General features: G+C 52.1%; 1 protein-coding gene and 1 non-coding gene across 3 annotated transcripts; both read right to left on the bottom strand.

Annotated features, from left to right (window-relative positions):
• Positions 1-18524: 18524 nt before the first annotated feature.
• On the bottom strand, positions 18525-66834 carry RAMP1 (receptor activity modifying protein 1). Of its 2 annotated transcripts, XM_012434105.3 has the most exons (3): positions 66730-66834; positions 50251-50389; positions 18525-19105 (listed from the first exon to the last, which is right to left on the bottom strand). In XM_012434105.3, exons 1-3 carry the CDS (start codon positions 66779-66781, stop codon positions 18850-18852), a joined length of 447 nt encoding a protein of 148 aa, XP_012289528.2. In that variant the 5' UTR covers positions 66782-66834; the 3' UTR covers positions 18525-18849. The 2 variants fall into 2 exon arrangements, with proteins under 2 accessions (XP_012289528.2, XP_012289530.2); XM_012434107.2 differs by lacking the exons at positions 50251-50389; positions 66730-66834 and adding an exon at positions 46184-46892.
• Positions 57780-57858, bottom strand: LOC135277405 (small nucleolar RNA SNORD55/SNORD39). The gene has a single exon (XR_010345007.1). It is a non-coding gene; the product is annotated as a small nucleolar RNA SNORD55/SNORD39 (small nucleolar RNA).
• Positions 66835-70759: the final 3925 nt, after the last annotated feature.

The following is a 70759-nucleotide window of genomic DNA, read 5'->3' as shown; positions in this document are numbered from 1 at the left end:
GCCTAACTGGCCACTTGCTCCCTGGTAACCGACTCCTCTTCCTTACCCCTCCCTAATTCCTGCTTTCCTGCATGTAGTTACATTTCTGCTACATACACCCCTAATTTTAGTCAGTCAGGAAGATGGATTTGAGGCATATCTCCCATCTCCTTGGCTGCAGCATCCATTTAAAGCCCTCTTCCTTGGCAATAATTGTGGTTTCAGTGATTGGCAGGAACCAGGACTGAGACCAAATTCCTGGTGTTTCCATAATATTGCCATCCATGCCAAAGTCCCAGTTTGCCTAAGAAGACTTGTAGGAGCAGCTTTGAGGGTTTGTAATTCTCAGAGTGGATCTTCCAAAGTACAGAAAGAGGCTGCCCCAGAGGTAGTTCTGTGCCCCTTGGAGAGAGATCCATTGCTACTTGCAAAAGATGGACTGCCCTGCCCTACCTGCCTACCTCCCCTCATCCAGTCCCTTTCCTGCTGCAGCACCTGGTGGGATCAGGTGTGTGGTGCACACCTGTAACCATGGAGTACCCCGGGGAGAGCAAGAGGTATCAATGGCTTTGTTCTTCATGCCATGGATTTCTACTTAGAGCCTGTGCCATCTTTTAGCTCTGGGGGTTTGGGACCCTAGTGTTCCTCCTGATCCCTCCTAGGAAGAGCACAGGGTGGCTTAAGGTGACCCAGGCTGCCAGGCTGTCATAGACTGAGCTCTGGTGCGACTCCAGGGGTCAGGACCCATCATCTTCCTGGTGCCACCTGCCCATTCTAAAACAAAGAATCCATCAAGTATTTATCAGGGTTTCAGCAGCCAGGAGGCTGGACAGCTCCATGTGAGCGCCTACCCAGCCTGTTTGACCTTCCCAAGAAAGAGGGTCATTTTTGCAAAAGTAGTTGATCAGTTTTCTCTAGTGCTTCTCTGGAACCTTTGATATTCAAATCACTGTGTTTTGAACCACCTCCACAATCATCTGTGTTGCATTTGAATTGCAGTGTTGGGTATTTTCATTCTACAACCTACAGGGACACTGACTCACCAAACTGATGGAACAGGGACAGCCACTGTTTCTATCTTTTTAAAATAATGTTTTATTTTAGAACAGTTTGAGATTTACAGAACATTTGCAAATAGAGTACAGGGAGCTGCCATATATGCCACACTGTTAACCTGATCACTAACATCTTATGTGAATAAGATACATTTGTTACAATTAATAAACCAATATTCAAATGCGTTATTGTTATCTAAAGCTCATGCTTTATTGTCATTTCCTTAGTTTTTTGCCTAACACCCTTTTCTATTCAGGAGTCCATCCAGGATACCACATGACACTCAGTAGTCACGCTTCCTTGGCTTCCCCTTGGCTGCGACAGGTTTTCAGACTTCTTTTGTTTTTGATGGCCTTGACAGTTTTGGGGAGTGCTGGCATATACATTCTGTTATTATACATTATACATACATATACAACATATATATATATATATTTATTTATTTTTGAGACAGGGTATCCCTCTGTCACCCAGACTGGAGTGCAGTGGAGTAACCTCGGCTCACTGCAACCGCTGCCTCCAGGGCTCAGGTGATCCTCCCACCTCAGCCTCCCGAGTAGCTGAGACTATAGGCACATGTCACCAAGCCTGGTTAATTTTTGTATGTTTTGTAGACATGTGTTTCACCACATTGGCCAGGCTGGTCTCAAACTCCGGAGCTCAAGCAATCTGCCCACCTTGGCCTCCCAAAACGATGGGATCACAGGAACAAGCCACTGCACCTGGCCTTTTACTTTTTCTTATTCGTTCCCTCTCGGCAGCTACTCAGGAATAATCTCTTAATGGGGTCCTTTGATGCAAAAAGTTTTAAGTTTTGATGAAGTCCAATTTATCTATTTGTTCCTTCTGTTGCTTATGATTTTGGTTTCATACTTAAGAAACCACTGCCTGATCCAAGGTCATGAAGATTTACACCTATGTTTCTTTCTAAGAGTTTTTAATTTACATGTAGGCCTTTGACCCATTTCCAGTTAATTTTCACATATGGCTTGAGGAAGAATATACATTCTTGGCCAGGCTCAGTGGCTCACACTTGTAATCCCAGCACTTTGGGAGGCTGAGGCAGGCAGATCGCCTGAGGTCAGCAGTTCGAGATCAGCCTGGCCAACACGGTGAAACCCTGTCTCTACTAAACAATGTATAGGTTCTCTTTGTTTTTCAGTGCCCTGGAATGATTTCAGTATTATTGAAAATATTTGTCTTTTAAACAATTTCCCTGTGGAAACCACTTAAGCCTGGTATTTTTTTCTTCCTCCTTCTATTTCTTTAGTGATAATTGATGTTTAACTTTTCCTCTATTTTCTCAAGTTAGTTTCAGTATATTATATTTTACAATAAAATATTAAGATGGGCTGATTATCTGGGAAAGAGTAGATTACCAAAATTGACCAAGGAAACTTAGAAAACCTGAATATAGGGCCAGGCATGGTTGAGCACTTTGGGAGGCCAAGGCAGGAGGATCACTTGAGGTCAACAGTTTGAGACCAGCCTGGGCACATAGTGAGACTCTGTCTCTACAAAAATTCTCCTGCCTCAGCCTCCTGAGTCGCTGGGATTACAGGCATGTGCCACCATGCCTGGCTAATTTTTTGTATTTTTAGTAGACATGGGTTTCTCCATGTTGGTGAGGCTGGTCTCAAACTCCTGACCCCAGGTGATCTGCCCGCCTTAGCCTCCCAAAGTGCTGGGATTACAGGTGTGAGCCACCGTGCCCAGCCATTTATCACTCTTTTAACATTTTGCTAACATTATATACAAAGAATGGTATCTCATTTCAATTTGCATTTTTCTGATCATCTTTTCATATATTTATCAAGCATTTCTGTTTTCCTTCTCTGTGTTTCTCATGCTCTGTAAACCATTCCAGGGCATAGAACAAGATGGATGTTTTCCACTTCATTTTACAGAGTAACACAAACCTGATAGCTCACAAAATCCTGATAAAAAGAGACTCCTTCCCCACAAAATAACTATGGACTGGCTTATGAATATATATGAAAAAATATTCAAGAAAACAGAGGCCTATGTGCATAAGTTCCTGAACTTTTGAGGGCAGAGTGCTGTTGTGAAGAGTGTTATAACTTACAATGGGCAACAGGCCTGTACATTAATTCACCGAAGAAGACTTCCTATGCCCCACACCCATGGGGAAAGCAGTGGTCTTGCTGTAATCAGCCGTGTGTCGTGAGAACTGCAGTTGAGAGTATCTTTTCCTGATCCAGCTGTTAAAGTGAAAACCCAGTTCTGGCCAAAGTGTGAGTCAGTAGAAACTTGATTCAATGCCGGCATGTCAGGGAGACGCAAACATGCGTGAGGAATCTGGCAACAGCTACACAGAGCTTAGGGATCTCCTTGGCCCAAATAGTCTATTTCTAAACATTTGTATTAAGGAAGGAAGTGCACATTAGAGCATTATTTATAAAAAGCAATAAACAAAACAAGCCAGGCTCGGTGACTCACGCTTATAATCCCAGCACTTTGGGAGGCCAAGGTGGGCGGATCACTTGAGGTCAGGAGTTGGAGACCAGCCTGGCCAACAGGGGGAAGCCTTGTCTCTACCAAAAATATAAAAAATTAGTTGTGTGTGGTGGCACGCACCTGTAATGCCAGCTACTCGAGAGGCTGAAACAGGAGAATTACTTGAACCTGGGAGCTGGAGGTTGCAGTGAGCTGATATCATGCCACTGCACTCCAGCCTGGGTGACAGAGTGAGACTGTCTCAGAAAAAAAAAAAAGAAAATTAATTAATAAAAATAAAAAATAAAAACAAAACAAATGAACCCCCTGTTCTTTGGAGCTTATAAAAACTGTGTAGTCATTTTCTAAAAAATAGCAATTTTAAAATTGATAAAGCCATTTACGAAAGGGTATGAGCCCATTTTAATTAATTAATTAATTATTTTTTTTGAGACAGAGTCTCCCTCTGTTGCCCAGGCTGGAGTGCAGTGGCGCAATCTTGGCTCACTGTAAACTCTGCCTCCTGGGTTCTCGCGATTCTCTCACCTCAGCCTCCCAAGTAGCTGAGACTACAGGCGCACACCACCATACCCAGGTAGTTTTTGTATTTTTAGTAGAGACAGGGTTTCACCATATTGGTTAGGCTGGTCTTGAACTCCTGAACTCAAGTGATCTGCCCGCTTTGGTCTCCCAAAGTGCTGGGATAACAGGTGTGAGCCACTGCACCTGGCAAACCCATTTTTTTTTCTTTTTTTAAAAAGCATCCATCTGTCTATCATCTATGTACCTAAGTATAAATTAATGTTTTGGAGACTATATGCCAAAATGTATGTTAAAGATTATCTGAATGGTTGGAATTAAGGCTGTTTTGTTTACCTGTATTTTCTTTCTTTCTTTCTTTCTTTTTGAGACCCTGTCACCAGGTTGGAGTGCAGTGGCACGATCTTGGCTCACTGCAACCTCCACCTCCCGGGTTCAAGCTACTTTCCTGTCTCAACCTCCCAAGTAGCTGGGATTACAGGTGCCCACTACCACACTCAGGTAATTTTTATATTTTTAGTAGAGACAGGTTTTCACCATATTGACCAGGATGGTTTCAATCTCTTGACCTCTCATGACCCACCCACCTAGGCCTCCCAAAGTGCTGGGATTGCAAGGGTGAGCCCGGCCTTATTTACCTGTGTTTTCTACAATGTACTTCTATAATAAAAGAAAATGACAAGAAATAGGGAGAAATTGCTACTAAGTTTCATGTCTAACAATAGAGGATTGGCTGATGAAGTGTGTAAGGTTTGTTCTTGCTAAGTTTAAAAGTAAGAAACTGCGGCCAGCACAAGAAGATCCAATATGAAGGAATTTATTCAGGCTCCTGGGTGAGGTTCTGTGGTCCTACAGGAGGGGCCAGAGAAGTTACACAGACTCCGCTCAGAAGTGGGGTTTTATAGGGAGTGAAGGAGCTCGATTGGTTGTGGGAGAGCAGGACTACTATTGGGTAAGGTTACAAGCCTTTGTTTGCATACAGGACTTGGCTGCTATTGGTTAGAATTACTCGGCTGCTATTGGCTAGAAAGACTCGGCTGCTATTGGCTAGAAAGACTCGGCTGCTATTGGCTAGAATCACAAGACCCCGCTTGCATACTGGGTTCTTTAAGGGAAGGCCAGGCTGTGAGAGAAGGGGAGAAGGGAACATGCCTAAGCATGTCCGAGCTTTCGGGAAAGGAGGGGTGGTGTGCGTCCGAGCTCCCGGCGAGGCAACCGGCCTTACATTGTGTATGTCACATTTATTTACAACTAATGACTCCAATGAATAGTTTTTCAATACCACGTGCTGGGCACTGTTTTTAGCATTAGATATTTAGCTGCTCTGTGCTGTACCTGTGATTATGCCTTTCGTTTAAAAAAAAAAGAAAAGAAAGAAAAGGAAAGGAGAGGAGAGAAAAGAAAAAAGTAAAACAAAAGATAGAACAAAAGGGAGGGGAGTAGGAGCAGGGGAACTCAGGACGTCCCGGGCAGCAGGCCCTGGTGCCTCCCCTGGCTCGCGCGCGCCCCTAGCGGGCGTCCGGCGTCCTGCGGGCCGTGCCGTCCTGTGTCCAAGCACTGGGCAGCCCAGGACCCACAGGGCACGCTGCGCCCCTGTTTTCTTTCCAGAGTTCCCTGCCCTCCAGGGAGCCGAGTTGAGCCCCAGCTGGACTCCAAGTCGAGCCTCCATAGCCAGGTGTCCGCCAGATGTCTTCCAAGGCCAGCAAGGGAACTGCCTGGGCATGCGACCCTCTGGCCTGTTTCCTGATCCAGAAAATAATTTCCAGCTGCGCGTGACTTTCCACGGAGCCAGGATTGGAAAACTAGACAGCAGTGATCTTTTTAAAACCGTGAAATCTGTGAACTAGGAAAGTCCTGTCCAAACCCGTCAACAGGAATTTCACTGTTTATTGGTACCAGTTTGGGAAATCATTTTTTTAAATTAAAAATCAGGGAGCTGAGAGGAAAGGAGGGTTCCCTGGCAGCCTTGGGTGGGCTGCAGGAGTGTGACAGCGGGGCAGTGGGGCTGTGAGAGAGTGCTGTGCCTGTGGGGTCAGCATGGGGTGGCCTGGGGACTCAGCTGTGCTCCAGGACACACACAGATTCCTCCCTCGGCTGGGTGGCCTTATGTTCCCAGGGTTTTCCCACAGCTTGTCCTGGCTGGGGGGCTGAGCTTGTCAGCCTGGCTGGGGGCACAGGTGGCCAAGGCAGGACCCCATCCCCAGGAAGCACAGGTGTGGCTTATGAAACAGCTGCAGTGCTTACAGATGCAGCTCTCCTTTCGGCAAGCCCTGCTGAGAGGCAGAGCTGAGGAAAACAGGAGACACCCCCGTTTCTTCTCTTGGGTAAGCCTTAGAGCTGTCCTGGAACCTGAGGGATCAGGGAGCATGCTGAGGAGAACCAGAGCATCCCGTGGGCTCCCTGTCCTGGGCTCCCTGTGTAGAGAACTCCTCCATGGCAGGGGTGGCCCCGGGAGAGCTTGGGCAGGAGGGGGTATGAGTCACGCAGAGGGCGGCCCCTGGGTTTATGGTACCTGGAGTTGCAAACACTCAGTCCTGAGCCACAAATGGCTGGAGGCAGATAGCTTCCCTTGCCCTTCCCTCCGCGAATCCCAGTTCCTGATGGTTCTGCACTCTCCTGTGCCGAGGAGGCAGCACAGGCTCGTCAGCGAACTGGGGGCCTTGGAGTCAGAGAACTGGCTTCTAATCCTGGCTCTAGTACCCGCGCTCAGGGACACTGGGCATGTGTTGTCACCTGCCTGTGCCTCATCTCCTTAACTGCAAAATGGACATAACCTCCAGGCTGACGAAGACTAGGAGAGCAGAGGTCAGTGACGGGCCACCTTCATAGGAGTCAATGCCTTTCTGTACCTCCATTGCTTTCTCCTGGCTGGCCCACTGTGTGTGGCTGGCCGACAGACATCTGTCTCTCTTGCTCTCTCTCTTTTTTTTTTTTTTGATACAGAGCCTCACTCTGTTGCTCAGGTTGGAGTGCAGTGGTGTGATCTCAGCTCACTGCAACCTCCACCTCCTGGGTTCCAGCAATTCTCCTACCTGAGCCTCCTGAGTAGCTGGGATTACAGGTGTGTGCCACTGTGCCAAGCTAATTTTTGTATTTTTTTAGGAGAGAGGGGTTTCATCATATTGGCCAGGCTGGCCTCGAACTCCTGATCTCATGATCTGCCCGCCTCGGCCTTCCAAAGTGCTGGAATTACAGGCATGAGCCACCACACACGGTCTCTCTCTTTTTAAATTTTTAGTAGGGACAGGATCTCGCTGCGTTGCCCAGGCTGGTCTCAAACTCCTGGCCTCCAAGCGATCCTCCCACTTCAACCTCCCAAAGTGCTGGGATGGCACAGCTGGCATCTCTTGCCCTCAGGAAACAGGCCCAGGCTGCACTCCTGCCCTCCTCCCTCACGTCCTGCTCCAGGCTGATTCGGCGGCACCTCTCTAGAGCTTTCTCTTATGTTCTTCCTCTTTTCTTTTCTCTCCGATGTTGGTCCAGTTAACTCAGCAAAAGTGTTTCTTTCTTCCTCTTTCCTCAGTCCTTTCTTTTTTCCATTTGTGGACCAAGGTTAAAAAAAAAGGAAAAGGAAAAAAAGGAACCCATCCTGTGGGGAACACGGGCATCAGGGGAGAGGAGAGTTGCCCAGTTTTCAGAAGTGGGATAACAAGCCCCTGCTGCCTGCTGCCAACGCCAGTGAATGTACCTGCTCAGGAACCCTCTTTGGAATCTCCCTGAGGTCTTCCTGCCCCTCCCTGGGGCTCCCTCATTAAATTGCATTTTCCTCCAATGAGAATGTACCATGACGTGCATTGATGCAAAGCAGGTCTTATTCAATCTTGTGATGTTTCTTTAGCCACTGCCTTGCTGCAGTGCTGTTTTCCACGACTTTTCATGTGAATTACACTTTAATTCCATTCCAGCTGAAATTGGCTGTGGTGGGTCAGGTAGAGAAGCCCACTGCCTCAGGTGACACTTAGATGCTTGGGAGGTGGCTCTTGTCCTGGGCTGAGTTGTGTCCCTGCCTCAGAATGTGACTTCACATGTTGAAGTCCTACCTGCAGTGCCTCAGAATGTGACTGCGTTTGGACACAGGGTGTTTCAGGGGTGACTGAGATTAAATGAGGTCACTGGGTGGGGCCTAACTCAATGTGACTGTGCTCTTAAAAGAAGAAAAGAGGCCGGGCACGGTGGCTCAAGCCTGTAATCCCAGCACTTTGGGAGGCCGAGGCGGGTGGATTACGAGGTCAAGAGATCGAGACCATCCTGGTCAACATGGTGAAACCCCGTCTCTACTAATACAAAAAATTAGCTGGGCATGGTGGCGCGTGCCTGTAATCCCAGCTACTCAGGAGGCTGAGGCAGGAGAATTGCCTGAACCCAGGAGGCGGAGGTTGCGGTGAGCCGAGATCGCGCCATTGCACTCCAGCCTGGGTAACAAGAGCGAAACTCCGTCTCAAAAAAAAAAGAAGAAGAAAAGATTAGGGCTGGGCACGGTGGCTCACACCTGTAATTTCAACACTTCTTTAGGAGGCCGAGATGGGTAGATCACCTGAGGTCAGGAGTTTGAGACCAGCCTGGCCAACATGGTGAAACCCCATCTCTACTAAAAATACAAAAATTAGACGGGTGTGGTAGACGAAGCTGTGATCCCAGCTACTTGGGGGCTGAGGTGGGAGAATTGCTTGAACCCGGGAGGTGGGGGCTGCAGTGAGCAGAGATTTCGCCGTTGCTCTCCAGCCTGGGTGACTGAACAAGGCCCCATTTAAAAAAAAAAAAAAAAAAAAGAAAGAAAAGAAGATTAGAATCCTAGAATCCAGGCACAGAGGGAGGACTGTATGAGGCAGGGAGGAAATGACAAGCCAAGAAGAGCATCGGAAGGAACCAACCTGCCAACACCTTGACCTCAGGCTTCCAGCCTCCACACTTCAAGAAACACATTTCTGTCGTTTAAGGCCCCAGTGTGTTATGGCAGCAGCTTGAGCAGACCCGACCGCACTGCTTTATGCTCAGCCGAGCCCTAGGAGGAGGGGAGAATCCCCAGACTCGATCGCTTCCTATCACTATGATCACAGATTATTCTCTCTTTGACTCACCTGGACCTTCCGTGCAGAAGGGCTGGGAACACTGAGAGACAGGAGCATTTCCCCAGTGTGTCTGTTCATGCACACGTGCAGCCACTGTCCCAGCCCTTCTGTGAAAGTGAACTACATGACCAGGGTAGCAGGCAGCATTTGTGGTGTTGGCCAAGGGCAGTCTTCGCTGTGGGTCCCTGCAGTGCCCACGGTCAGCCCTCTGCAGGTGATGATGCTGAGGTCCGGAGGGGGCTGAGGAGCTTGCCTTGCCTTTCTTTTTTCTTTTCTTTTCTTTTTTTTTTTTTTGAGATGGAGTCTCATTCTGTTATTCAGGCTGGTGTGCAGTGGTGTGATCATGGCTTATTGCAGCCTCAATCTCCCCGGCTCAAGCGATCCTGTCCCCCAGCCTCCTGAGTAGCTGGGATTATAGGCACATGCCACCACACCCAGCTAATTTTTGAAGTTTTTTGTAGAGATGGGGTCTCACTATGTTGCCTAGGCTGGTCTCAAACTCCTGAGCTCAAGTGATCCTCCAGCGTCAGCCTCAGCATCCCAAAGCGCTGGGATGACGGGTGTGAGCCACTGCGCCAGGCCCGCCTCACCATTTGTAATTGGCACAGCCAGGATCTGATCTGAACTCAGGCAGTTTGGTGCCATCACTTCGATGCTACAACTTTTTAAAAAATTATTATTTTTTGCATGATATACTTTCATACCTATGACCATCTGAAACTTTTTTTTTTTTTTTTGAGATAGTGTCTTGCTCTGTCACCCAGGCTGGAGTGCAGTGGCACAATCTTGGCTCACTGCAGCCTCTGACCTCCAGGCTTAAGTGATTCTTCCACCTCAGCCTCCCAAGTAGCTGAGACCACAGGTGTATGCCACCATGCCTGGCTGTTTTTTTATTTTTTGTAGAGATGGGGTTTTGTCATGTTACCCAGGCTGGTCTGGAACTCCTGAGCTCAAGCAATCTTCCCTCCTCCGCTTCCCAAAGTACTAAGATTACAGGTGGGAGACACCACACACAGCCTGACCATCTGAAATGTTTTAAAGGTGGCACTGCTTCTTGTAAGAAGAGACTGGCTGGGCGCAGTGGCTCATGCCTGTAATCCCAGCCCTTTGGGAGGCTGAGGCAGGTGGATTACTTGAGGTCGGGAGTTCAAGACCAGCCTGACCAACATGGAGAAACCTCGTCTCTTAAAAAAAAAAAAAAAAGAAGAAGAAGAGACCTTGGTGGCAGGGGCAGGGCTGGGATGTAGCTGCTGTCATGGCAGGCTGCACTGGGGATGGAAAGCAGCTGCCGCCTGTCATGGACATGCACCTCCCGTCACCCTGTCTGCCTCCCGCCCTGCCCCCAGCCTCCACCAGTGTGTCTGTGAGGAAGGGATTCGCGTGGGGCCATGAGCATTGTCTCCAGGCACAGGGATTGTGGCTGGGGTGGGGAAGAAAGGGATGCTCTGGAGGGCTGCCCTCTCTCTGCTGTTCCGCTGCCCACTTCCCAATTTTTGTACCCAAATAAAGACGGGCACCTCATGGCCCACCTCAGCACAGTCCCAGGAAGAAGAAAACAAAGTTAGATCCAAGTTCACCTAAAATAGCCTTGAAAAGCAATTTAGGTCTTTCTTAAATCGGTTCTAGGAGAAACCAAAGGGCAATTATGTTCACAATCTAGAGAAAAATGTCTCGCAACCTCTTTCCTCTCCCGTCCTCAAGGCTCAGCCTACATGTGCTCTCTCCTTGTATCGCATCCTCATCCCTGTAGCCCCAAAATTTGGGTCCTCTGGCAGGTGGTCTGCTCTTTGGACCTCAAACACTGTCCTTGGAATAGGGCATATGACCAACGCCAAGCCATCTTTTCCATGCACATAAAATTATCATAAAGACGAAGAGGTTGCTCAAAGTCACACAGCTAAAAAGGGGTCCAGTCAAGACTCAGAACCTGCTGGGCGCCGTGGCTCATGCCTGTAATCCCAGCACTTTGGGAGGCTGAGGTGGGCAGATCACTTGAGGTCAGGAGTTTGAGACTAGCCTGGGAAACATGGCGAAACCCTATCTCTACTAAAAATGTGAAAATTAGCCAGGCGTGGTGGCAGGCAACTGTAATCCCAGCTACTTGGGAGGCTGAGGCATGAGAATTGCTTTAACCAGGGAGGCAGAGGTTGCAGTGAGCCGAGATCATGCCACTGCACTCCCACCTGGCAACAGAGTAAGACCTGTCTCAAAAAAAAAAAAAAAAGACTCAGAACCTGCTAAGACTGATCTAACGCCAGGAGTGACAGCCCAGTAATTGGAATGTGGCACCCAGATCCAGACTGTAGCCTGTTGTTACCATTTCTGCTGGTTGAATTACGTGCTCTTCCCCAACTTTGATATGGCCTGGGGAATGTGTTCACACACACGCCAAAATTGAGATCAGCTCGCTCTCCTGTTTCATAATCTGCCTTTTCCAATTAACTCTACACTATGAAAAAAATTTCCCATGTACTTAAGAACCTTTTTTTCCCAGCCAGGCATGGTGGGTGGCTCACACCTGTAATCCCAGCACTTTGGGAGGCCAAGGTGGGTGGATCACTTGAGGTCAGGAGTTTGAGACCAGCCTGGCCAACATGGGGAAACCCTGTCTCTACTAAAAATACAAAAAATCAGCCGGGCATCGTGGTGCATACCTGTAATCCCAGCTACTCAGGAGACTGAGGCAGGAGAATCGTTTGAACTTGGGAGGCTGAGGTGGCAATGAGTGAGCCAGGGTCGTGCCACTGTGCTCCAGCCTGGTGACACAGCAAGACTCTGTTTCTGGGGAAAAAAAAAAAAAAGAGAGAACCTATTTTCCCTGTGGTCTGGATTTCATCTGATTAGTTTTTCCCTGTGGTCTGGGTTTGATCTGATTGGATAGTTTGTCTCAGTCCCCTGGGTTTTAATCTGATTGACAGTCCTCCAGTGTTGGGTATGGAGGGTGTTTGCACCTTTTCCTCTTATAAATAACTCCGGGTGAAGATCTTTCCCTCCAAGTCCTTTGTATATCTTTAATTACGTCCTTGGGATATATCTTAGAAGGGAAATTACTGGGAATGAGCATTTTAAGACTTTTGGTACATATTTCTAACATGGCCTCCAGGAAGATGGTACATGTATGTATGTATGTATGTATGTATGTATGTATGTATGTGATGGAGTCTCACTGTGTCTCCCAGGCTGGAGTGCAGTGGTGCGATCTCAGCTCACTGCAACCTCCACCTCCTGAGTTTAAGTGATTCTCCTGCCTCAGCGTCCAGAATGGCTGGGATTACAGGTGCATGCCACCATGCCCAGCAAATTTTTTTGGATTTTTAGTAGAGACAGGGCAGTGGGGGGTGGGGGGGTTCCACCATGTTGGTCAGGTTGGTCTGGAACTCCTGACCTCAAATGATCCGCCCACCTTGGCCTCCCAAAGTGCTGAGATTACAGGCGTGAGCCACCGCGCCCGGCCTGTTTTCATTTCTGAGGAACAAGAGGCAGAGTTCATCTCCAGAGGCCTCAGGGCTTTCTCCCCGGCAGGAGTGACCTGTTCCCAGGCTCAGGCTCATTCTGCGTTCTGGTGCTGCCTCCACGCCTCAGTTCCCAGCTGTCTGTGCCCTCCTTAGTGGTGGATCCAACAGGGATGTCCCTTCTTTGAAGATTTTTCCAATCCAGAGCTGCTTCTTGGTTTACAAAAAACCCTGTCCCCAGAGTAGTTTTATTTCTGGGAGCTCATTAAGACAAGCAGCTTTGGGAGCAGGGACATACTTGGTCAATCCATTTCCCATGCTAAATTTCATAGTTTTCCTTTCATTTTAGACAGTTTTGACTTCCGATTGATTTTTTCCTGATGGATTTCTGTGACATTCTATGACATGGATTTTTATGACAAACTCTGGATAATGGAGTATTTCTCCAGCTCAGGACACAATAAAGCCAGTCAATCTTATTTTTAAAATTAAAATTGCTTTGGTGGCCAGGCATGGTGGCTCACGCCTGTAATCCCAGCACTATGGGAGGCCAAGGCGGGCATATTACCTGAGCTCAAGAGTTTGAGACCAGCCTGGCCAACACGGCAAAACCCCGTCTCTACTAAAAATACAAATATTAGCTGGGCGTGGTGGCACATGCCTGTAATCCCAGCTACTCAGGAGGTTGAGGCAGGAGATGCTTGAACCCAGTAGGTGGAGGTTTCAGTGAGTTGAGATCATGCCACTGCACTCCAGCCTGGGTGACAGAGTGAGACTCGGTCTCAAAAAGAAAAACAAAACAACAAATAAAAAAATACCAAACCAAACAAAAAACCCAAAACCCAAAACCACACACACACACAGACACATACACACAGAGACACACACAGACACATACACACATACACACAGAGACACAGACACACAGACACACACACAGACACACACAGACACATACACACATACACACACAGAGACACACACACACATACACACACACAGACACAGACATACAGAGACATACACACACAGACACAGAGACACACACAGACACACAGACACAACACACACACAGAGACACAGACACACACACACAGAGACACAGACACACAGACACACACAGACACACACAGACACACACAGACAGACACACATACACACAGAGAGACATACACACACAGACACAGAGACACACACACAGACACACAGACACAACACAGACACACACACAGAGACACAGACACACAGAGATACAGACACAACACACACAGACACACACAGACACAGACAGACACAGACATATACACACAGAGACACAGACACACCCACAGACACACACACACAGACACACACACAGAGACACACATACACACAGACACACACAGAGACACACAGACACAGACACACAACACACACAGACACACACAGACACACAGACACATACACACACATACACAGAGACACACACACAGACACACAGACACATACACACACATACACAGAGACACACACAGAGACACACAGAGACACACACAGACACACACACACACACACACACACAGACACACCCCTGCCATTGGTTTCCCGGTCAGTTTAGTAGAGACCCAGGCCCTCCCTGTGTCAACACTGCCTCCTGTCCCAGGCCTGTCAGAGAAGTCTGGGGAAGGGACAGTACTTCCATGCTAGGCCCACCTCTCCTTTACCACCTTATGTGCTGGCGCTTCGTTCTTGGTTCCCAGCCTTGTGACATGCAAATACTTGACCAGGAATCTGCCTGGACAGGGCACTCTGGTTAGGGCAGAGCTTTGTCCATCCCAGCCATGACTGGCCTTACCTGTGGACCTCACGCGCTGCCCATCGTGCCCTGACCAGGAAGGAAACCCGAAAGCTCTCTTGCTCCTCCTAAACCTTCACAAACGCACATTCTGAAGTCCAGTCTAAATATTTAGAGGTTCTGGATCACCCTGATCTCTTCCATTAGCTTGGACAATTTTGAAGCACTATGTCTAAAGCATTTTAATGATAATCGTGACACCTACTGAGCTGTGATTTCAGCGGGGGGGCTGAGGATGCTGTGCTCTCTGAAGGCTCTGCCCAGAGGCCTCCCCATCTCCCAGCTTCCGGAGCGATGCCTCCGCCCTCCCGTTTCTTCGCCACATCAGTCTATCTCTGCTGCCTTCCGTGTCCTAGTCTCATCTCTTCTCTAAGGACACTGGGCATATTGAATGCAGGGCCCACCTTAATCCAGTACAATCTCATTTGAATTTAGCTAATTACACCTGCAAAGTCCCTATTTCCAAATAAGGAAATATTGAAAAACCCTTTGGTTCAACCAAGGGAGCAGAGCCAACCGAGGGCCCCAGCTGCCGGCTCTGAAATGCATCATGGCTTCACTCAAGGCCCCTTCACGAGGGCGGCTCCCCTGAGGCTGGGGTGGGAAGGGATTACTGCAGACCTGCTTCCCCAGGATATCTCTGACAGCTGGCTTTCATGCAAGGACACCCCGATGGCTTTGTGGAGCCTTAGATGGCATGGCAGCCGAAGGCAGGTCCCCCGATCTTCCCTCCCGGCTCCTCACACTCCCAGAGTTTGCCCCAATAACCACCCTGCATCTGGAACCCAGTCTCCCAGTCTCAGCATCGACTCCTTGGAAAAGGCAGACGAACCCCTTTTACCTCGTTACCATAACACCCGCTTGAGGAAGATGCCGTTATCGTCCCTGGTTGTGGATGAGGAGACAGAGGCTCAGAGCTGGGAGTGTGTGGAGGCGCGAGGACGACCTGGTCTCAGCTCAGTCTTTTCTGTCGCATTTTGTCCCATTTCTTTTCTTTTTTGAGAAGGAGTCTCACTCTCTTGCTCAGGCTGGAGTGCAGTGGTGCCATCTCGGCTCACTACACCCTCCACCTCCCAGGTTCAAATGATTCTCCTGCCTCAGCCTCCCGAGTAGCTGGGACTAGAGGTGCCCGCCACCATGCCCGGCTAATTTTTTGTATTTTTAATAGAGACAGTGTTTCACCATGTTGGCCAGGCTGGTCTCGAACTCCTGACCTCAAGTGATCTGCCCGCCCGCCTTGGCCTCCCGAAGTGCTGGGATTACAGGTGTGAGCCACCACACCTGGCCTGTCACATTTGTTTCTGATGACGGTAGACACACACTCTTTTCCGAGTTGTGGATTAGGCATACCGTCCTTCTTCCAGAACAGCCGAGGCTCTGAAGTTTATGAAGTTTGGTGAGATCTATTGGGTCAGACCTTTTAGATTAGAGTGCTCTGGGAACACCCTCTTCTGTATAAAACCATCCTCCGAATTTCAGTGTCTAGTTTCTCGTGGTCTGTCTCCCTGTAATGGGGCAGTGGCCACAAGGGTCTGTCGGTGCTGTGATGTGAAAAGCAGCAAGTCTCCTGGTGTCCTGGGAAAGGTTACACTCCTTAAGTAAAACGAATCTTAGTAATCTGAAGCAAGAGGTACAGCAGCTGTGAGCGGCCACGCAGAAAGATGCGTGGCAGGAGATTCCTGTCCCCAAAGCAGAACACACCCCTCTGCAGCCAGCAGCAAGCAGCAAGCCCGGAACCGAAGAAGAACCCATGCTGTGGCCACTGAATAAAGCAATACAACACTGGAGGGGATATTTCTACTGGAGGGTTACTATTTTTACACACACACACACACACACACACACACACACACACACACACGGCTGGCAAAGCACGTGGGAAGGCGAGGGCCTTATCCTTGAAGATGCTACAGTGCTAAAACAGATTCTGGGAGGATTCTGTGTGTGCACCTCAGCCCTGGGTGAAGCAGTGGGGCTCTGCACCCCCACCTGGGGGCCCGGGGGCCACCGGGCTGCTGGAGCCAGGGCCTGGGGCTCTGCCACTGATGGTGTGACCTTGGGGTAGCCACTAGGGTCCTCAGGGCTCCCTGGCTTCCTTGGGGAGAAATAGGGATGAGCCGAAGACAATTGTCCCGTTTCCTTTCAGCTCCCCTGGCCAGTTTGTGACGCAAGAGGTTACGACTGAGGCCTTAGGAAAGGAGGCAGGTGGAGGAAGAGCTGGCTGAGGGCTTGGGGGTCCCTGGATCCCGGGGAGCGGGGAGACTTCTGGAAGTGGAGATGGCAGAGTGAGTGTTATGGACTAGACAGTGTCTTAAAAAGCATGGTCAACTAAGGTGACAGACGCTTACAGGTAAGAGGGCAGCCCCAGCCTGGCCCCACCGACGTTTCTGGAATGGACCTGTGGGCCTGCCCCGTCAGGGCTGCGTCGGTGGGAATTGTCAGTGAATCCCTTTTCCCATCCCCTGCAGGAGACTCCATCTGAAGCTCCCAGGCCTGCCTAGCCGACGCACCCAGCCACGGCCCGGGCTCCAGGGCTGCTCGAGGGCACCTCTGCTGGTAACCCCTGGCTCAGGTCCCAGCTCAGCCCCTGCTCAGGCTGGCGCAGCTGCACGTGGCCTGAGAGATGCCATCAGCATTGCAGGGCGAAATCGTGAGAGCTCCTCCCGTCTTCTCGCCCTCACTGGGGCCTCTCAGGAAAGGCCAGCTTGTGAACACAGGGGCGAGGCCTGGCCCCCAGTTGGCCTTGCGGGGAGGTGGGGAAGCAGCTGAGGGGGGAACAGAGGAGAGAAGGGGAGGCAGCATCCCGGGCCCCCTCTTGGCCTTCATCTGTCCTGTGTACTGGACAGATTCCCAAGGTAACTCGGGCAAGTGACTTGAACTCTCTTTTCTGCTTCTGTGAAATGGGGACAATGATGGACCCTCCCCCAGGGGGCTGCTCTGGGAGTTTTATGAACCCAGGTTCACAGTGCAGTGCCGGCTCATGCAAACGCGACTGCTCTTGTCATACTTACTATTTCCTTGTGGCCCAAAGCCACCGCACCAGGGTACCCCGGCTTCTCCACTCACAGGTGGTCACATCCTAGAAGCGGAGGACACTGGGGTCTGGTGTGGCCGACTGACCAGACCCTCACCGAGGGCCCAAGGCTGAGCCTGGGTCACGGACAGTGGAGAGACCAGGATTAGACCTGAGGCCACCGCCCTGCAGTCATTAAACCCGGCTCCTCTCGTGATCTGGTGTAAGGCGCAGCCATGCCTGCTCTTCCTGGGGAAATGGGCCCACACCACAGCCACGGCTCCTCCAGAGAAGCCGAGAAGCCACTCGGGGCTCCTTCTGGTCTCTCAGGCTGGGGATCCACTTGGGACAGGCCGGGTGGGGAGGCGGGGGCTGCCCGTGACGGGTGCAGCTGTGGGAGTGGGGTGGGGACTGCAACACCCGGGAGGAGGCTCAGGGGTCCTCGGGGGAGGCTGCAGTGATGGGCTGCCCGGGTTCTGGGGGGCCCATCCAAGGCTGGGTTGGGGGGTGGCCCCATGTGGCTGTGGTGTGCTAAAGCTGAACCCGCAAGGCCACGACACTGGCTGCCGTGTTTGGATGGGGCTGTGATGTGGGGCAGAGGGAGAGGCCAAGTCGCAGGTGATGGGGGAGTGGATACTCAGTCAGTGGAGAAGGGACAGGTCCTGGAGGGTGCAGAGGCCCGAAGTCAGAGGACACCAAGGAGGGACTGTGGAGGGAATCCTTTGGGGAACCAGAGCCTTCTGGAAGCCCAGCTTACAGGTGTGGGCATGGGCAGAAGCTTGGATGGGAAGCAGGGAGGTGAGGGGCAGAGGGTCCAGCCTGGTGACACCTTGGGGACAGACAGGAAGAACTTGCACCCGAGGCCCCAGCCATCTGTTGTGGGGAGGACGGCCCTTCCTGGTCTGTGATCTCAGTGCAAACCCCCCTGGTCTGGACTGTGCGGCCGGCGGGGGCAGTGGGGACCCCGGAATTCCCAGGAGCACCTCCATACACTCAGCACTGGCCCCAGTGTCCCCTCTGAGCAAAGGCCCCTGATGCCTCCTGTCAGAGGAAAGAGTTCACAGGGCCTGGCTTTCCATCCTTCTCCCAGTGACGGATTCCCAGAGGTGATGACACTTCCCAGGTTCAAGAATATCCTTTTAATCACACACCACTCGTCCACAAACGCAGCTATGGGGTAAGCAATCTGGGCTGGGACCTTCCCAGAGGTAAGTCGGGGTCACGTCCCTGCCCCCTTCCTGGAGGTCCCTGGCGGTGGCCTCCAGCCAGGGGGACTTTCAAGTTAATGCCAGAGCCTCGAGTACTCTGGACTCCTGTGAGTTCTTCTCCGCTGGAGGAAGAGGGGCATTGCAGGCCTGCTATGTCCCAAGGCCCCAGAAGCTTCCCCGCCCATGCCTGCCTGGCCTCATCCTGCAGCCTGGGTGCACCTGCGGGCAGCCTGGGTGCCACCTACACGATGCCCTCTGTGTGCTTGCTCTGCCAGACCACCAGCGCCGTCACCAGCAGGGTCACCACGATGGGGACCACAACGAAGGGGTAGAGGATGCTGCTGGGCGGGTCCCGCATGGCCCTGCCTGAGACGGGGCAGCTCCTGAAGTAGTGCCCGTGCACTGCCAGGAAGAACCTGTCCACCTCTGCGTTGGGCCAGAAGCAGCCCAGCTTCTCCGTCACCTGCCAGGTGCAGTCGGCCAGATCCCCGTAGCTCCTGCAGGTGGAAGAGGAGGTGGTCAGACCCTGCGCAGGCGGGGGAACCAAGGTGGGACTCCAGCTGGGGCCCTGCACTGTGGCCCCTCACGCAGCCACGTGGCCCTGAAGCTTAGCTCGAAGTCCCGGCGCCGAGGCAGTGGCCCTGGATCCAGGAGGGCAGGACCCCGATGGTTCCAAGGGGACACCCAGATAACCCACATGGCAGCCCGTGGCACAGGAAGATCCCTGACAGTATTCTGCCATGGCTGCAGGTGCCTTTACCCACAGGTACGGCTGCCACCAGGCTAAAGGGAAGGGAGTGGAAGTGGCTGTGCTGAGTCTGGGGCCCCAGGGGCACAGGCAGAGAGTGTGCCATTGGGGTGTTCCTTGGGCTTAGCTTGGAGAGAAGCCATCACAGAGTCCCCTCTGCCCCAGGAATTCCAACCCTCGAAGCCACAGCAGGTGAGCTCATTCCCACCCCACCCTTTAGGTGCTCTCAGAACTCTGCTCCCCAGGGCTCTCTGGGAGAGCAAAAATGCCATCTGTTTCTGAACAACTTTTTCCATAGACATGGGTTTGTAGCCCACAGGATGCCCTTTGAAATGAAGTTGACAAAACCCTTCCCAAGTGGACCAGGCCATTGGTGCTTTTCTGTGTCATCTTCCAACCCAGGACGTGGGTGTCGAGTGCCTTTTCCAGCAGAGGAAACTGAGGCTTGAGACAGCACTGGCCATGGGTAGAGCCCAGACCATGGTGGCCCCTTCCGCCTCCAGCCCCGCACTCCCCCCACCCCCTGTGACCTCCTGCTTCACAGAACAGCCGAGACTCAGGAAGAAAGCCTCTTTGGTGCTGCATGGGGCTCAGAGTCTGTTCTCAGGGACCGATGGCCTCAGGGTCTCAGTGGCATTCATCATTGTCACCATTTCCATGATGACTGCTGCTATCACGAAGGTCCATGTGGTGGGCACGGGCTCTGTAGGGCCTGTGCGTGATCTCTCTTATGCTCAGGGACTGCTGTTACCCATTGTTTTATGGACGGGGAAGCGGAGGTTTGGAAAGACTGGAGGATTGCTGGGTGAGAGAGCCAGGGTGCGACTGCACGGGCCTCACACCTCACCACTGCCCTCGCCCTCGGTGGCCAAGTCTGGCCACAGCTTGGACACTTCCTTGTCTGGGTCCAAGTCGCACTCACTGGGGATCGAGGCCACAGTGGGCATCTGTAAGCCAGTGAGCCGAATGAGCCCTGACCCCATGCGAGGAGCCTGAGTGCCTCTAGGGCAGGTGCCGCGTCCCCTTCACCCCCGCATCTGCGATGCCAGTGTGATGCCAGTGCAATGCCAGGTGTGATGCTAGGCTTACCATGGCAGTTGTGCCACCAGGGCTGCAGCCAGGGTAGGAACAGGCTCAAAGCCCTTTCCACCATCCCAGACTCTTCTATCCTGAGAAGCAGATGACTTAGGCTGCTGAGGGAGGAACAGCACAGCCCATCGCCCCCAGGGCACAGGCAAAGACACACCATGGCTGGGGGAATGGTAGGAACTCTTTTTCCTTGGAAGGGCACCAGGAAACCATTGTGGTCTAGGATCCTGCACCACACAAAACAGAGGTCTCCTCTCACTGGGGAAGGGACAAGAGAGTCACACCCAAGACCCCAGCAGAGTTTGTCTGCCACAGGGAGGAGGGGCAGGAATGCTGGGGTCAAGGGCACAGGGCAGGGTATGTCTAAACTGAGCCCGGACCCGGATGCAGAGAACCCCCACCCCAAAGCCTACAACATAACCCTGGTGTAGAATAACAAGCAGCAGCCAGCTACTGCCGGGAGAAAGTGGGGCGAGATCTGTGCTTCGGCACAGCAGGCAACAGAGCTGAAAGCGGGGGGGGGGGGGGGGCGGGCACCACACTGAGGAATCTCCCCCAGTGCCCTAGTCCCAACCGTGGGCACAACGCAATGGCAGCCCATTGCTAGAGGTACCTGAGGCCTATGGTTCATTGAAGATAACCATAGCAATCACAAATCCCAAACCCAGCTCAATCCCTGACAAGATTCATTCAAATCCCACACTAACAGCCTGACAGAAGAGGCTTACCCATTTCCACATGTAAAAACTATTGACCGTAGCTACCTCTGTTCTATACGTGAATGTTCAGTATTCAATAAAAATTACAGTTTTTTTTGTTCAGCAGCAACAAAAAACAACCCATTGTCAAGAGGCAAAATAATGAATGGAATTAGACTCAGAGATGACCTAGATGCTGTGACTATCAGACAGGTACGTTAGAATGGCTAGTATGATAAGGGGTCCAGTGGAAAATGCAGACAATAAGCATGAAGAGACAGAGAATTCCAGCAGACAGGTGGAAACTCAAAGTCAAAGGCAGTTGCTAGACATACAAAGACCTGGCATCAGCGGGAATTCCTTCAATGGGCCCATCAGCAGACGTGACAACTGAGGAAAGAGAGAAACGGAAGATAACATCAGTAGAAATTACCCAAGCTAAAACACAAAGAGAAAAAAAGTGTGGAAAAACCAGAGCATCCAAGAGCTGTTTAACGTGACAATCCTGTAACTGAGATCAACTCTAACTCATAATGTGAGAGTCCCAGAAGAGGGAGCGGGAATGGAGCAGAAGAAATACTTGAAGATATAATGGTTGAGGCTTTTCAAAAAATAATAAAAGATATAAGATCACAGATCCAAGAAGCTCAAGAGAACCTCAAACAGGACAAAAACCAAGCAGCTGCAACAGCAAACACCATGTAGACACATCACAGCCCAACTGCTGAACACCAAAGAAAAAGGGAAAACTCTTTGAGTCAGAGGGAAAAAGAGACACAGAAGAACAGTGAGTTACAGCACACTTCTCAATTTCTTATCAGAGGCTTGGCATGCGGGAGGACAATGGCAACCTCTTTAAAGTATTAGGGGCTGTGGGGAGGGGAAACACACTCGTCAGCCTGGAATTCTATACGCAGAAAGAAAGACCTTTCGAATATGAGGTTGAGGCCGGGCACATTGGCTCATGCCTCTAATCCCAGCACTTTGGGAGGCTGAGGCAGGTGGATCAATTGAGGTCAGGAGTTTGAGACCAGCCTGCCTAACATGGTGAAACCCCATCTGTACTAAAAATACAAAAATTAGCTGGGTGTGGTGGCAGACACCTGTAATCCAAGCTACTTGGGAAGCTGAGGCAGGAGAATTACTTGAACCTGGGAGGCCGAGGTTGCAGTGAGCCGAGATCGCACCATTGCACTCCAGCCTCGGTGACAGCAAGACTCTGTCTCAAAAAGAAAACAAAAAACAAGAGGCTGAAATAAGAGCTTTTTGAGAAAGAAGTTGAGAGAATTCATTGCCAGCAGACCTGTGCTACAAGGAATGTCAAAGAAAGTTCTTCAGTCATAAGAAAGAATTTGAGAGCCACATAGAGAGATGAAGAGCTCCAAAAACAGTGAAAATCAAGGTAATGGAAGGATACTTTTCCTTATTTTTAATCTAGAAAGTCAGTAAATAAATCAGAGGCCATAAATGAAATGTGAGGAGACCGTTGGGGGCTTTAAGAGGCTGTACAGAAAAAGTAGGGGCCTCTCCAGCATGCAAGCACCCCTCCACCCCAGCCTTATCATACGGACAGCTTTCCTCCCTGGCCGCCCTCTAGGTCACCGCCCTGGTGCACAGGGCCTCCCTCAGCCCACGCAAGTGGCCTAGTAGACGAGGCACGAGGAGGGAGAGCATGGGCAGAGGCAGCAGAGGGCATGCGGGACTGTGCCCTGCCTACGGGCATTTGGGTGTGTGGTCTCTCCCGGTGAACAAGGACTCATGTTTCAAGAAGAAAACAGAAGTGGGAAAAGCCATAAGAAGTCGTGACCATCTAAGTCTCATCGTGGAGAAAAAAATGAATGAGTACCTGTTACGTGGCTGGCACGCCATAATGTGAGATGTGTTATTGGTGCTGAAAACCAAAGTCCAGCCTTCTCAGCTGGCTGGTGATCAACCACAGGGCTTCACGGTGAGAATGCTGCTTATTTTTATTTTTATTTTTTTCTGAGATAGAGTCTTGCTCTGTCGCCCAGGCTGGAGTACAATGGCACAGTCTTGGCTCACTGCAACCTCTGTCCCCCGGGTTCAAGCGATTCTCCTGCCTCAGCCTCCCAAGTAGCTGGGACTACAGACGCAGTCCACCACACCCGACTAATTTTTGTATTTTTAGTAGAAACGGGGTTTCACCATGTTGGCCAGGCTGGTCTTGAGCTCCTGACCTCAGCTGATCCACCCGCCTTGGCTTCCCAAAGTGCTGGGATTACAGGGGTGAGCCACCGTACCTGGCCAAGGAACACTGCTTTGAATGACGATCCTCTCCCATCTCTCAGACCCACCAAAACTGCAGGGAGTTTAGTTTTTGGTGTTCTGCACATCCAGCGACACATGAGCCTGAACACTGTCCCCGTCCTCCGAAGAACGAACTGTGTTGTTTTAAGGAGGAACTACTGGCATCTCTGCACTGGCCAGCCAGAACAGGAAGGGGCGGATGCAGGGAGCCGCACCACCACAGACCCCATGCCAGGGCCACGCGGAGGCAGATGAGGCCGAGTGTGGGTGGGCTATTCTGGGACCAGGAACTCTCTCCTTGATATGTTAGCCTTCTGGATGCAGAGCCACCATCTAAAAATAGCTGTATCTGCAGTCGGCTGCCCACTTCATCCTGTTTATTTATACAGAAGTGAAAGCTGAAACTTTCAATAAATGTGAGCTCCATCAGTGAGGATGTGATTAAAGAATCCCCCTCGGAGTACAGACATTCTTCTGCCCAAAAGAACATAGAACTGACCGACGGACCCAAAATAGTCATGAAAAATACACTCTGGCTTTAAGTCTCTCAAATTTCAGTTCTCATGTCACTGAGCAATTATCCTTTTTTGGCTAGGACTTTCTATTCTGGGGCTCTAAGCAAGCTTTGCTCGGAATGTTCCTGAATCCTACAGTGGGAGTTTCCAGTGTATCTGGGTCCCAAGTCAAAGCCCGGCACCACAGTTCACAGTTGTTTACTTGCGGGTAAGAGAGTGTGATCACTGATGCTGACAGGTGACTTGTCTACGCTGGGGACACCCTGGGGTTGCAGTTGTTCCCAGCTACCTCCGGCTGGCCCTAATATGAAATATCTGAGCCTGGGCCCTGGCACCCACAGACCTGGGTTCAAACCCCAGCTCCGCCTCTTACCTAGAGCGGTCCTGGAGACGTCATTGGCTTGCTCAAGGCTTGTCTCCTGTTACAATGGAGCGACAGGAGCCACATTGACTGTGGCTCATAAAGTACACATTTCTTGTCCTTCTTGAGTTTATATATAAGCAAAAGGTAACCAGCCAATGTGTGTCTAAATTGTTGAAAATCTGAGGGGAAAGCACTTTTGGCTTTCAATTTGCTTTTTTTTTTTTTCTTAACACAGGGCCTCGCTCTGTTGCTTGGGCTGGATTGCAGTGGTACGATCTTGGCTCACTGCAACCACCGCCTCTTGGGCTCAGGTGATCCTCTTGCCTCAGCCTCCAGAATAGCTGGGATTACAGGTGTGGGCCACCACACCCAGCTAACTTTTATTTAAGGACAGATGGGGTTTCACCATGTTGGCCAGGCTGGTCTCTAACAACTGGGCTCAAGTGATCCACCTGCCTTGGCCTCCCAAAGTGTTGGGATTACAGGTGTCAGCCACCGTGCCTGGCCTCAGTTCACTTTATCTGCACCAGTATTTGCTTCCTTCTGTCCTGGCAGATTCAGCCTGGTGGCTTCCAGCAGTTTTCATTACCTGCTGGGGCGGGAGGTGCCACCACCAGGTATCCTGACAGCCGCTCACTTGAGGCTGGCTCGGGAAGCCTGTCACAACGCCAGACGGACACGGGGTGGGGATTCAGATAGGGTGGTGTATGGGTGGCCACAAAACACAGAGAGGAATCCCCGTGAGGCATTTAGCTCAATATTTCTTCTAGAAATACAAGTGACTACTAAGCATGTGAAATGAAAGACCAAATGTCCAGACGGCACCCATCTTAAAAATGAGAATGTGGCTGGGCGTGGTGGTTTATGCCTGTAGTCCCAGCACTGTGGGAGGCCGAGGCCAGATTGCTTGAGCCAAGGTGTTTGAGACCAGCCTGGGCAACAGTGAGACCGTCTCTACAAAAAAAAAAACAAAAAACAAAAAACAAAAAAAACGAACATTAGCCAGGTGTGGTGGCGTGCACCTATAGTACCAGCCAGTTGGGAGGCTTAGGTCAGAGGATCACATGAGTCACAGGATCACATGAGTCACAGGATCACATGACTGACTCATGTGATCCACAGAAAGTGGGAGATGGAGGCTGCAGTGAGCTGTGTTCCTGCCACTGCACTCCAGCCAGGGCGAGAGTGAGACCCTGTCTCAAAAATAAAGAATGCTGAATGCGAGCGAAGGTGCAGGATACTGAGGCAGGCACTCATATCATTCCTCATGAAAGATAAATTGGTACCATTTTTCTGAAACACCACTTGGCAATACCTCAAACTCATGGATGCCTCTTGACCCCAGAACTCCATTACTGGGCATTGTCCTGAGTTGACAATGTGAAATATAGATAACAATGATCTAAGAAGGTGTCCACTGCAGATGTGTAATTATCAAAATCAGCAGACAGTGGTTACAGAAGTTGTTTATAGCAGCTCCATTATGCAGCCGTTAAAACTATATTTAGGAAGATAATTGTAAGATGTGGAAAATATTTATGTTAGAAAGCTGGGCAAAAGCAGCACTCATGCATGTGATCCCAGTGCTTTGGGAGGCTGAGGCAGGAGGATTGCTTGAGGCCAGGAGTTCAAGACCAGCCTGGGCAACACAGTGAGACTCTGTCTCTATGCTAAATAATTTTTAAAAAGCAGCAGCAGATTAGACCAGATACCATAAACAGCCTGGACTGGGGTCAAATGGTCCACGTGGGAAGGGGCTCACACCAGAATGTTAAGGGGGTGATCCCCACCAGAATGGTAATAGGACTTTTCTCTAAACTTTCTGGATTTTTCTGGGTTTTCTATCTTGAGCATATATAATTTTTATGATTATATTTAAAAGCTCATTTTAGCAGGAAAGCTCACAGGAAACCAGATGTTGACATCCCTGCATCCGTAGCCACTGTGCCCGGTGTCCAGGGCAGCGCAGGCCATCCCACCAGAGAGCTCTGATGTGCAGGAGGGGCTGGGACCCTCTGGTGACAGTGGCTCGTGGGGGACAAGTGCAGTGCAGATAGGGAGCGGGGACAGGGCGTTGGGCCTCCCCAGTCTCAGTGGCCTCCTGTGTGGAATTGGGGGCCCTGAGTGACCCAACTCTGAGGCAGGAAGGGGCCCTGTGGGAGGGTGAGTGGGGGTGCGGGGTGCACCCTGGGGAAAGGGCCCCGCTTTCTTTCTTGCTGTGCCCCCCCAAACCCCCTCTGTGGAGAGTTCTGCATCCTCCTGATCCTCATATTCCCTCCTCCTCCTCCTGATGCCACTCTCCTCCTGGCCTCTCCCTCCTCCTCCCAGCCCCTCTTCCACCTCCAGATCCCTCCCTCCTCCTCCCAGCCCCTCTTCCACCTCCTGATGATCCCTCCCTCCTCCTTCCAGCCCCTCCTCCTCCTCCAGATCCCTCCCGGCCCCTCTCTCCTCCACCTCGCCCTTGCTCCAGGCCCCTCCAGCCTCGCTCTAGTGGCAGTGGGGCATCCTCACTCACTGAAGCCCTTCCCTCTGCCCTTCCCCACCCCGGGAGAGGAAAGGCATCCCCCTTGAAGTGATCCTTTTTTCTTGGCCTTGGGCTGCATCTGCGAGTTCCCCATTCTTCCTCCCCCACCTGAAGCCTGGGCCGTTCAGTTCTGGCTATCTACACGTGTGACTCAGGGCCCCCATGCCATGTCCACCCCGTCAGTTGCCATGGCTCCCCTTTCTCTCAAGGGTGCCCTCCCCTCCTGAGGCCCTATCACTGTGCCCAGGAGGGGGCGGAAGTGACTTGTCTTGGTGGGTGGGTTATTGCAACTCACATGCCAGCTTCCACCTTTCTGCAGTAAGTGTGTGGGGGCTTGGCATCTATGCACCCCTTCTTCTGCCTCCCCACTTTAGTGAGGGGCAAGCACTAAAACCTTTACCACTCTCCACTCTGCATGCTGGGCTCAGCCATCACGGGCTCTCCAGGCCACACCCCACACCCTGGCCCCTGCCCTAGCCCACCATCCATGCCTCCCCTGTGACACACCTTTAGTGCTCACAATGCACCTGTCCTGGATTCAGAAGCCTCCGTGTGGGTTGTTCAACTGGGTCCCCTCCCTCCCACTGGCCACATTCTAGCCACAGTGGCCAGCGTTCTGCCTCTGGACTTTGCACACGCTGTTCCTTTTACTTGGAAAGCTCTTAGCCTCATCTTCGCAAGGCCACCTATGCTCACCCTTCACTTAAATGTCATGTCCTCAAACAGGCCTTTCTGGATGCTTCGGTCATATTTGGCTCCCCCAGCAAAGTGGGGTTTTCCTCCATAGATGTGTGTTACTTTGTGCCTGCCCATGAATTCAGGTGATTATTCACCCACTGTTGGTCTCAACAACCAGACTGCAGACACCACCAGGGCAGGGAGGGTGAGAGCAAAAATCCCACTTACTCTGTTCACAGTGGCCACCTCCAAGGCCACGTGAAACAAAGGCTAAAGGAAGACTTCGAGAGGGATGTGCCCGGGAGACGCAGACAGAAGGTGAGCAGGGTTCAGGCTTCCCAGCAGCCCCGGCCCAGGTGGTGAGAAAGTCCACAGTGGGGCAGAGGGGGACACTCTACCCAGGATACCCTTGGCACCGCGCCACAGCGCACAGACGGCCCGCAGCTGCCAGGAACGCAAGACACGTGGGAGACCTGAACACACCTCCCAAGGCTAGGTAGATAAAAAGTAGCACACAATGATGGTGCAAAATAATGTTAATAAACCGATGCAGGGACTGTATGACAAAGGTTCCGCTCTACAGAGACTCGGCCAGCTTTCCAAAGGTCCCTGGATCTGTTTTAGGAAGAGACCCATCAAATCCCCAGGGTATAAATCATAAGCCAATATTCGTTGGCTACAATACTGAAAACTAAAAATTAGTTTTAAAAAAAGGATACATTTAAAACAATGGAATTCCTAGAAATGAAAAGTCATTTACATAATTTTGAAGTCACAGGAGAATTTTAAAAGTCAGTGACAAAATATTAAGAAAACAAGAATGGCAATACTATGTGTAAAAATTTATAGAATAGGGCCAGAAGTGAATTCTGAGAGAAACTAATAGTTGTAAATTATCTTATTAAACAAAAATAAATGAAAATAAAATCAGTATCCAAATCAAGATATTCTTTAAAAAGAACAAAATAGGGCCGGGCGCGGTGGCTCAATCCTGTAATCCCAGCACTTCGGGAGGCCAAGGCGGGTGGATCACAAGGTCAAGAGATCAAGACCATCCTGGTCAACATGGTGAAACCCCGTCTCTACTAAAAATACAAAAAATTAGCTGGGCATGGTGGCACGTGCCTGTAATCCCAGCTACTCAGGAGGCTGAGGCAGGAGAATTGCCTGAACCCAGGAGGTGGAGGTTGCGGTGAGCCGAGATCGCGCCATTGCACTCCAGCCTGGGTAACAAGAGCGAAACTCCGTCTCAAAAAAAAAAAAAAATAAAAAATAAAAAAAATAAATCTCTCCAAATGGCAAATAATTTGTCCATCAATAATTATTAAGAGCTAGTATTTATTGATATGTTAAAAAACAATAAAATGGATAAGTAAATTCAATAGCTGATTCTTTGGAAAAATGGCTACAGTGAAATAGATACATTTATGGATAGTTTAAGCTAGAAAAAAAAGCAGAGAAAATACCAATATACAAAACCACAGATAGGAGAAGATTAGAAAAAGTGTAAGAGGGCTGGTCAGGCACGTTGGCTCACACCTGTAGTCTCAGTTACTTGGGTGGCTGAGGCATGAGAATCCCTCGAACCCAGGAGGCAGAGGCTGCAGGGAGCCAAGATCGCACCACTGCACTCTAGCCTGGCGACAGAACAAGATACTGTCCTAAAACAAACAAACAAACACAAAAAGAAAAGTATAAGAGATTAACATGAAAAAAAAGTTTGTTAAAAATTGGAAAATCCTTGGTGAACTGGGACACTTCTTGGGAAATTATAAACTATCAAATGTTGAGTTAAAAAGAAGAAATCCAAGTAGAAAAATGGAAAATGTTATTAAAGAATTGCTGTTTCAACAGGCGCTAGATCCCACACAGTTCTTTCAAATTCTTTTTTTTCTTTTTAATTGAGATGGTGTCTGACTATATGTGTGTGTGTGTGTGTGTGTGTGTGTGTGTGTGTGTGTGTGTGTTTAGTAGAGACAGGGTTTCACCACGTTGGCCAGGCTGGTCTTGAACTCCTGACCTTGTGATTCACCCGCCTCAGCCTCCCAAAGTGCAAGGATTACAGGTGTGAGCCACCGCACCCGGCCAGGGATCTCACTATATTGCTGAGGCTGGTCTCAAACTCCTGAGCTCACGTGATTCTCCCACCTCCACCTCTCTAAGTGCTGGGATTACAGGTGTGAGAGTCTTGAGCCACTGTAGATTCTTAACATGAAAGAAAGAGATGTCGAGCTTCGCAGTTCGCTTAAGAAAGTGAAGAAACCCTGGTTCCAACCCTCTAGAGATGGCACGCCATGTGTCTCAATGCATGCGCACACGGACGGAACAGACGCCCTTCACTGCCACCTATAAATAGACACTGAAGTCCTCTATCCAATACTCACACATTTCTTGTAGCCATAGGACACATTTTATTTAAAGGAGGGCTGATTTCAGGAATACGTTAAACCTGTTACCACAAACTCACACTTCAACACACCGTAGGAACAAAATACCTACCATCATTTTACTACACATTGAGAAGGCATTTGATAAAACTCAGCATTTGTTTCTGATTAAAAAAAGCCACAATCTTGAAAACACACACAGGCTCTTTTCTGAATGTGATAAAAATCTCTCAAAGCAGCAGCACACATCCCGTTTAGGACCGCAAGGGGGCGCATCTTCTGGCGCCAGCGCAGGCTTACTTTCCGTGAAGGTGGCCAGGGCTGCCCTCTCCTTTGTGGTTTCTGCTTTTGGTGTCAGGGCTCCTACCCAAGATTCTGTGAATAGCGGGACCTTTCCAAAGCAGAGAGGGGCTGGCCACTTCCTCTGCCTGGCCTGGCCTGCTGTGGGTCAGGCGTGGAGCAAGCGCAGGGCCAGCTTGTCTTGAAGAGGCCTCAGCCCAAGCCCCGGGGCTGCAAAAGCCCACGCGGTGTGGCTTCCCACCTCCGCCTGCGTGTGTGAGCTGGGGAGCCCGGCGCTGCAGGAGGCAGCAGAGAACAGGGCACCTTTTGTTTTTCTTGACACTGGGGAAATGTATAAGGAAGTCTTGTGAACTGTTTGATGAAAAACACTTCACTACACTGTCACTGGCCTGGGAAACGTGTGCTGGGCCAGCGGGCTCTGAGCCAGCTGTGCACACCTGGAACTCCTACCGGCTGGGCGGCTGCTCCCATACCCTGCGACTTGCAGCACTGTCAAACCTTCCCTAAATCAAAGCTTCCCTAAATCAGGCTGGTCAGAGAGTACCCAATCAAAGCAGGGAAAAGGCCAAGCGTTCAAAGTCCCTGTGCCCTTGTGCCAGCCCAGGAATGCCTGCACATTTGACCTACCACATTGCTGAGACAGGAATGCTTTGAAATGAATGTCATTGCATGCATATGAATACGTTAAACAGGAATTTTCAAGTTCTGACTATGGTTTATCTACTTAGGTTGTATAACAGGGACTTCTGACATCTTAGCAAAGCCATTTTCCCAAGAGCACAAGGGCAGTGCCAACTCCATCCCCCTCCAAAGAATTACAGCAACTGGCCAGGTGCAGTGGCTCATGCTCGCAATCCCAGCACTGTGGGAGGCCAGGACAGGTGGATCACCTGAGGTCAGGAGTTCGAGACCAGCCCAGCCAACGTGGTGAAACCCCGTCTCTACTGAAAATACAAAAATGAGCTGAGTGTGGTGGTACGTGCCTGTATTCCCAGCTACTCAGGAGGCTGGGGTAGGAGAATTGCTTGAACCTGGGAGGTGGAGGTTGCAGTGAGCCGAGATTGCACCACTGCACTCTAGCCTGGGAGACAGAGTGAGACTCCATCTCAAAAAAAAAAAAAAAAAAAAAAGAATTACAGCATCTGTGAGCATGTTTCTGAGGTTTCCACTAGACTCTTGGATTTGTAAACAAAAAGCCTCGCCACAGGCTTCTTGCAAATTCTTTTCCGAATCATGGAGCTGATTCCATTCCACACCTTTGTTAGCAGCTAAACACGGCGCTTCACCACTGACTAGGCACTTGCTGAACGAGGAGGACCAAGGCCTCTCTCGTAGGAAAAGAAGCAATATGAATGACGCACCGCAGAGAACCGTGGGGCGGTTCAAGAAAACAGGAGGATGACAGATGGAAATGGGCCGGCGTGTTCACTGCTGTGACCACAGTTCCTCCTGCAACACTGGGGTGAATTTAGAGCATGCTGATAAAGCCAGAGAACAGGCCCCGCCCTCTCTCCACGGGGAGCAGGGGAGGCAGACCTGGGACCCCCTGGGGCCTCATTCTCACCTCCCTGGCTCTGGGCCTCAGGCTTCTGTCCCCTCTCAGGTCATCTGCCCTTTCAGTCCCCCTCTTTCCTGTCCCTAAGTGAAGCTGGTTCTCCCATTCCTGGGAGGGAGGCTGAGGTCCAGGCGGGGCCCGTGGTTGTCCACTGGGCTCTGCCTGGACTGATGGACACCCCATGATAGCTCAGAGTGCCACAGGGGAGCATCCAGTGAGCTGCAGGCATGTAAAAGAAGCTGGGGTAGGTGACCCCACCACCCCCGTGACAGCACACCACGCCCCCGGGACAGTTAAAGTCCTGGCCCCTCTGCTGTCCAGAAGTCTAAGAGTCTGGGTACAACCCCAGCACTTTGAGGGGCCAAAGCAGGAGGATTGCTTGAGCCCAGGAGTTCCAGACCAGTCTGGGCAATACAGCAAGGCTCCCCCATCACTATACAAAATTTAAAAAATCAGCCAGGAGGCTGGGCACGGGGGCTCACGCCTATAATCCCAGCACTTTGGGAGGACGAGGTGGGTGGATCATGAGGTCAAGAGATTGAGACCATCCTGGTCAACATGGTGAAACCCCATCTCTACTAAAAATACAAAAATCAGCTGGGCATGGTGGCGCGCGCCTGTAGTCCCAGCTACTCAGGAGGCTGAGGCAGGAGAATTACTTGAACCCAGGAGGCGGAGGTTGCGGTGAGCCGAGATCGCGTCATTGGACTCCAGCCTGGGTGACAAGAGCGAAACTCTGTCTCAAAAAAAAAAAAAAAAAAATCAGCCAGGAGTGGTGGCATGAGCCTGTAGTCCTGGCTACTTAGGAGGCTGAGGCGGGAGGATTGCTTGAGCCCAGGAAGTCAAGGCTGCAGCGAGCTAAGATCGTGCAACTGCACTCCAGCCTAGGTGGCAGAGTGAGACCCTGCCTCAAAAAAAAAAAAAAAAAAAGGCTAAGAAAATACTAAGACCTGTTTCCCCAGGTGAGAGTACTTACAGCACCCCAGAGCGAGTGTTCTTATCCCCTCCTTACAGACAAGGGCGCTTGCCGAGGTGACGGGGAGGTCCCTGAGGTGGCAGTGTTGAGTGGGGAGCGCTCCAGGGGTCTGTCTGCCAGGGGACTGCTTGGCCTCCTCCCCGCAGGCCCTCCCTGGGTCTGGCTTCCTCTCCCTCCCCCTCTCCTGTTACTGCGGCCCCAGGCCGGGGAGGAATGTGGGTGCCTTTGCCCATGCTGGGAGGAAGCCAGAGGTTTCTAAATCCATCCCTGGCTCCACGTGCAGCCGGGTCTGGCACCAGACACAGCCTGGGAGCTGCCAAGCCAGGCTCCCCACAGAGCAGCCACCGGGGGCGGGCAGGCACAATGCCTCCTCTGGGAACAGGCCTGGGCAGTGCCCCGGCTCCTGGGACTGCTAGATGAAGTGCAGTTTTAAAATGCAGCAGGCATCCCAGGCAAAGTCACAGGCTGTCCTGTCCTGGCTGCTTCTGGGCCTGAGCAGGGGGTACATTGAGTCCCGGGGTCCGAGCCTCAGGGAATGCTGGCAGATCGCCGAGCTGTGCCCACTGTGGGCCGGGCACATGTGACCCAAGGGCTCACTACAACCCCTGGGAGGTGTCCAGGGACCCCTGGTCTAGCTGTCCAGCTGTGTGGGGTGGGGCTGAGACCACACTCAGGCCTGCCCAGGCCCCAGCGTTCCCACCTTACAGGGACATGGCTGTGACATGTGTCCAGTCCCAGAATTAGGCATGACAGCCGGGACGCTATATTTGGATGCTAACACTCTGGGGGCATTGTCCTTGTGAAGCTGGCCTGGTGGCTGGATGGGCTCTGCTTTCCCATCCACCCGTCATGGTCCCAGTGCCAGGCCAGCAGCCCAAAGCACTCTCTGCCCTCCCTGTGCAAGAAACTCTTAGTCTCCCTGATGCCACTGGACTCTGCAGGTCCCCGCAATGGGCTTCCTGAGCCTTCAACCATCCACCCCTGCCTACCCACCGGTGCCCTGCACCACACTGGTCCCCGTTCACACATCCCACCAACTGGCCGCCTCCATCAGGGCGGCTGCCTTCCCACTCCTGCCCTCCTGCCGCAATCTCCCCTCATTGGGAGCTCAGGGCAACACTGAGTGTGGGGAAAGGACCAGGCAAGGGAACATCCCACTGTGGAGTGTTCACTGGGGGGCTTTGAGGAGTTAGGAGTTATGGAGCCTCAGTGTTTTCACCTTTAAAATGGGTTCAGTCAGCCCCCGCTCACAGCAGCAGCATGATTCGAACCCCCTCAGAGGGCCACCGCTATGCTGCTCTCTGATGGGAGCCCATGACCCCCCACAGGACCCCTTTGTACAGCGCAGAGTGGGCATGTGACTCGCACCGCCCACCTCTGGATGGGAGCCCGACACAGGCAGGCAACATGTGGCTTCCAGTCTCATCCGGACTCGCCCTACAATCCCCACGACATGGCTGACCTCAAGGGAGGGCAAGGGGCTCCAGGAGGGAGGGGGAGGTCCTGTCCCACTGGGTCCTTGGTGGTACCATCGGCCACGTGCCTAAGTGCTCAGCAAATGGCTGCTGAGCTGAATCAGGTGTCTGGTTCTGAAGGGTTCCCTGCTACCAAGGTGCCTTCACCTAACTTGTCCTGCAACCAGACAGGAGTAGGAACAGGCCACCCTGATCCCCGGGGCTGGCAACGCTTTGTCTCACTCCTGTGAACACGTGTCCCCCTGTGTGTTTGTGACACGTGTTCGTGCCCCACGGGGAGCCACCCACACCCCAGCAAGGGAGAAGGTTCCAGCTGTCAAGGGGCCTCTCCACGATTCAGAAGCTGCCCTGGACACAGCCTGGGCCTTGGAACTGCCATAGTGCACCAGGACGATGAGGGTGCCATGAAATAAGTGTGGTGGGGACCCCACAGAGCCTCAGCGCCGCCTGGCTTCTGGGATGGAGGGTGGCAGTGGGGTTTCACCCCCCAGCTAGGTCCATCTGGGGCGGAGGATTCAGGCACTGGTGCTGCCTGTCAGCAACATTCCCTGGTGGTCCTGGCTGCCCCAGGTCTGAGGACATACTGCCTGCAAGCTGCCCTTCCACAGACAGCCTCGCCCTGGACTAGCTCCCACCCCAGCGCTGCCTCTGGCTCTCCTGTCTCCTTCCCACAGTGGCAGAAATCTGGCCTCCCTGTAAAGAGGTGAGTTAATATGTCCATTAGGCTTGGGGATAAAGGAAACTTGAATTCACTGCAGTACAATTAGTTTCAATTACAATATCCTAATTAGAAACTACTTTAGGCTGGGCAGGTGGCTCACATCTGTAATCCTAGCACTTTGGGAGGCTGAGGCAGGCATACCACTTAAGGTCAGGGGTTCAAGACCAGCCTGGACAACATGGTGAAACCTGGTCTCTACTAAAAATACAAAAAATTAGCTGGACATAGTGGCATGCACCTGTAGTCCCAGCTACTAGGGAGGCTGAGGCACAAGAATCACATGAACCTTGAGCCAAGATCATGCCACTGCATTCCAGCCTGGGTGACAGAGCGAGACTGTCTCAAAAAAAAAAAAAAAAGAAAAAGAAACTTTTAATTTTAATTTTTATTTTTGAGATGGAGTTTCACTCCTGTCGCCCAGGCTGGAGTGTGGTGGCAGATCTCGGCTCACTGCAACCTCCGCTTCCCACGTTTAAGCAATTCTCCTGCCTCAGTCTCCTGAGTAGCTGGGACTATAGGCGCATGCCACCATGCCCGACTGATTTTTGTATTTTTAGTAGAGACGGTGATTGACCATGTTGCCCACGCTGGTCTGGAACTCCTGACCTCAAGTGATCCCCCTGCCTTGACCTCTGAAAGTGCTGGGACTACAGGTGTGAGCCACCGCACCCAGCTGAAAGTACTTTAGAAAGAGTAAAAAGCAGAATTTGTATTGCAGAAAATTCTCTGGAAAAATCTATCTGGAAAGAGGATGTAACATGTACAGGTGGAAACAGTGCAAGATATGACAAAGAAGTGAAAGAAGGCAAAAAGAATTACAACGGAGGAGGCCGGAGGGGCCGGAGGAGGGTCCGGAGGAGCCAGGCCCCGAAACCGCAGCTATCGGAGAGTGTGGGCACCCGGGCCTGGAGAGAGAAGTCGGAGGAAGAAAGTGCGTCACACAGCAGAGCCCCTGCAGGCCCGCCGAGGCCATCAGCAAAACAGGTTCGTACAAAATGCGTAAAAAGAATACTGCGAGCAACCACTCCAGGAAGGAGGAGGTCAGATTTTAAAAATATACATAAATCACAATCCCTTCTGCCTTCTCTGATACATCCCAAACACCCAGAGACAATGGAACAACAGCTACGGGAACTTCACAGAACACGGTTGCTCCTTAGAGATTTATTATCTTGTCAAGCTGTCACTCATGTTCAAAAGACGGCAGAGAGCTCCTTAGAAATTGTTGAATTCTGAGAATGTAGTAATCACATGGCTTCTTTCCAGGACCTACTTGAAATAATCGCCTGAATTTAAAAGGTAACATGTGAAAGGGAATGACGATGCTAAAAAGAAGACACTCTTGAATTAACAGCCTATTTGCAAAGATAAGTAGACAAGAGCCCTATCAGAGCAAGGGGTATTACTGATAAAAGTATGCAAATAGTGTGACTGTCAGAAAAACACAGCCTAAAAATCAAAACCAAATTACATAGAAGACAGAAAGGAAAGTAGGTTTTAGAACATTAATTGCAATCAATGGGAGGGGCGGGGAGGGAGGGAAGGAGAGAGAGAGACAGAGAGAGAGAGACAGAGAGAGAGAGAGAGAGAGAGAGAGAGAGAGAGAGAGGAGGAGAGAGAGAAGAGAAGCCAAAACCTCAGAGATTCCTGTCTTCTCACACAGGGGAGGCCAAAGCGTGTGCTTGGACAATGTGAGAAAATAAATACAAGAACATCTGTTTGCTTCACATTTCATGGCTGGTTGAATGAAAAATAGCCTGTCAATATTTTAATAATAATAAAAGAGAAAACACAGGCTGGGCACGGTGGCTTATGCCTGTAATCCCAACACTTTAAGAGGCCAACATGGGAGGACTGCTTGAGCCCAGGAGTTCAAGACTAGCTGGGCAACATGGTGAAACCCCATTTCCACAAAACAGAAAAAATTAGCCAGGTGTGGTGGTGCAAGCTTGTAGTTTCTGCTACTTGGGGGGCTGAAGTGGGAGGATCACTTGAGCCCAGGAGGTTGAGGCTGCAGTGAGCCATGATCATACCACTGCACTCCCGTCTGTGAAAAGAAAAGAAAGAAAAAACACATGGTGCTAATTAAGAAGACAAAAATTGGAATGCCTGAAGATTGAAAAAATATAACATGATTTCCTTTGTTAAAAAGCTTGACAATCTCCAGATGAAAAAATATAATCCAGCAATAAGCTGTGTGCAAGAGAGGTGACGAAAACAAACATAAGAAGACTAAAAAGAGTTATCAGTCAACTTCAAGTGCCTGAAACGCTGGGATTTCAATGTTAATACGAAGCAAAACATAATTTAGAGCAAAAGCAATTACATGTGCTAAGGAGAGGTATCAGGATGAGAGGCGTGGGCGATGGCAGCGTAATTACACGGAATCTAAATGCCGTAAAGACAGAGCGAAACATATATGCAAATAGCTCCCAGGAAAAGGAAGTCGATATGATAAAAATACGATTAGAAAAATCAGATACTTCATTATCAACTACATAAGAAATTCAGTAACACACAAAGGAGCTGAAGAACAAAACAGCGAAGAATCAGTGGTTGCTTTGGTGGGGATTAAATGGAATGAACAGATAATTTATTCTTTTTCAAGTATTCATGGTATGTTCACAAAAAGTCATCATACACCAATCTCAAAATCTCCGTAAAAATATAAAAGCAGAAATGATTCATGCTACATTTCCTCCCTGTGGCAAAAAAGAAAAAAAAAAGAGATTAGGAACAAACAGAAATATAAATAGTATATCTTAAAATATACTTATCTAAGGAAAAAATTGTCTTAAGAAGAAAGTCAAGAAGACAATAACTGTCTATTAAGAAAATACAATGAGGCCGGGCGTCGTGGCTCATACCTGTAATCCAAGCACTTTGGAGGCCAAGGCGGGTGGATCACCTGAGGTCAGGAGTTCAAGACCAGCCTGACCAACATGGTGAAACCCCGTCTTAAAAAAAAAAGAAAGTGATGAATGAGGATGGTTCCTAGAGAAAAACATCACAGCCTTAAATGCCTTTGTTATGTTTGTTTTCTCAAGAAAAGTGAGAAAAAATGATGAACTAAAGTATCTAAATTCTATCTTAGGAAAGAAGCAATTTTAGAAAAGGGAAAAGGGAAAGTGAATGATAAAAGTTAAAGCAAAAACGTTTAGAGAAGGCACTGCGATGCAAAACGCCTGTTTTCTAAAGACTACAAGAATGGGCGTGCTCAATTCAGTCAGAAGTGCGCCTCCTCAATTCCTTTTGATGAATGAAGCAGCATCTAAACAAAGAAAAAAGGGGAAAGAAGAAAAACACAGAAAAAACAAAAACGGAGGCGTAAGCTTGAATCTACGGGATAGGAACGTGGAAGGAGGACTATGATCGTGTTTTAGTTAATTGGGAAATCTTAAGGACACAGGCCAAATAGACACAGATGAAGACAACCATTAAAACAAGAACTCGAAAGCCAAAATCAATCAATAGTGGAGGAAGTAACTGGAGAAGAAAATCCCCCAAATTACTGAGGTCTGATGGTTTTAGTGATGAATTCATTCAAACTTCTAAGGAATAAGTAATTCTCACATCACAAATTATTTCCGGCTGGCCACAGTGGCTCATGCCTGTAGTCCCAGCATTTTGGGAGGCCGACGTGGGTGGATCACTTGAGCCCAGGAGTTCAAAACCAGCCTGGGCAATCTGGTGAAACGATGTTTCTACCAAAAATACAAAAATTAGCCAGTTGTGGTGGTGCACACCTGTACTCCCAGCTACTCAGGAGGCTGAGGCAGGAGGATTGCTTGAACCCAGGAGGTGGAGGTTGGAGTGAGCCAAGATTGCACCACTGGACTCCAGCCTGGGTGATAGAGTGAGACCCTATCTCAAAATATATATATATATATTCCCCACCCTTGATTCCAATGGTCAGCTAGCATATCTATTCCATTAGGCAAATGTGATCCTAACCCTAAAACCTGAAAATCTGGAGCTTCCTCATTCATCACTCTCTATACTCCTTTGACTGGGGAGGCCACAGAGGCTCATGGCGCTGAAGTAGGGATGCAGCCAGCGGGCTTCCTGCAGGTGGCCCCACGTGGCACTGCACGCTTGGTCCCTGTGGTCCATGGTAGTTTTCCCACTATTTGCTAAAAAGCAGTATCAGGTAACAACCCTTCAAACTAGGCCAGCTGATCACCCTCAGGGTAAATGGAGGTCCTCTCTGTGCTCTCCCAAGGGAAAGGTGGCAGGCCTCCCAAGTTGGTTGATTCAAACTCCTGTAAAGAAAAGCACAGGCCATGTATTGTGCCTCATGCCTGTAATCCCAGCACTTTGGGAGGCTGAGGCAGAAGGATAACTTGAGCCCAGAATTCGAGACCAGCCTGGGTAACATGGGAAGACCTCGTCTCGATTAAAAAAAAAAAATTAGCTGGGCATGGTGGCACATGCCTGTAGTTCCAGCTATTTGGGAGGCTGAGGTGGGAGGACTGCTTGAGCCCAGGAGGTCGAGGCTGCAATGACTTTTTATGCAATTTAGCAAAATGATTCTTAAGTTCTTTTGGAAATATAAGCAGAAAATATATCAAAGCATGCAAAACAGTGTAAAATATAATGAAAATGAAACATGGTAGGAGAGGCCTTCTAAATTGCAGGAAATATTGTAAAGCTGTGGTAATTTAAATGACGTGGTATGATCCCAAAATTAGGTAAAAATTATTTCAAATAGACTCTAATGCATTTAGGAAGGTATGTGTTAAATTAAGCATTACAAAGCAATGGGGGTTGGCGACATCATTTAACAAATTCTGTTAGGATAGTTGAGGTGGGAAGGGAATACATTTCTGTCCATCCACTGTGTTAAGAAGATAAATATTTCAATACACAGAACAACTACAAAGACACAGAGCACAATCTTGTGGCCACATGACTCTCACAATCGAGACAGCTGAGTCTGCGGACAGTTAGGGCTGTGTGGAGATCCCAGGGTCACAGCCCCACGAGGAGCGAATCGGAGCACTCACGTGTTCACAGATCAGCTAATTCACCACAATATGGAAAATGAACATCAAAAGAAACACAAATGAAACAAGAAAATACGTAGAGCACAATGACAAACAGTTAATATATTCTTCAAGAATCTGTGGCTGGGCAAAGTGGCTCACGCCTGTAATCCCAGCACTTTGGGAGGTGGAGGCAGATGGATCACTTGAGGTCAGGAGTCTGAGACCAACCTGGTCAACATGGTGAAACCCGTCTCTACTAAAAATACAAAAAATTAGCTGGGCGTGGTGGCGGGTGCCTGTAGTCCCAGCTACTCAGGGGGCTGAGGCAGAAGAATCGCTTGAACCCAGGAGGCAGAGGTTGCAGTGAGCCAAGATCGTGCCACTGCACTCCAGCCTGGGCAAGAGAGTGAGACTCTGTCTCAAAAAAAAAAAAAAAAAGAAGCTGTAAAAGAAGATTAAAAATATCTCCAGTGGGCATATGGGAAATCTCTGTACCTTCCTCTAAAAAACAGTCTTAAAGAAACGAAGGGAGCACAGTGACTCACAGGACAAATAGGAAAGGTCACTGGTGACATGACTTGTACTTGAGAAGAAACAAATTCCAAATAACGGTCAGAGGTTAGTTCAACTTTCCTAATTGCCAAAGACATGCAAATTAAAACCAAAGAGGAAACCTCCTTTTGACCTGCAAAAATAAAATCTCTACAAACTCAATACTCATAAATCTATGAGGAAATAAGCATTTTCATATGTTGCTGATAGAATTATAAATTAGTAAAATTCTTTAGAGGAGCAACTGGCAAAATCTATCAAGAACCACAGAATGGCCCGGGCGCAGCGGCTCAAACCTGTAATCCCAGCACTTTGGGAGGCCGTGGTGGGTGGATCACCTGAGGTTAGGAGTTCGAGACCAGGCTGGCCAACATGGTGAAACCCATCTCTACTAAAAATACAAAAAAGTAGCTGGGCATGGTGGCACATGCATCTAATCCCAGATACTCGGGAGGCTCAGGCAGGAGAATTGCTTGAACTCAGGAGGTGGAGGTTGCAGTGAGCCAAGATCATGCCACTGCACTCCAGCCTGGGAAACAGAGCAGGAATCCACCTCAAAAAAACCCCCAAAAAACAAAAAACCAAAAAGCCACAGAATGTTCATGGGACATGCTACAGTAAGCTCACTTGCAGGAGTCATTTCTCTGAGGAATGTTTAACAACAAAATTATTAAAAAAAAAAACAAAGGACGTATGTACGCAAGTTCTTATAGTATTGTCATTTATTTGTTTACTGCAGTCAGGGTCTTGCTGTCACCCGGGCTGGAATGCAGTGGCATGACCACGGCTCACTGCAGCCTCAATCTCCTGGGCTCAGGCGATCCTCCCACCTCAGCCTCCTCAGTAACTAGGACTACAGGTGCGCCCACTACACTCAGCTAATTTTTATAGTTTTTGGAGATAAAGGGTTTCGCCATGTTGCCCAGGCTGGTCTCGAACTCCTAGGCTCAAGTGATCCACATGCCTTGGCCTCCCAAAGTGCCGGGAGTACAGGCGTCGGCCACCATGCCCGGCTCATTTATAGTAGCAAAAACCAGGATGTGGCTTTAACTCGAGCAGGAGTAAGGAACCACAGCGTGCCAATGTGGCCTTCCTGCCCTAGAGTGAGGCGACCTCCACGGCCTGGATGGGCAGTGAGGGTAAACTCACTTTCTCTTTGAGAAAGCGCATTCTCCATTTTTTGATTGAGATAAGAAGCTGACACAAGAGTGGACTCAGACCTCGGCCTGTCCCGGGGGCATCCCCAAGGCCCCCCTGTGCTATGTCCCGCAAGACACTCAGTGTCCTCGAACTACACACGGGGAAGGCTGGGAAGGCTGCGAGGTGCCACTGCCCCCGGGAGGCCCTCCCACAGGGGACCAAGAATGTGGCTGGCCCTGCCTGTGCCCAGGAGGTGCCTACCATCTGAGTGATGATTGCATAGATCCTGGGAGATGCCAGGACCCAGCCTGGGAGCTGGAGTGAAGGTCAGCATTAGAAAGCACATCTCCTCCATCTTCCCCCTACCATCCTCCCCACACAGGACCCACACCCCAAGGCGTCGAACAAAGAGCACATCTTCGTCGTCTCTCCCACCCCCGCCGCTTCCCCGTGGACAGCCCAGGAGGCTCGGTGAAGCCTCGTGTGCACAAGCCTGGCCTGTGTCCCGGGACAGCCAAGTCCCATCTGCACAGCCTGGATGGTTCCAGGGCTTTTGGGGGCGTGGCTGCCACAGCCGTGTGTCCACAGGGGAGGCGAGGCAGGGGTGGACGCTGAACTGCAACAATCACCCCCCACCGGACACGTTCCACCTGGCCACCCTTTCACTCACGGCCGGGATCTGCTTAGCGTCACCCCACGTCTGACCTTTCATGTTGACGCACAGGCCTGATTTCATCCCCAAACTCAGGAGGATGTGAAACCAGGCAGTTCATCACCTGATGGGAAAGACGCCATGGTGGGCTCAGTGCCACGCCCAGCGCTGAGTCACCACGGGGTCTGGAGAAGGCCTCTCCATCTGTGCCCTCCCCTAGGGCCAGAAGACTTCAGATAAAGAGGTGCTGAGGACGACACGGTGGCCCCGGGTGTGGAGGGGTGAGGCCGGCAGTCACCCGCTCCAGCGCCAGCCTCCAAGCTCCCGACATGAGTTTCCTCTGCTGTCGGTCCTCACAGATGCATTTCTCCCAGAGTTTTCTGAGAGGGGAAATGGGGCTCCTCCTCCCCACCCCAGAACCCCCCAGCCCAGCAGGCAGGTATCATCAGACCCTCTGGGGATCCCCATCAGAACCCGAACATGGCTCGCATATTCAACGAGGCAACCCCTGACCTGAACAAATTTCAGGGGCGGCTGCCGAGGGCTCTGGGTCCCGGTTTATTTCCCCAGTGTTGAAACCCAGCAGCAGAAGGTACATCCTGCACACCCACGGTCACACGCACCACGGAGACTCGAGGATGGTGGAATGATGCCCTTGAAGGGCGGCCTGGGCAGGGCCGGCACATCCCCAACTACTGCCCCACCCTGCCCAGCCCTGGACAGCTGTGTCTACAGCCCTTCCTCATGGGGACCAGGTACCCCAGCTGATGCCTGTGCAGAGCGCAGGAGTGGCGTCTTCAGGGGAGCCAGCCTGGTGTCACTGTGTGAGCTGGATGGCTTTCCTGGCACAGCCGCCTCCTCCTCCCCTCCTCCCCTCCCTTCTCCTCTGTAAGCCACAGCCTGGAGTCTTCAAGGACCTGGGTCCCCACTTCCCACTGGGCTGGCTGGCACTGCTGAAGGCCCCAGGCAGTCAGGGGTCTGGAACAGGATTTCCATGCCCCTGGGGGTGTGCTCTGGAGATGCCTGGAGAGATTCCCCTGCCCAAGGGGGCAGAGGGTGGGGGACAGGCATCTGGCCAGGGCTTTCCTCACAAGAACTGGCTTCATGCTTGGTGTGGACACACACAGACGGGCACAGCAGGGGAGAGGGGGTGGCAGAGGGTGGGGACGGCAGTGGGCAGGGAGAACAGTGGGCAGGAGAGATGGTGTGGCAGGGGGCAGGGTGGGTGGTGGGCAGGGAGGGTGGCCTTGGCCTGGGCAGTGCTTGCCTTTGGATCCTCTGAGACCTGGCTGTGCTGGGCACTGGCCTGTGTCCTGCCCGGCGCCTGAGGGCCTTCCTGTGGAGCCTACACTATTCTACCAGCACACACGGGGACGATGGCACCATAGCCCCCAGGCAGAGCACAGAGAGGGTGCAGTGCTCATGGGCAGGTAGCAAGTTCCAGGGCGGACACCGCCATAAACAAACCCACGAGGGCACGGAGGCAACCCCAGACGCCGCCCTGGGAGCTCCTGATGCGCAGGAGGGGCCTCCGGGAGACGGGTGGGCTCCCGTGCCAGGCCTCCGGGCAGGGGCAGGTGGCGGGCAGGGCCCTGCGAACAGCCCATCCCGAGACCTCGAGGGGGACAGAGCTCAGCAGCCCAGGAGGATGCCGTGCCCTCAGCCCAGAGAGCACTCGTGATTTCAGAAGATGCCTCCCTCTCAGTTCCTGCTGAAATTCAAAACACAAGCAGCTGTTCCTGAGTTGCTGCTGAGTTCTGAAGAATTTCCTGACTTGACTCTCTTAGCAGGAGACACAAAGGCGGCCCTGCTTAATTTACTTCTAGTTAATGTCCCAGTGAAGCAGGGCTCACGGGGGCCTCCTTCCCGTCGGCTTTGCTAGAGGAAGCAAGCTTGCTGGGTTCGCACCCAGGAGCTGGCACGAGCATGTCTCAGTCCCTACTTACTCCTGTGCGTGTCCCACAAAAGGCTGGCCGCCTGCATTTGTCTGTGTCACTCACGGGAAGGTGAGTCCCCTTTGCCACGCAGCTGTTGTTAAACAGCTTTTAGCAGGCAGCAGAAGGGAGATACGGCAGGCTGGGAAGGACCCTGCGGCTCTGGTGCACCCAAATCCACATCGTTCTGCATCGTGTGGACCCAGAGCGTCACGCCTGGCACTGGTCATGCTGAGCCGCAGTACCACAGCAGGCACTGCAGACATTTGTCCCTACGTCCTTCAGTTACCATGCAGGCCTGCAGCCCCACTCCCTTGGGCCTGGAGCCCTGTCCTCTGGGCAGCTCCTTGGGCTGGGGGAGGCCCCATCATCACCCAGCACGGGGTCAGCAGGGCAGAGCAGGATCCGAAGTAGCAGCTGTGGGTCCTCAGGCTCACGGAGCCAGGGCCGTGAAGATTGGGGCCTCTGGAACCCAGGGCTGTGTAACTGAAGCTATGGTGACCTGAGCCTGCCATGGTCAGTATTTATAAACCTGGAAGCTTTAGGGCAGAGGGATGGAGGCATCGCAACTGGCATGGAGGTGAAATCAGGTTCTCTGGGGCCCCGTGACTGCTGAGGACTAGTGAGCAGGCTGCGGCCCCACCCCCCTGGCATCTTCCCCAGGACATCTTTGCCCTGCCCAATATGGCACTCAGACCCTGAAGCTGTGCAGGGTGGGGTGGTAAAGGCGTGTCCCCATGCCTCTTAAATCAACCCAGCATTTCTTGTCTGGGTGAGGAAATCTGACGTGAGGCTTTATCAAACCCACATTTTGCAGCTGAGTCCAGGACATTCCAGATTCTTCCCTTCCCTTTCTGCCTTGCCTCTCCGTCCTCTACACCCACGGCAAGTTCTCTGGAAATGAGAGTTCCCGATGACACATTTTCCACGTTCTCTGTACCTCCTCAAATTAGATTGTAGCCCCAGTTAATACACTAAATCACGTTATGTCTCCATCAGCAAACCAGGGCTGTGGCTTAATGAGATGATAACCCCTGGTAAATGACAGACCGGCCAGGCTGCTGCTGACCCGAATAAGCCAGTGTATGTTACATGCTCGACACAAACCCCAGCTCGCAGTAAATGCCCAATATACACCAGCTGCAGTAAGCGTGTTTCTTGGAATAAGTTAAGGGATAATTAGGTAAACATTTGGTAAGCCGTAAGGACCCACTGACAGTTCTGGAGAACAAATCAGTGTGAGACTCACGGGGGATGGAGAAGGCTTGGGAAATGGGTGATTTATGAAGGCAGGGGCCAAGTGCACAGGGACGCTTAGCACACGACAAAGGTGGCATCTCAGGTTGCCAGGAGCACACGTGGGACAGCCGGGTAGCCCATTGGAAAAAGATAGCATTTGAGTCACAGTTCATACCATACACAGAGTAAACTGGAATCAACTCCGGACGGACCAAGGATTTGGATGGAACCAGCGGAACCGACGAGCTGGAGGAAAACGTGGCAAATCCCTCTTTCACCTCAACGCGGGGAGGGGCTTCCCACCCAGGACTCAGATCCCGAGGCGACAAAAGATGCATGGTTTTGACTCCATTGAAAAAACTGTGTGGCAACAAAAACACCAAAAACACAGCTGAAAAACACCCAGCAAACCGGGAGAAATACCTAATGTACACGAGAGACGGAGGCCTAACCCCTCCTCCAACACACAAAGAACTCTGTGAAAAGGACCCGACAGAAAATAGGAAAAGCCACAGTTTGCCAAAAAGATACAAGACGGCCTGTGAGCACATGAAAGATGTTCAGATTCACTCCCAAGTACAGAAATGCAAATTCACATGCTGCTGAGACATGATTTTCACTTATCAGACAGTGACAATCCTAATGTATGACAACACAGTCTGTTGGTGGGTCTGGGGAAATGGGCATCCCATACGCTGCTGGTGGGAACGCAAGCTGGCATCAGCCTTCTGGAGGGACGTGGCAGAGCCTACCGCACTCCACCCGCTCTCACCTTTGGTCCTGCGATTCCACTTCTGGGGATCTATTCTGAACAGGCAGCTCCAGTGCTGGGAAAATGTGGATCCAGAGGCCATTCGCGTCGACGCTAGCCAAAGGGGGAGTGGACTGGCACAACCTAAGTGCCTCTGCTTGCTTGGCTTCTGCCACGGCTGGAAGGAAAATGGCTGAAAAACTCTGCATGGCGGAGTACTACACAGCTGTAAAAATGAAGGAAGCTCCCTCTGCACTGACAAGGAGAGATTTCCAGGTTATGCTGTTAAGTGAAGGAAAAGTGAAGTGCAAAGAGTGCCGTTAGCACACGCCCTTTACATGAGAAAGAAGGGGGGCAAGAAAAGATGCAGACATCTGCTCCTTCTGCGAAAAAGGAAGGAAAGAGCGGAAACTGACGAGATTAGTTGCCCACCCGAATTGGGTGGGAACAGAGTGAAAGGAATGAGAGAAATGGGAATGGCCAGTAGGAGGAGGAACAGACAGTTGTCTGAACACACCTTTGCGCGGAGAGCTCCGCCCCTGGAACCTGTGATGGTCAGCTTTATGCGTCAACCTGGCCAGGCTGCGGTAGCCAGTTATTCCAACACTAATCTAGGTGGCACTGTGGGGGTATTTGGGGGATGTGGTTAACATCTATAATCAGTTGTCTTTAAGTACAGGGGATAATCCTTGATGCTGGGGGTGGGGCCTCACCCAGCCAATGGCAAGGCCTTCCCAGCGCATCAGGAAATTCTGCCTTAACAATGCTGCCAGCCTGCTGCGCCCGAGATCTACACAAATCAACCATCACATACACAAAGCAAGCCAATTTTTTGAAACAATATTGTTTTAGCAGCCTTTCTCTATACCACGGGTTAAACAGGGGCTCACCCACGTTTTCTTCTAGCTGGTTTCATGGGTTCCATCTAAATCCCTGGGGTGTGTGTAAGACCCACACATACACATATATATCTCGGTTTCTAGATACTATTCTCTAACAAAAGGAACCAGGGTTCCTTGGAGAAATGGCTGACTTCAGGGCTTGGGCAGAAAATGTACAAAAGAAGCCTGGAACATCTCATGGTATCAGAAAGAAAAAAGTGCTCAAAAAAAGCCGGGGCAGTGCCAAAAGGACACAAAAGCCACTGTGCAGGCTGTCCGATGGCCAGAGCTGGGACCACCTTAAGGAATCTTGTGACAGCGCTGGGCCTCTGTGGATGATCCAGAATCTCCCATCTCAAGGCCACCTGATCAGCGTCGCCAGTTCTGTCTGTAACTTCCTTCCTCTTTGCCGTGTAATGTGACACATTCACGGGTCCCAGGAATTAGGCACGGACATCTCTGGGGGGCCGTCATTGTGCCGAACGCAGACCTCGGGGGCGGGCAGGCCTGCCTGACATGCTGAGATGCTGCTGTGATGTGGACTTTTCCTTTTTGGTTCCTAAATTATCTTGATTTTTTTTTTTTTTTTTTTGAGACAGAGTCTCACTCTGTTGCCCAGGCTAGAGTGCAATGGCAGGATCTCAGCTCACTGCAACCTCCACCTCCGGTTCAAGTAATTCTCCTGCCTCAGCCTCCCGAGTAGCTGGAACTACAGGCACATGCAACCAAGTCCGGCTAATTTTTATATTTTTGGTAGAGACAGTGTTTCTCCATGTTGGCCAGGCTGGTCTTGAACTCCTGACCTCACGTGATCCACCCGCTTGGCCTCCCAAAGCATTAGGATCACAGGTGTGAGCCACTGTGCTTGGCCAGAATTTTTTTTTTTTTTTTTTAAATAAAAGAAAATTCCCAGCAACTCCCCCTCCTTCTATTTCCATCTATTGGCACTCGGCTCTGAGGATGACGAACTCTCTCTGGCCTCGGTGCTAATTATTCCTGTGTGCGCTCTGGCACTGTCGGAAGCCATCTGTGGCGGCTTCCACTCCTGAGGACACCCCACCATCGCTGCTTCGGAACACTGCGAGCGTTACCCTGGTGTCTTCTGCTAGGCCTCCGGTTTGCAATCAATCTACACAAATCAACCATCACTTACGCAAGCAGGCGGGGGAGAGTCCTTTTCCCTAGGGCCCCCCACTGTGTCTTCCCCAGATCATAATAAAATGCAATCTTTAATTTAAATACAAATGACTCAGCTGTGGCAGGAGGCCAATTAGCCTAAAGAACAGGCTGTTCTGATTAACAACCTCTCCCCTCTCAACTCAGTTTTCAGCTTAGAAAAGGAGATTCCGAAATCTTGGAGAGGCCTTGAGTACAGTAGGGTGAGGAGACTTTGCTGAGGGCACAGGCTCTGTCGCCCAGGCTGGAGTGCAGTGGCTCGATCTCAGCTCACTGCAACCTCCACCTCCCGGGTTCAAGCGATTCTCTTGCCTCAGCCTCCTGAGTATCTGGGATTACAGGTACGCACCACCACACTCGGCTAATTTTTTGTGTGTGTGTATATATATATATATATATATATATATATAATTATTTTTTTTTTTTAGTAGAGACAGGGTTTCACTGTGTTAGCCAGGATGGTCTCAATCTCCTGACCTCATGATCTGCCCGCCTCCACCTCCCAAAGTGCTGGGATTACAGGTGTGAGCCACTGCGCCGGCCTCTGTTGTTTAAACCCCAGTATGCACACCTGCATAGACCCCATGCCTTCCTAGTTTTTAAAAATTCTGGGCTCCCAAGGTAGATGGTCGCCTAAACAACTGTGCACTGAGCACGGACTCTGCTGGGCCTGCTGGAGTCCCTGGGGGTGGACGAAGTGGGCAGAGAGCACAGGGCTGCGGGGAGAAGAAAGCAGTGGCCACTCATCTGCCAGCCTCAGTAAGAGAGCAGAGAGCAGGCTGGGCCAGCAGGGCTCTGAGGGTAGAAGGGGGCCCAAACCCAGGCTCAGAGGAGCCGTGGGAACCACCCATCCTCAGGGACTCCCGGCCACGGGCTTTCTCCCCGTGCCCACTCCAGCCTGCAACCCACAAGGGAGGGTGATGAGCCCAGGCAGGGGTCTTCAATCCCACAGAGATGTGCCAGGTGTGTCCTGGACCCTCAGGGGACACCACAGCCATGTGCACCCTTCCTGTGTGGCTTTGCTGCAACTTTTCCTTCGTGAAGACCCTCCCCAGGGCCTCCTCCCTGCCCCTGGCCCTCCCCACCAGTCCCCATGGCTCCCTTTTGCTCAGGCACTGGGGAAAGCGCTTGGCATCTGTGGGGCACCAGGACTTGCACATCTCCTGTGTGTCACGTGCTACGCCGTGAACCCACATACTCTGTGTGAAGGTGGCATGGCAGGGAGGGAGTGGCTGTCAGCTCCACGCACACCCTGCTCACCCTGCTACTCACCACTGCAACCCCAGGATACCCCAGCACCTCCCACGGAAGCAGAAACAAGAACTCAAAAGTTGATTATGGACATGCCGAGTTCTGATCCCTGCTCTGGAGGCAGAGGAGCCTGGGCCTGCTGGGGAGAACCTCCAAGCCTGCTGATGGGGGCCCAGCACCTGGGAGGCTGAGGGAGGCAGTGACTGAGCCCAGGAGGGAAGAAGGGCCCCTGGGCAGGAGGACCAGGCCAGGTGGGGAAGGGCTGGGCTGGAGCTGTCCTGCTGGGGGCTGTGGGTGGTGACAGCCTGCCCCATTCCTGGAAGCTCTGAGCCATGGACAGGGTGAGGCCAGGAAGGACAACCTTGGCCTAACCATGGGGGTGGAGGAAACCAGCAGGGATGTCCCTGAAGCCAGGTCCAGTCAGAGACCCAGCCAACCTGGAGCTCAAGACCCTCCCTCAGTCCCTTCCCAGGCACCTGCCCTTGGAGAGGCCATGAGTCTCTCTGGCTGGCCATGGCCCAGTCTGAACCCTCCATCCCCTGCCCTAGGGCCCCACCATCCACCCAGACCAGGTTACTGAGGACATGGCCTCCTCCCACCATCACTCTTCATGCCCACCTGCCACCAGCTCCCACCTCTGTCTTCATCCTGGTCCCCCGGGGGAAGAACCTTCTGGGGTCTAGAGAGGATCCTCCATGGCCCCCATGTAGTCCAGCCCTCCCTCCTTGTCCCCTCTCCCTCCCCAGCTGTGTCCTACCTACCAGGGGCCATAGGACTCACCTGATGGTCTTGCCCCAGTCACACCACAGCGTCTCCCCAACGGCCTCCATGTCCACCTGGAACTGGGTGAGGCAGAGTTTCTGGAGGAGGGCACCGTAATCAGCCTCCTGGCAGGCAGTGGCCATGAAGAGGTGATGGGCTGCAACAGACACGGGCATGAAGAGGGGATGGGCTGTAGCAGAGTCCCAGGGGTGTCACCACTGACCCACCCGCCCCCCAGCCCAGGCTCCACGAGAACGGGGCCTCTGAGCGACCCCTGGAGAGGGCAACTGCAGCTCCAATCGGACGCTCTTCATCAATCGTTCTGTGACCTGGCGAAGGCCCTCCCTGCCTGCTAAAGGTGGCTTGGTCCTTAGTGCCCATGCCAGCTTGGGTCAGGATGCTTCCTGTCGCACAGTGCTACCGGGCTGCCCCAGGGAGAGGCAGCATGAGAGGGGCCTGGAGACAGTCCTTGGCCACCCCTGTTCCACTGGTGACTGGGGCTGGGCTGGGCTGCGCCTCCCAGCCTGGGAGCTGCAGGCATGTCTGTCTGAATATCTGTGGGCTGTGAAGCATGAACTGCGCTCCCTCCTCCTGCCTCAAGCCACACATCAGAGCAAAAGTGACCTGCCCAGCATGCCCTGGACAGAATCAGAATTCACTTATTTTGCCTATAGCTTGCTACTGGCTGGGGGTGGGCAGGGAGAGCGTGCCCCCGGTCCCCCATCCACCAGGCTGCTTCTTCCTCCTGGGGCTGAGCCCCGCTTTCTTGGTCACTCTGTAGGGCAGCTGGGGGCAGGGGCTTTGAATTCCCTGTTTAGGGCTTGGCTCCTGGCCCTCCCACTGTCCCCAGGTCCCCCTCCTTCTCCCTCCAGGCCATGCTGTGCATCCTCTGCCCAGAGGGCATCCCCGGCCCCACCCCTACTGGCCTGGCCTTTCCAAATTCCTGGAAGGAGCTTGGCACTGGGAGGCCAGGGCTGCACTGGGAGACGCTGGGGGCACCCAGCCCCTGCAGCCTGCCGCCTGGCCCCACCCTGGGCCTCATGAGTGAGGACACCAAGCTGCCCCTTGCAGCCTTAGGTCCTGGGAGCCCACCCAAGGAGAGGCGGCCACCCTTGGGCATGCAGATTGTGCCAGGGGTTCTGGAGTACCAATCTCTGGCACGTGACCTAGGGAGGGCTGTGAGCTCGAGGGGCCACTTGGAGTGCTGAGTAAGATGCATAGAACTGGAGCTGCCCTGTGCGCCAGGCACCCCCAAGCTCTTCACACACAGCTACCTCCGAGCGGGTCTGAATGCGATCAGCAATTTATGGATGGGGGAACCTGAGGGTTCAGAACCGGGTCTCAGGTCCCACAGCCGGAAGTGGTGTGGGCCAGAGAGCACTTGGCCACTTCTGGGGCTATGGGGCTGGACACTAGGTAGGAGGTGGGAAGCTCAGAGAGGGACCTGATGTCCCCAGAGGTGTCTGGGGGGAGGCCAGCAGGAGCCACGGCGGGTGGGGTGGGGGTGCTGTCACAGAGCACCACTCCAGGGCACAATGGCTGGTTTCAAGGTGGACGGATCCCACACACTGCACACCTGGGCGCTGGCCCAGACTGCAGCTGGGAGAGCAGGTGCTGACGGGGAGGCTGAGCTCTGGCTGGGCTGAGGCCACGAGTGGCTCCCAAAGAGCCAGGTGCATTGAATCTGGGATGTTTCGCCCAAGAAGCCAGGGAGTAATGTGGGTGGGGTCGGGCCTGCATGGAAGGATGGCAGATGGAAAAGGCCGCTCAGCGGAGCTCAGGAGAGGACCTGCTGGCAGGCGAGGCAGAGTCTACCCCTCACTCCAGTGGGTCACCCGTCCTTAACCCCTGGCATGAGCACCTAGCACGGGAGTTTGTGGCCACAGAGGGAGCTACACCTGCCCCTGGGAAACCTGAGGGCAGAACAGCAACCCCCCCATACCCCGGGGACCCGTCAGGAGTCTCTGTATCCACCTGAGTCCATGTGACTTCCTGACAGCACAGGTGTGTCCCCCCTTTCCCCGTGTCCACACCAGCACTGTGAGTGCACCCTGGGGTCCATGGGCCTGCTGTGGATGCACCCCCTTTCCCCGTGTCCACACCAGCACTGTGAGTGCACCCTGGGGTCCATGGGCCTGCTGTGGATGCACCCCCTTTCCCCATGTCCATACCAGCACTGAGTATACCCTGGGGCCCGTGGGCCTGCTGTGGATGCACCCCCTTTCCCCGTGTCCACACCAGCACTGTGAGTGCACCCTGGGGCCCGTGGGCCTGCTGTGGATGCACTCCCTGCCCCCCGGGGCCTCTTTCACCCAGTCAGGGCAGCCTTGGAGGAGGGGCTGTTTCTGACGCCTGTCCCATCAAGATGCCCCCTATGAAAACCTGCCTACTGTGGACAGTGTTGTCCCAGGGGCTCCCGGGGGCTCAGGAAGGCTCAGGTGCTGACTCATCAAGTCATGGAAGGAATTCCAGGCCGCCCGTCCAGCTGCACTTGGAGAACTGTCCCTCTGTTTGTCCCACACCCCTCACTGCTCCTGGCATCCCACCTGCATCCACTGGCTTTCTCTGGTGAATCCCACCTGAGATTCATCCCACGAGCGCCCCCTGCCCGCCTCCGCCGCCCTGTCCTCCAAGAGGCCCCTGGCTGTCCCTATGGGGTGGGACTGCCCCTACCCTGCCCCTGCCCATCTCCTCAGAGCCTCACTGGGGCTGGTAGAGGGTCTCCTCCTTTTCTCAGAACCTCCTGGCTGCCCTCTCGTCTCCCACTCCTTTCTGACTCATGGGTACATCCTCCCTGGCACCCAGCAGCTTTGCACGTTAATATTTGTTAAACGAACCACAAAGATGATGACCATACCCGGCTTTCTCAGTGGCCGTTCTGCCTGGGAGTGAAGCAAGCGTGCCTCGGGCTGTCCTGCATGGAGTGGACAGACTGGGTGTTGGGGTTACCAACCACTGAGGACCCCCCTTGCTCTGGAAGAGTCGCTTTCAGGAGATGAACAGGCACATCTGTGCTTCAGTCAGGATTCTCGGATGCACGCAACAGAAAGCAACTGGGGCTGGTGTGAGCAGTGGAGGACCTGTCCAAGGACCCTGGTGGCCCCCAAGTCCCCAGGAGGGTCTGGGCAGCGGGGTTTGTACAACCGCCCTGCAGAGCCGGTCACCATGGGGAGGCGGGGCTGCTCCTTCTGGTGGGGTCCCCAACAAGCAAAGGGGGTACATGTGCAGGGGCCAGAAACAATGACAGTGGTCCCTTCATCCCAGGCCACAGGTGTCCCCCTCTGTCACGATCAGGCCAATCTCCTGCTGTCATCTGGGCTGTCCAGAGCAGCTGCCTGCCCCCATCTACTGGACCCTCCTGTCCTGCAGCTCAGCCAGTTCTGGCTCCCACCACCCATGCAGGCTCCGTCCTGGTCTGGCTGCAGGGCTGGCCCGGTGGCCTTGACCCTGGCCTGGCTCTGGCTGGTCCCTCCTGGATGCTGCATCCCCCACCTCTCTTGCGGGACTGCCACACCCAGCCCACTGTTCACTGCTCTTTAGGGACAGAGCCCTGCCCCACCAATACTGCCCTTCCTTTCACGCCCTATGGGAGCCCCGAGTCCCACAGCTGGGATGAGGCCAGGAGCAGCTGTTCAGGCAAATCTGGAAACCAGTTTCATTTTTTAGGTGCAGGCAAAGAATGTTTGGGTTTTTCTTAAACAAGCCTGATGTGGTTTCTTTCCTTGGAGAGAGAGGTAACATCAAAAACCGAACTAAAATTGCCAAAGTTTGTAAACAAGCCATTCAGGGCCAAATGGGTTCCATTCCTCTGTGTGACTGCACGTTTAATCATTCATAACTCATGTGTTTAAAAAGCCGCGTGCAGAGGCTGCCGGGTAGATGGCTGCATTCCTCGCTCGGTACTCAGCGTGTTAAGACAGGAACCTTCCCTCGAGCTGCGTGTAAGGTAGGAACTCGGGGTTGCTGGGGGATTTCGGAGCAATGGCTTTCCTCTCCACAGCAGGACGGCGCCCCCGAAATGAGCATACACAGCAGGAACCCCAAAGGCAGAGGGCCCCTCCGGCAAAGTGAGGGTGGCGACAGAACAACAGGGCAGCTGGGCCCCCACCGGGGACCCTGGGACGCTGGGACAGGTGTTTGGGCTTTCTAAGGGGACAAGCAGCACAAGCTGATGGGTCTCAAACTCGGCAAATACCCTCGATGCCCATGTTCGGTCTGTGCCATGTGGGGCAGGGAAAGGCCAGTTCTGCAGCCGTGTATTTTAGGTTTGTAGAGAGAGAATCTCAGACCCCATCACCGGCCTCCTCCCAGCGGGGGTGGTGGCTAAACGGAGTTCAGGTCGGGTTCTAGGTCAAGTTCACGCAAATTCCTGAAGCCTCCCTGTCCCCCTCCCACCAGCCAGTCCAGGACACTGATAGCTGCAGCTTGCAGGCCAAGTCCTGGCCTAAGCCCCTTACACCCACAAATCTATTTTATTTGATTTTGAGACAGGATCTTGTTCTGTTGCCCAGGCTGGAGCACAGGCGGCACAATCATGGCTTACTGCAGTCTGGACCTCCTCGGGCTTAGGTGATCCTTCCACCTCAGCCTCCTGAGTAGCTGGGACCACAGGCATATGCCACCACGCCCAGCTAATTTTTCTATTTTTTGTAGAGATGGGGTTTCCCCACGTTGCCCAGGCTGGTCTTGAACTCCTGGGCTCTAGTTATCACCCTGCCTCAGCCTCCCAAAGTGCTGGGATGACAGGCGTGAGCCACTGTGCCTGGCCACCATTAGCCTAATCCTTGTAAATAACCAATGTGGCAGGGACAGAGGGGCTCAGACAGGTTAAGTAACCTGCTAGAGTCACACAGCCCGGGAGTGGTAGAGCCAGGATGCAATCCCTGGCACGCTCATCTCAGAACACTCCGGAGGCACGGTGAGGTCAGTGACCTCTTGCAGAGACCCCAAAGCGGCCCCAAAGGCTGTGAGTGACCCATGTCTGTGGAGGCCTTGAGACCTTCGGCCAGGAGCCCCGGCTGCAGGTGGGCTTCCTCAGGGTGTCTGCCTCTTTCAGGCTGCCCAGGAGTAGCTTTGGGGGCTCTCACTGGGCACACGTGAGTCCCACGACCTGGACAGTCCACCCCACGCTAATGTCCAACAGCACAGGGGCCCTGGGAGAGCAGCTGTGTGGCCATCGTCACCGTCACTGAGTGGACGACTCCTGCAATGGGGCATCATGGACTGCAGAGGACATTAGGTGCCCCCGGCAGCACCAGGCAGGCTGGGAACAGGCTGCTGAGTCATCCTGTTCACGCCGTCATCCCAGCCTATCATCCCAGTCCCCTCCCCATGCCAGGTCCTCCTTGGCTGAGGGGCTGGCATCATTCATCTGAGTGCAGGCTCGATCCACACTCAATCCTGAGCCCCGACTAAGAACCACTGATGTCCTTCAGGCACAGACGATATCATCGCAGGGGGGGCGGAAAGATGGTCATGACTCCAATAGACAATTCTCAGCATCCTTCCTTTCAAAAAAGCCTATTTTTTCTTTTCTAAAACACACCTTTACTGAAGTATAATTTATATACCACAAATTCAGCCATCTTACACAGACAGTTCAATGATTTTTAGTAAATTCAGTAATTGTACAGCCATCACCATAGCCAGTGGTTTTCTTTATTCTTTTGGGACAGTGTCCCACTCTGCCGCCCAGGATGGCGTGCACGGGTGCTCTCTTGGCTCACTGCAGTTTTGACTTCCTGGGCTTAAAGAAGTCTATTTTTGCTTACATTTTATAACATATAGCGTAGTGCCGCAGGGGTCTAATTTATAAATAAATCCTGCAGGAGCATCTCCAGATTGTTTTACTGGCAGGGGCAGGACCAAGAGAGTTGGGGACGACTGTTCCAGCGGCTGAAAGTGCCCAGAGCCCAGGGGAGTTATGGGAGAGCGGGGGGGCGCGTGGCAGAGGAACCCGGAGCTCCCCAGCCCATAGTAATCTGCTCCTGCCTCCTTGATGTCTGGCTGTCCTGAACAGGGTCCCTTCAGTTGCCATGATCCACCCTGGTGGGTGGCGATGCCTCTGTCCCCGATGAGCTCCCAGTGTCTCCCTGCATGGCCTGGTCCATCTCAGGCATGTGAGTGTCCCAGTGAGGTGTCAACCACGGCCTGGCATTTCCTGTGTGGCCAGGATGTCCCCCCGTGCCTCCTTCCAGGTCAAACTTGACGTCCTCTAGAGTGAAAGCACTCAGCTTTCTGAGCTTCCCCTGTCCCTGCCCCTGCTCCATCTAAAGTCCTGTCTCTCTAGGAGTCAGCTGTCTGGAGCCCCCAAGATGCTTTCCTTCCCCTGGCAAGACCCTCTTATTCCAACTTCTCAAGCCCAGGCTGAGAAACTCCCCGTCATCTGCTGACACCTCTGAGTAGTCAGTGCAGGGGCGGCTGTGAGAAGGGAAAGGTCCTGGGGGCCAGGGCTGGGCTGTTCCCCTCCCACCCACACAGCTCCTTAGCCTGCCAAAGACCCCGCCAAAGCCTCCACCAAGTAGATTCTCCACCTGTCACCTGATGTTGGTCCTCAAAGACAGCAAAGCACTGACTCCAGCCCACTGTCCCCTCTCTTGGGCTCAGAGCCTCTACTCCCACGAAGCGCCTGCTTTGTGCTGGATGGGGTGCTGTGCACAGTTCTTTGTCCCTCTCTTACGTCTGTGTTGCCCACTTTTACCGGGAATGCCTAGGCCCTTCCAAGTCCTCACTCGGATAACTGTGGCAGCCTCCAGCATCACCTCCAACCTCAGTCACCTGGTGACAGACCCCCGACTGCACACAGCACCCCCCCATCCTCCTCCTCAGCCTTGGTCCTGCCCACGATGGCCACTCAGTAAAATTCTACCCATTGCCAGCAGGCACTCTTCATTTCTGAAGTTGACAAGCCAAGAAATCCTCATGTTCTTTTAAGTCATAAAATAAAACACAAGTTGAACTAGAAACAAACTGTCTACCTTCCAAATTACCAAAGAACAAGGAAAATACAGACCTGGAGAAAAGATAGGAAGCCTGTGAGCATTAAAAAACAGGAAATGGAAAATGAGATGTCAGCTGAGCTCCAAGCATACTTCTTAAAGCAGAAAGGCGGTGAGCAGCATCAGAGCGCCGTGTGGGCCAGGCCCAGCTACCGCCCCACCCAGGCCTGGAGAGTCCTCAGGCCGGGACATGGGTGCTCCCACACCACCCCCATCCCGCAGACGGGAGCTGCAGGGGTCGGGAAGCGGCCTGCCCAGGGTCATCAGGCCCTCAGGGCAGGCGCCAGGATTGAGTAAACAACATTAACGTGTCCCTAAATCCACAAGAAAACCGGCTGCTAAGCCAGGTCAAAGAGCAAAGTGACACAGGGGAACATCCAAAGGTGGGTGGCGGGACACGAGTCAGACAAAAGGCTAAACCACGAGAAACCACATGTCCCCGAAAGCTGCACCGGTGAAGTAATGAATGGCTCCTCAAGCCTGTTAGAATGCCTACACTCAAAAACAAAATAACAAGCCTTGGCAAGGCTGTGGAGGCGCCTTTTCTTCCCCGGCTCAGCTCTTCAAGGCTGGCTTCCCCACCGTGTGCTGGGGAGCCTGCGGCGTGGCAGTGGCGGCCTCTCACGGATGCTGAGAACTAGGCACTGCTGGTGGGAATGCACAGTGGCGTAGCCACCAGGGGACACGCTGTGGCGGCTTCTCAAAACGTTGAACACAGAACTGCACGATGACCCAGCAATCCCACTTCTGGGTATATGCCCAGAGGAACTGAAAGTAGGGTCTCAGAGATATCTGTGCACCCACGTTCACAGCAGCCCGGTTCACAACAGCCCAGAGGTGGAAGCAACCCACGTGTTCACGGATGAATGGATAAACAAAACGTGGTCTACTCATAACAGTGGAATATTATGCAGCCTTCAAAAGGAAGGACATTCTTACTCAACTACAACATGGAAGAACCTTAAGGACATCAGGCTAAGTGAAATCAGTGAGTCACAAAAGAGCAAATGCTGTATGATTCCACTTCTTCAGTTCCTGGAGAAGTCAGATTCACAGACAGAGAGTAAAACTGTGGGTCCCAGGGGCTTGGGCACCTGGTAAATCAGGGGGGTTTAGCGTTTAACTGGGACAAAGTTTCAGTTTTGCCAAATGAAAAAAGTTCCAGAGATGGATGGTGGTGATGGGTATACAGCAATGTGAATTAATGGCACAGAAACTGCACACTTAAAATAGGTAAGATGGTAAATTTTATGTTGTGTATACTTTACTGCAATTAAAATTTAAGAAGCAATGACTGGGACAGAGGTTATGCTATAAGAAGTCACCATGGGCCAGGTGTGGTGGCTTACATCTGTAATTCCAGCACTTTGGGAGGCTGAGGTGGGTGGATCATGAGGTCAGGAGTTTGAGACTAGCCTGGCCAGCATGGTGAGACCCCCATCTCTACTAAAAATACAAAAAATTAGCCAGGTGTGGTGGTGCATGCCTATAATCCCAGCTACTTGGGAGGTTGAGTCAGGAGAATCACTTGAACCCAGGAGGTGGAGGTTGCAGTGAGCCAAGATTGTGCCACTGAATTCTAGCCTGGGCGACAGAACGAGACTCTGTCTCAAAAAGCAAAAAAAAAAAGTCACCTTTGAGTCACATATGGAATTCCCCATCCTCTCCCCTGCACAGAACACACAGCAACGCACACCCAGGGAAAGCAGAACCACAAAAGCAGTGCAGGTTTTCACATGACGTGCACACATGGGGAACACCAAGATAAGGATACAGAGGCCCTAACTATTAATTTAATATGATGACTAGGATGGATACATAAAAACGCCACACTCCTCCCACAGGCTTATGGGCCATTTACAAAAGGAAAAATTTGCAAGACCACGAAGGAACCCACAATGCACACTAAGTGGTGGGTGTGGTTCCTGCTCTGTCCCTGACCACAGTGCAATTAAACTAGCAACCAGGATCCGGAGCCCCTGAGATTTGTAAAACTTGCTTCCAAACAATTCATGTGCTAAAGAGGAAGTAGAAACCACAAAAGCAGAGAATCCAGAAAACATCCACAATGAGCACACAGCAGAGGGAAGCTCAGGGGCTGCAGCCAGGCGGCCACGCAGGGGCCTGATGACGTTCCGTTCCTATGCCAGAAAGAACAAAAGCAAATGCGCTAGGCATTCCAGAAAGCGTACAGTAAGTAAACTCAAGAACTGTTGTTTTTTTGTGGTGGGGGAATCAGCAGGGAAGAGACTAATAACAGAGATTAACCACTGTTCATTCCGATCAAGAAATAACATGAAAATACAAATTCACAAAATTGCACTGAAAAGGACAAATGTTCACAGATACAGAGGGAATTAGAAAAATAACCGTCCACACAATGGTATGTTGGATAAAATGAACAACTTCAGAGGAAAATGTAAAACATCATCATTGCTGTAAGACACAGAAAACCCCAGCCAGGTGCAGTGGCTCACACCCGTAATCACAGCACTTTGGGAGGCCGAGGCAGGCAGATCACCTAAGGTCAGGAGTTCGAGACCAGCCTGGCCAACATGCTAAAACCCTATCTCTACTAAAAATACAAAAAACAGCTGGGCGTGGTGGCTCATGCCTGTAATCCCAGCTACTTGAGAAACTGAGGCAGGAGAATCACTTGAACTCAGGAGGTGGAGGTTGTGGTGAGCTGAGATTGCACCACTGCACTACAGCCTGGCAAAAGAGGGAGACTCAGTCTCAAAGAAAAAAAGAAAAAAAGAATACAGTATATATACATGTAACATACAAAATATGGGTGAATTGACTGATGTTATCGGTAAGGCTTCTGCTCAATAGTAGGCTATTAGTAGTTAAGCTTTGGGGGAGTCAAGAGCTACACTCGGGTTTCTCACCACGTAGAGGGTGGGCGCCCCACCTCGCGTTGTTCAAGGGTCACCTATATTCCCATCACCAGCAGCAAAGGAAGGCAGCTGCTGTCACTCCCCTAGTCAGTAAGACCGGAGAACAAAACAGGGAAAATTGGTAAGAGGTGGCAGGATCACCCTAGGTGACGGGTGACCTTAGGACCTGCTTGAAGTTAAGCAGGAGGCAAAAAACCTAAAAACAGAAACAGGCACAGGGTGACAACAGTCACAAAACAAACACACAGAAGAGGAGCTGCCTCCTAGCCCAGCAATGACCAGGTAGGAAAGAAACTGGGGAAAATAACCCACTCGAAGTAGCAGCCAAAAAGCACGGGATTCCTAGACACTGAGCCATCGGCAGGAGAGTGGAAATCCCTGTGGAAGGACCTGGATGCAGCCGTGGGGGTGGAGGAGCAGATGGCTGTTTCTTGAACAGTGGTCTTGATGTAATCCTCCCTGATCGGTTAATACATTCAGTGCAATTGCCATGAATATCCCTCAAATATGTAGCCATTGATAAAAGTTGCTAGGAAATGAGGGTAAATTCCAGATGCATCAAAGGCTTGCGTATTGAAAACCATCAGGCACTGGAGGAAACCTACGCACGCAGGCTCTCTGGTTTCACTTCCTAAGAGCGGCTTTCGCTGCTGCCTCTTCCACAAGGCACCTTGCATCTGCCTCCCCTCCCCACCAGCCACATCAAGGTGCCTAGTGGTACCTGGGGCCCATTTCCTTCTCTGTCCTCCCTGGCTGTCCTCTCTGGCCCCTTACCAGGAGCCTGGGCCCGTCTCCACCCACTCACACCAGCCACCCCTCCAAGCAAGGATTTGACATTGTCCAGACCCTGCTGCTACCAGAAACCCCTCTCTGGGCCACACCTCTTTCTGAGCCATAGATTTGCACAGACTCCTGCCTATGTACCATCGCCCCTCAGAATCCAAGGGGAATGCCGAACCCCATGTGGATCATGAGGATGGGGCTGCCAGATGCAGCAAATGACAGGATGCCTTGCTAAATCTGCATCTCAGAGAAACCACGGTTTTGATGTATGTCCGTGATACTGCACGAGGCATGCTTTTACCAAAACTCCTTGTTTATCCGAAACTCCAGTTTGCCTGGGGCGCCCACGTTTCCTGGCAGCCCTGGCTGTGACGCCATCTCCCCTCCCCTTCCCCCTTCTCCCCTTCCCTGTCCTGCCCTCCCTGCTCCCCCAGGTGCCCTGTCAGGTGCTGTTCTTCATTTCTCTGTGCTGCCTCACTCCTGCATCCCGGCCCAGGGACTGGGGTCCATCACTTTCACCTCTGGGACTCCCTGGAACCCTCCCACTCCTACCCTTGCCTGGCCTCCTGTCCATGCTGGGGGCCACAGCTGAGGGCTCCTTTAAACCACACCTTCCATCCTGTCACCCCCTTTAATGTCCTTCAAGATTTTCCCACTGCCCTAGGAATGAGTCCTGAATCCTTAGAGGATGGGTCCTTCCTCCAGCACCAGCTTCGGCTCAAAGCCCTCTTTCCCACCATGCTTCAGTCAAAAAGGCTTCCAGGAGCTTCCAAACAGCAGGCCCTCTGTGCAACCGTCCTTGGCCTCTGGACTGCACTGCCCCCCCTCCTCAGGGCTCTGCTCCTGGTCTCCTGTTTATTTCCTGCTGCATTTAAGTGGCACCACATGTCTACATGGTTCACTTGGAGCAGGGCTGTTCCGCCTTGGCACTGTGGACATTTGGTGTGGGACCATCCTCTGGGGTGGGCTCCCTGGGCTGTGTAGGACACCACCGTAGCAGGCTGCTCTGCACCCCAGCCTCAGCCCCTCCGAGTCCTGACCCTGTGTGTCCCGAGTGTGTGAGGTGGCAGATGGGTGTTTCCGGGAGAAATGGCGCAGCCCTTTCCTGGCACCCCCTCACCCGTCCACTCCCCCTGCTCCTCTCTCACAGCTATCTCCTCCAGAGGTGAGAAAATCCCTGCAGAGAGCCAACCTGAGTGTCAGTCACTAAGTGTCTGTTGAAGGGCAGCACCTTCTAGGCCTCTTCCCCTCCTGGCTTGGGGCTTTGCTGTGTGGCGCCCTGAAATGCTTTGATAATTGGCCAGGGAACCCACAGTAGGAGGTCTTATGATGCAAACTCTCGTCTGGTTGGGCAAACCACTGACTTGTCTCCTCCCAGGTGGTGTCAGGCTCAAGACAGTCCTTCCTGAGCCTCCTGTGGGGTACCCTGCCCCCCAGAGTGGGCTGGCCCGGGCTATGGTCCAGGTCACTGTGCCTCCTTCAGCTAATTCAGGAGCTGCTCCCCCAGAGACAAGGCGTGGGGACCTGAACATGGCATGTGTGGGGGTGACACTAACATAGTCTGAGGGTCTGCTGGGAACACAGAGGAGGACCCACTGTCCCTGGGGTGGTGGGTGGGGTGGGGGCTCTAGGAGGCTGGGCAGTTGTCCCTGTGACGGGGGAGGTGGTGCTAACCCTGGTGGAGGGCAGAGCGGATTGCCCGGGCGTGGGGTTTTGGGGTTCTGGTCCCTGGTTCCAGAGAATCTACCGTGTTTCTGCACGTGGGAAGGAGCGAAGCACTCTTGGAGCACAGTGAAGAGTCACTGCAAGAGCTGAGGACGCAGAGTCAGGCTGGCTGCGACCCAGGCCTGCAGCCCCGCACCCCTGCCATGTCTGGCTGGTGTGTTCCTGTGGACCCTGCTCCAACAAAGCCACCCAGATCCCTTTATTTAAAAGATGATTAAAGTAATGCCTTTTGAATGCCCCAGAAATTACCTAAATAAACCATCTTAGGAAAAAAATCTTTTTCCTGAACACAATAACGTCATTCGGCGAAGTGAGTACGGTTTTGTTTAGGCTGGGACCCTCCTATGGCAGCCGTGTGGATGCACCCTCCTCACCAAGGAGAGACGGGTCCTCCAGGAATATCACCTACCTAGGGGTCCCCCGTTCCAGAGCAGAAAGGGCTGGGGATGAGGACATCCCTCCGGGGCTTCATGTGTCTGCGTGTGTCGTGGGTCGGCGTGGGTACCACAGCCTGGGAACTGGGCAGCGCCTGGCAGCACCATCTCTGCATCTTCATTTGCACCAAGAAACTGATGGGCAGGGCCAGTGGGTGCACGGTCCAGCAAGTGCTAGAGCCACTGGGGCCACTGCAGCCCGGCCTCCCCTGTCCCCTTCCCAGCTCCCACTGTCGTCCTGGCCGCAGTGCCTCCTCCTCAGGAGGCCTTCCTGGGTCCCCAGTGGAGAAGGAGGCTCTTGGGCAGGATTCCCACAGCCCCCCAGGTACGCCATTCTGGGAGACCCCTGAGCCTGCTGTCTACCAGCTACCGTCCCTGCAAGGGACAGACACCCAGCTCAATCATCATGGGTCACATGATGGAAATGTGTACCCCAAGGGCTCAATGTAGGGCCTCAAAAGGCGTCGGGAGTGCTCTGTGTCACGGACAGGTGCTCCCCCGTGCCCGTGGCTCAAGGGTGGACCGCGGCAGCCCCACTCAGATCCAGCCTGGAGGACGTCTTTCCTCACAGCTCCAGCAGAACACCGACTGTAGCCCACGGCCAGTCTCCTCCCTGGGACCATCTGGATAGCCAGGCCTGGCTCAGGGCCCACTGAGGGGCCAGCCCACCACACCACAAGGACCATCAGGAAAGAGAGGTTCTAGGCCTCAGTTGGGGCCCGAGGGGCTTCACTCTCTGGACTCAGCATTTCCACAGGAATTCACTCTACACATGGCACCCGCATCACACACTCAGCCAGACGCCAGTTTTAACTGATGAAAAACTATGAAATGAGTACATTCTGGGGAAAAAGTCAGGACAGACGTTTCTAACTAGCCTTAAGAATCCACCTACATTTCCCGGAGCTGAATTGACCATTTCCACTGTGGATATAAATGTTTCTCAACAGCCCTGGCCTCGGACTGGCAATACGCACACTGACAGGCATGCGCCTGTGAAAGGAAGACAAAAATCCAGACGTTTCTTCCTGCAGCTGAACACACAGAGAGGGTAAACAAACACACTGAGTTGATTAGCAAATGAGAATCCTTCAGACCGGGACTCTGGCATGAGAACTGTATCCAGATTTACAACTGCATGGCAACCTGAAGCAGTCACATAGCATTTCCTATGGTGTCCCCGTCATTTCCAATTCTACTTCTATTTATATAAAGTCATATATTTCAATTAATGTTGCAGCCATTTAAAAAAAAAAAAACCCTAGCTTCCACATGACAGCCAAGGAAGGCAAGCGTTTCCCAGGACAGATGACCGAGTTCCTGTGTGACAGCACCAGCCGGCACTCCCTGAGTGGAGATGCACTCGAAACCAGGGCTGCAATGCATTCTTCTTTCCCGATTAACAAACAGCTTTTTGGTGTCTATACACAAACCTTTAAAAATGCACGTGGTTATGTTAGAGTCTCCAGCAAACAGAACAGTGCATAGGATGCTCAGAGGGAAAAGAACTACATATGGATCCTAAGTTTTGTTTTTTTTTTTGAGACAGAGTTTTCACTCTTATCACCCAGGCTGGAGTGCAGTGGCATGACCTCAGCTCACTGCCACCTCTGCCCTCCCGAGTTCAAGCAATTCTCCTGCCTCAGTCTCCTGAGTAGCTGGGATTACAGGTGTCCACCACCCCACACCTGGCTAATTTTTTTTTATTTTTAGTAGAGTCAGGTTTTGCCATGTAGGCCAGGCTGGTCTTGAACTCCTGACCTCAGGTGATCCACCCACCTCGGCCTCACAAAGTGCTGGGATTACAGGTGTGAGCCATCATGGCTGGGCGAGTTGTGAGAATCTCAATAACTACCTAAGACAAATAGCTTGATTGTAAAATTGTCACAGATAAGTTCTTAAACCTGCAAACTAGCGTCCTTAAAAAAAAAAAAATTCCACATTGCCATTCTGGGTAGCAGAATCTTCATCACCAAGGAGATCTGGCCAGCGCTAGAGCCTGGGAAGGAAACAGCCTGTGCTCAGTAATTCTACTCATCACAGCTGGGCTCCAAATGACATTAATTTACTGATAACCTCATAAAGTTGTGTTTGTTCTTTCAAGATATAACATTAGCCAGGCCACTCAAAATAATGTTAAAATTACAGGACTTTGGACTTTCGGCAGAACATGAATAGTTTTCTTGGTAAACAAGGAAGGTCTGTATATAGGATCGTGACATAGCGTTTTATTTACACAAGCTTTACAGGGTGCAGCCTCTGGACACTAGTAAAGAACATTTATTTATTTGATTATTTATGTGAAAAATATTCCACAGCCCAGCTCTCTGCCTTGCTAACAAAGAAATGTTTGTCTCTCAGGAAACGAAAACAGCGAAGGTCATGTCAAGCCAAATGGATCCGAACACAAGAGGAGGGAAGACTACGCTAAGATTTTGCTGTCCACATAACTTCAGCCAAAACACTCAAGTGGCAAGATTCGCTTTCAGATAATATTATGTTGGCCTCGGAGGATTCCATGCAGATCTGCCACTCCTTGGAGAGGTTAACAAATACGGACCAGAAATCCATGGCTCCCAAGAAGCTGGGGCCCCCTCTCCTCGCCGGGCCACGAACTGCTCCCCCAGCTACAGAAACAGCGCTGGCGGTCACTGCTTGCCCAGTGCCAGGCCAGGGGGACTTGTGCGGCAGGTGCCTCTGACCATCACTGTTTCTGGGGAAAGACCACATATACCAGAAACAACTGCTCTGGCCTTCCCAGGGGCACTGGGTTTTCTCCCACGCCAGTAATCTATTATTCAGTTTCCGTTAAAAGGTAGCTAAATACACGGAAAGCAATAACCAAAGCCGTATAGAAGGGGCTTGAGTCAGCAGGTTAGGAGCGCACTGCAGATGGGGGAAGCGAGCAGGACCGTTCCTTGATGAGTGTGTGGCCAGTTCCTGTGGCCACTGGGTAGTTGATAATCTCCACTCCTCCCTCAGGTGGAAAGCCCAGCACGTTCCACCACTTCACCAAGGGTCCCGTCCTCTAAATTTCTATTAGCCAAAAGTGCCAAGTCAACAAACAAATCAAAAGAAAAAAGAAAAAAAAAAAAAAAAAGCGACGGAAATGCCCCGAAAAGGGAGGGCCTTATTTCTGCAAAAGACATCATTAGCAAACAAGCGACTGCTGCTGCCTGCGAGAGATCTGTGTTGACTAATCTCCATAAGAAAGGTCTGTGGTTCCGATTCCCGAACACCGAGTCCTCTGCGAGGCGCCTGCCTGCAGGTTTTGCCACGCGGGACGGCCTAGGGAGGGGAGCCTGCGCTGGCGGTCACCGCGGCGCACAGCCTGGGAAACCGAGGTGCGGGGCTGGGGAACCCCGCGTGCTGTTTTTCCTCCCAGAAACAAGTTGTCCGGTGCGCGCGGCTGACTCGCCCCACGCCTTTCAGAACGCCGGCTCCCCGACGTCCCCAAAGCCGTCCCTTCCGCGGCGAGAGGCGCAACCCCGGTCCGCACCCTCTGATTCCCTGGTGCCCTGGGGCCTCCCGCCTGGAACCGGGGCTGCCCACGTTCAAGGGCAGCGGACCGCTGCGCCCGCCCTCCCCTCCCCTCGCCTAGAGGACGCCGGCGGGCCGAGGGAAGGGAGCTCGACCCGGACCCCCGACCCTACTCACCCAGGAGCAGCCAGAGGCAGCGCCGCGGGAGGCGGCACAGGGCCCGGGCCATGGTGCGCAGCGGAACCGAGCCGAGTCCACCCACCACGCGCCCTGCCGAAGACTGAGCCCGCCGTGGCGCTCGCCCGGAGGAGACGTGCCGGGGGCGGGGGCGGGGGCGGGAACGGGAGGGGTGGGAGGCGGCGGCCGCGCGGCCCGGCCCACTGTGGCTCCCCAGGTGGGTGCCAGGGCCGGGGGCGCCCAGGGCCGGGAAAACCTTGCAGGGGAGCCGCGCAGGCGTCTCCGGGGGGACGGTACACTTGGACTTCGAGTGAGGCCTTCTGAAATGTTCTCCAAGAAAATAAACACTTTTTAAACTAGGGAGGGTCTCCTAGGCGACTCCGAGAGAGCGGCACCTTGGTCTCCACCTGGGCATCTTCCCCTCCTCCTCCTCCGAGGTTCTCCTGCCTGGGGTTTGCTTTGCAAAAAGGCTGAGATCTCCCCGCCGCATCTACCTCTCCTCCCAGGTGCAGGCGCTGGGGAGCGTTGGCGTCAAACCCACCCCGAGGCTCCTGGGGAAGACCCGTAATAACCCAAAATGGCGCACACGTCCCAGGCCGTGGAATACTGCTCCAGATCTGCAGGATGAGTGGGTGAGCAGAGGCGGGGACAGCACGGCAGGTGCACAGAGGCCGGGGGCTGGAGGGAACAGGGCTCTTTGGGGGGATTGAGATGGCCTGGGGGGTCTCCCTGTTGATGGGTAGCGAGCTCCTGGCAGGAGGCTTGTGAGGGCCTGGGCAGAGAGTCCTTAGAAACGAGGTTTGCTTTGGGGGCGGTCACTGTGGCAGCTGCATGGAGAACTGATGGGGGATCTTGGGTGCATTCCTTTATCTAAAGCGGTGAGAGGAGGGCGCCCTGGAGATCGGCTGGGAAAGCCTGGGGAGGAGCAAGTTCTGGAAGGCACAGGCCTGACCTGGGCTCTAAGGGCATTACTAGTGGCTGGATTTCACCTTACAGTGGTTCCTTCTTGCAGTATCCTGTTCTGAGAACTCTTAGCAATAGTAAATTTATACTCGTGCTAAGGAATGCACCAGTGCCTTTGGAGGGGCAGGAATGACCACCCTAGGGTTGCAGCCACAGCTGTCTGTCTTGTGGAAGTTGCAGTCACACAGCACTGCTGAGTGACCAACAGTTCCTCAGTAGTCTGTGGCTGAGACGCTGCTGCCATCTGCTGTAAGCTCAGAGAAGGGGAGACAGTTGACAGGGAGGCCATAGGCTGGGAGGGCACTCGGTGCCAGCATGCCTACCACCTGCACGGGGCCCCAAGTGTTCTGAGAGTGAGGGGTCTGGGTGAGAGGGTGGGGGAGGGCACACTTTCTCTTGACTTGATTAGCCCCTCTTCTTGAACCCTAGGAGATACACCCCATTAGGTGGCCTGGTCTCCCCACTTTCTTCATTTAACAGACATTTGTGTCCCTACATGCAAGACAGTGTTACATCAAGCCCTGCCCTTCAATTGGTGAATCTAGGGGGTAACCTTTAAAACTCTCAATAGCATAAGTGACACAATACGGGAGCCATAGGGAACAAGGGACACTTGCATAAGCTGCCGTGCAAGTAAGAAAGCAAAGGCCTTTGGACACAATGCAGCCCAGGCAGTCCTGAGGGCTGGGTGGAGAGAATGCACAAGGAAGTGCAGGCCAAGCCCGGGCCTGGCAGCCAGAGGCCATGCAGGTAAGAGCAGCACAGCTCGTGGGGAAGGGTGGGTGCCAGCACTGCCCTGGGACAGGTCAGCTGTGCATCCTGCACTAGGTGGTGGCCAGTCACAGTGGGGAGAGGAACCTGAATCTCTGCAGCCATCACTCGCCTTCCACACCAAGGGCCTCTCTGGCTTGAGCCGCCCTTTCCACTTGTAGCCTGTGGACTTTGGCTGCGTGTTCTTTTGGTTGGCAACGGGACTCCTCTTTCATCAGGCTCAGCAGGAGTCTTTCTTCCCAACATTTTTTCTTTGAAGCTTGACTGCAAGGATGCAAGGTCAGAAGCCCTGCCACTGCTGTTTTCTCAACACCCCCTAAGGATACATGTTCCTAAGACAAAGCCTATTTCTCATTCACATGCTTTAGAAATTCACAGTTCTCTGGAGAATGCTGAAGTAAGGCACACACCTAGGGGCATGTTCTCTCCTGATCATTTTCCTGTCTGTACCTTGGGTCTGACTAAGAGATTCCTTAGCAACCACTACGGGCTTCCTTTCTTCAACAGTTGTAGTCTGATGTGTCTGTATTTCTAATTGTGGTCATAGGTAGCATGGAAAATCATTCATTTCCCAGGGCACCTCTTCTAGAGGGACATTAGGTTAAACAATGGAAGAGGTGAGAAAATGGCCAAACGCTTTACTGCATACACAGTAGGGCTAAAGATATGATCAAAGCCTGGTCAGCACTGCTACAGATTCACTATTAACATAAGACTTCTGCTTTCAGCCAAGATGAAGTAACAGGGACTGGACTTACCTTCCCATCTTAAACTAAAAAACTGGACAAAATGTATGAAACAACAGTTGTCACAATGGACCACAGGAAGTGCAGGGATCCCTACGAGCAGGGAAACAAATGAGGTGAGTCCTAGAACTGCTCACTGCCTGGAGTTTCCAGACCACAGACAGAGAAAGGAAACAGTCTGGGGAAGCCAGGCAGTTAACGCAGGCAGGGCGTAGTGCTGGAGAGCAAAGAGCTGCGCAGAGGATGCACCCGAGAGATCACAGAGGGTCCCACTGAGTCTCAGCCCACACATCTAAGGACACCACCCAAGGGAAAAAAAGAACCTAGGAGCTCACACCCGGCTGGAAATAGTTCCAGTTCCCACCAACCATAGCGGAAAAACCTTGAAATACACAGACCATCAGAGCATAGTTAGAAGGGTAAGGCCTCTCTGTAGTCAGTAAAGATATAAAGGCGATCTTTAGTGCTTTTGTATCTTTAGTGCTTTTGTAGGCAGCTTTGGTGCTGCCTAACAGAACTTGAAAGCACGAACAAGAGCAAATGATTTCCAAGTAACTTAAAAACAATATGGGAGACAGAGTCGCCCATTCAACTGAAAAAAAAGTAAAAAAAAAAACAACAATAAAAGGACAAGGCATCAGAGAACCATGAGGCAACTCCAAGTGGCCTAATATGGGATGTAAGTGGAGCCCTGGAGGAAGGTAGGTGGGAATATGTGAAGAACTACTATGTGGAAGTTTCTATGAACCCATGAACCAAGAACATCCCCAAACTCCAAGCACAAGAATCAAGAAAAATACATGAAGGCACATCATAATCAAATTGCCTAAAGCCAGTAATAAAGAGAAAACCTTAAAAGCTGTCAGAGGAAAAAAAAACATTAAGTATAGCAGGGTCCCACAACCCCACAGGGGTGCCAGTCTGGTCTGCTAGGAACCCGGCCTCACAACAGGTGAGCAGTGGGCGAGCTAGTGAAGCTGAGCTCAGATCAGCAGCAGCCTAAGAACCTCACAGGAGTGTGAACTGTATCGTGAACTATCATGCAAGGGATCTAGGTTGTGCTCCTTGTGAGAAGGATGATCTGGGGGAACCGTTTCATCCCTAAACCATCCCCCTCTCACCCCACGGAAAAATTGTCTTCCACAAAACCAGTTCCTGGTGCCCAAACATTGGGGACTGCTGATGTACAGAACACAGGTAAGGGTGATAGAAGAGTTCTCATGGGATATAATGCAATCAGAAAACAATGGAACGTTTTTAAGTACTGAAAGGAAAAAAGCATCAAATGTTCTACACAGTTTTTCAGTAACTTGCTGACAGGGAGGGGAGGACTCCACTGGTGTCCTCACTAACAGGCCTGCAATTTAAAGGCTGAACTTCAATGATTATCAATAACCAATCAGTGGTTCTGAAGATTACATGTTTATAAGCAGTAACAACTTAGTTCTGTGAGTTGTTTAAATTGTGCAATTGTTAGATAAACACTAACAAAAACAGAAGTATCTCAGGGAACTCAGCTTCATCAAGTATCAGTTTTTCAAGTCCTGCAG

The sequence above is a fragment of the Aotus nancymaae genome, unplaced genomic scaffold (assembly GCF_030222135.1).
Source record: "Aotus nancymaae isolate 86718 unplaced genomic scaffold, 86718_ANA_hifiasm-v0.15.2.pri h1tg000031l, whole genome shotgun sequence".
Taxonomy (NCBI): Eukaryota; Metazoa; Chordata; class Mammalia; order Primates; family Aotidae; genus Aotus; species Aotus nancymaae.
The sequence above is the reverse complement of the archived record's forward strand: the minus strand, read 5'-3'. Positions and strand labels throughout refer to the sequence as shown.

Bases quoted from the DNA above. Each gene is read 5' to 3' on its own strand.
- RAMP1 (XM_012434105.3), bottom strand. From the start codon at position 66,781: ATGGCCCGGGCCCTGTGCCGCCTCCCGCGGCGCTGCCTCTGGCTGCTC. The intron at 50,390-66,729 runs GTGAGTAGGGTC...TGTCTGTTGCAG, and splicing joins CTGCCTCTGGCTGCTCCTGG to CCCATCACCTCTTCATGGCC. The intron at 19,106-50,250 runs GTGAGTCCTATG...TTCCACCTGCAG, and splicing joins GACTGGGGCAAGACCATCAG to GAGCTACGGGGATCTGGCCG.